This window comes from Coregonus clupeaformis, unplaced genomic scaffold (assembly GCF_020615455.1).
Source record: "Coregonus clupeaformis isolate EN_2021a unplaced genomic scaffold, ASM2061545v1 scaf1548, whole genome shotgun sequence".
Taxonomy (NCBI): Eukaryota; Metazoa; Chordata; class Actinopteri; order Salmoniformes; family Salmonidae; genus Coregonus; species Coregonus clupeaformis.
The window spans coordinates 1-72,089 of NW_025535002.1; the positions used below are offsets into that span (position 1 = coordinate 1).

Genomic DNA, 72,089 nt, shown 5'->3' on the forward strand with positions numbered 1-72,089 from the left:
CACAAGATACAGTGCATCTGCTTTGCTTTCGATGCGTTTGTGGTATTCTACACAGGAGGAAGGAGGATCCTATATTTAAGGTTCATATGATAATGACACTGAACAAAAGTGAATCAGATTTAATTCACATGAGTAACAATTAGTGTTTATGTGTGACACTTCTTTTCAAATCTGGAAGACAAGGCTGAAGTGAATGCTCCCACAGAAGTAATTATATCTCTCGTTGACATAAGTAGCGCGCACACACAAAGACTCCAGGTAGTCTAGGCACTCCAATCATTCGCCGTAAACATGACAGGGGATTGAGAGGTCGAGAGGAAGAGAATGACAGAGACCGAAAGCAAATGACACAGACCATATCAGATTTCATTTTTGAATTAAGAGAATAGGTGAGACTGTATGTCAGAACATGGAAGATGATTAAATGACGAGGGAATATAAAATTGAGATAGGCAAAAAAAACCAAAAAGGAACAGAAAAGGAACACATTATTGCAGAGACCAAAAGTGGGGGCTCTTCTAATATTTTGAATAGATTAAATGTGATGAATAGATTGCGATCTGACTTATAATTATAATGAAGCAGAAATTACTCAATAGCACCAAATCCCATCAATTGGAGTGACAGGAACAGGATCATTCCAGATGTTGTAGACGCACTGGCTCTGCAGCGCACAGACAAATGGGCGTGGTTATCCAGTTACGCCCAGGCTTCAGTCAAGAGACCCCATGATGTGCACCTGAGCCGTTGCCAAAACAAGACGCGGGCAGGCCAATATAAATGCCCAGAATGTAGTATCTCTGCCGCAGACATATCTCTGCCGCAGACGTCAGAGGCACAGAATCAGTTTACTGACAGGGGATCTGCTTATTCCTTACATTCACAGAAGCAAACATGCACTTGAGTGCATGCGAGTCGTGCCACCTGGTATTCTTGTTTTGTATTCTTGTGAGGAGTTGCCAGGCGTTCAAGAATGATGCTACGGAGATCCTATACTCGCACGTGGATACCCCTGTGCAGGATGCCCCGAGCAATGTCTCTTTAAATCGGGCAAGAAACGGCGGGAGAGGCGCGGGAAATACTGCTGGGAACGATAGAGTTGGTGAGTACTGTTTCTCAAAACATTGAGAAATTGTGCTTTAAGGTTTTTAACTATTTTGACTTGGTTTTAAACTTTTTTAAACTTTTTTAATTTCAAGACAAGTGCATAGCCAGATTTATTCCAGCACAAGCAGATTTATAGAGGGTTCTACAATTAGCTTGTTGAGATGGTGTTCTCTACATGATATCTGAAATGTAGAAGATAGTAAATAAGCAAAATAAATAGGCAATGAATATACTACATTCTTAATGTAAAAATGTAACTGTTAAAACTACAACCAGCTGTTATATATATATATATATATATATATATAGTGGGCCTATGAAATATATCTTATTTATATTCATATTTAGTATTTCATAGTACAATAGAAATGGATAAGATCAGCTCTGGTCAGTAGCTAAGTAGTGACACTCTCCAGAGACAGTATCAGATGCCCTAACTGAGTGAGACCAGGCAAACTTGGCACAATGATCTTCAATACACACACACACACACACACACACACACACACACACACACACACACACACACACACACACACACACACACACACACACACACACTCCTGGCAGGCATCCAAGCAGGGCAGTAGTGATGAGTCACCCAGGGCAGCCAGGCTAGTGTTTGGGGAGTGATCGTGTGTCAGCGCCACTGAATGGAGGTGTGTTCCTATGCACAGGAAGTCTGTGATTGTGGCGCTGTTTGACTTGAGCTCTCTCAGGACCCCGAACATGAAGGAGAGAAAAGGAGCCTCTCCTCTCTTCATTCATCAAACTCTGTCATAGAGAAGGGGGCACATTGTCACAGAGGTGTATGGCAGTCTGTGAATGGGGCCCTGGCTTGGATTACAGTGTGAGTGAGGAGCTGTAGCCTGGAGCAGAACAATGCTGATAGTTTTACCAGTTGCCCGCTGATAATCCTATTAGAAAGCCAGCTCCATTGACATAGCTCAGAACACTAAAGCCCTTCCTCTCATGCAAGAGCAATGCACCATTTCCTCTCTACAAGCCAGTAATCGGTATAGGCTTACAGTCTGTGCCAAAAACCTCAAAATGAACCAAATAGACCAAGACGGCTGTGTTTTTAATGTTTTCTGATCAAAACCCTTTTATGTTACCTGCAGTAGAATTCAAAGTGAAACCAAATAGTTTGGGGCTACAAAATGATGTTTTAATCTTCACTAGATGTTCAAAGTGGTTTGATTCTCATCGTTTTTCTGTTTCTCTCTCCTACAGATCAGAGAAGCCAAGTTGGCTGTAGAGAGCTGAGGTCCACCAAGTACATCTCTGATGGCCAATGCACAAGCATCAACCCCATAAAGGAGCTAGTATGTGCTGGCGAGTGCCTCCCCGCTCAGATGCTTCCCAACTGGATCGGTGGTGGCTACGGCAGAAAGTTCTGGAGCCGGAGGAACAGTCAGGACTGGCGCTGCGTCAACGACAAGACGCGCACCCAACGCATCCAGCTGCAGTGCCAAGACGGCAGCACAAGAACATACAAAATCACAGTGGTCACCTCATGCAAGTGTAAGAGGTACTCCCGGAAACACAACGAGTCAAGCCATATGAAGCTTAAGGAGCCTACCTTATCTCAGCCCCAGCTTCTCCACAAACACAAAGCCAAAGCCAATAGGAGGCTAGGGAAGATCAAGCTAAACGAGAACTGGCATGAAGCAGAGCCCTAAGGCAGGACTGCAGAATGCCTCAGTGACTGTGGTCTTGGATTATCTCTTATTGGGACTGGCTTGTTGTGAGGAGGACCACTGAGAGTGACTTTGTAAATGTGAATGGCATTGGTGGCCTTCTACATCTGAGGACCAATGGGCACCATTAAGTCATTAGCTAATTAGATGAAATGAACCTAAATGGGGTCATCATGACCAATTGAACTGTCTGGAACTTTAAGATAACTCACATCATTCAAGATCTTGTATGACAATGTAAACCTGCACTTCACTCCATTATGCAAACACAGTTTTACAGCCAATATAATGTAATAAAATAAGCTCTGCATGAAAAGGGATTTCCCAACACAAAAGCACCACAAATACACAACACAATGTAAATATGTGTACATATATAGTATCATATAGTCCTCTGAAGTATGATAACATATGTATAAATGTTTTCTATAAGATGTATATGATGTAATATATATTTTGTATTGCTATTCATTTGATAAACCTTTTATATGCATCACACATATTTGTCATTGCTCATGTTTCATTGAAAAAATAATAAATGTTAACACAAACTTCACCTTATTGTATGTTGGTTCTTACTTTAGAGACCTACTTTGCCACTTTAAAATAGAATATTACCCAGTATTATTAACTTCCAATACATGCATACTTTGCATACTTTATTGACAACGAGGCCTGCCCTTGATGTTCCCCCTGCAATTATTTTATGTCCCGGGGGCCATATTCAAGTTCTTGTTTCATTGATGTTAATCCATGTCCTGTTGTAGGCTACTTACACATAGTCATTTAGTTATAAACATATCTTGGGTGGCAGCGCATGTCGACCACCTACAAATCTGTAGGCCTAGCCCAAATTGCTCTATGGACCACTAGATGGACTTTCAACTTTGAAGCATGCATTCGGAAAGTTTTCAGACCCCTTGACTTTTTCCACATTTTGTTACTGTACAGCCGCATTCTAAAATTGATTAAATTATTTTCCCCTTCATTAATCTACACACAATACCCCATAATGACTAAGCCAAAACAGGTTTGTAATTATTATTATTTTTTAAACAGAAAGTATTCAGACCCTTTACTCAGTACTTTGTTGAAGCACATTTGGCAGCGATTACAGCCTAGAGTCTTTACATTTTAGTCATTTAGCAGACGCTGTTATCCAGAGCGACTTACAGTTAGTGAGTGCATACATTTTTTTTCTTCTTCTTGGGTATGACGCTACAAGCGTGGCACACCTGTATTTGGGGAGTTTCTCCCATTCTTCTCTGCAGATCCTCTCAAGCTCTGTCAGGTTGGATGGGGAGCATCGCTGCACAGCTATTTTCAGGTATCTCCAGAGATGTTCGATCGGGTTCAAGTCCGGGCTCTGGCTGGGCCACTCAAAGACATTCAGAGACTTGTCCCGAATCCACTCCTGTGTTGTCTTGGCTGTGTGCTTAGGGTCATTGTCCTGTTGGAAGGTAAACCTTCGTCCTGAGCGCTCTGGAGCAGGTTTTCATCAAGGATCTCTCTGTACTTTGCTCCATTCATCTTTCCCTCGATCCTGACTAATCTTCCAGTCCCTGACGCTGAAAAACATCCCCTCAGCATGATGCTGCCACCACCATGCTTCACTGTAGGGATGGTGCCTGGTTTCCTCCAGACATGACGCTTGACATTCAGGACAAAGAGTTCAATCTTGGTTTAATCAGACCAGATAATTTTGTTTCTCATGGTCTGAGAGTCCTTTAGGTGCCTTTTGGCAAACTCCAAGCGAGCTGTCGTGTGCCTTTTACTGAGGAGTGGCTTCTGTCTGGCCACTCTACCATAAATGCCTGATTGGTGGAGTGCTGCAGAGATAGTTGTCTTTCTGGAAGGTTCTCCCATCTCCACAGAGGAACTCTGGAGCTCTGTCAGAGTGACCATCGGGTTCTTGGTCACCTCCCTGACCAAGGCCCTTCTCCCCCGATTGCTCAGTTTGGCTGGGCGGTCAGCTCTAGGAAGAGTCTTGGTGGTTCCAAACTTCTTCCATTTAAGAATTATGGATGCCACTGTGTTCTTGGGGACCTTCAAAGCTGCAGACATTTTTTGGTACCCCTCCCCAGATCTGTGCCTCGACACAATCCTGTCTCGGAGCTCTACAGACAATTCCTTCGACCTTTTGGCTTGGTTTTTTCTCTGACATGCACTGTCAACTGTGGGACCTTATATAGACAGGTGTGTGCCTTTCCAAATCATGTCCAATCAATTGAATTTACCACAGGTGGACTCCAATCAAGTTGTAGAACCATCTCAAGGATGATCAATGGAAACAGGATGCACCTGAGCTCAATTTCGAATCTCATAGCAAAGGGTCTGAATACTTATGTAAATAAGGTATTTCCGTTTTCTATTTTTAATACATTTGCAAAAATGTCTAAAAACCTGTTTTCGTTTTGTCATTATGGGGTATTGTGTGTAGATTGATGAGGATTTGTATTTATTTAATCAATTTTAGAATAAGGCTGTAACTTAACAAAATGTGGAAAAAGTCAAGGGGTCTGAATACTTTCCGAATACGCTGTAGGTCAAGTAACCCCATATAGTATAGGCCTACACATACAATTATCATATCACACTAGTTATACTTTACTTTTGCACCAGATCAAGCAAGTTTGAATAAATAAATGAATATGCGCCAGGTAGCCTAGCGGTTAAGAGCGTTGGGCCAGTAACTGAAAGGTTGCTGGTTGGAAACCCTGAGCCGACTGAAACATCTGTGGATGTGCCCTTAAGCAAGGCACTTAACCCTAATTGCTCCTATAAGTCACTATGGATAAGTGCATCTGCTAAATGACTAAAATGTAAATGTATGCTCAATTGCATCAAGCAGTTAAAATTAAAAAGACATGAAAGCATGCAGTATAAGCAAAATTATGTCATAAATAACCACAAATACATAGAACATCAGCAAAGACCCCACAGATAACATTAGTGACGCATAGCTGGCATGGGGCTTCCTTGACAGCGCGCAAGCGTAGCACTCTGGCTGCAACGTAGCACGATACAAATCGAGTCCATCACAAGTCTACGCTACTCCTCCCATAAAGGAATGAATGAAACTGTATACGGGGATACCGGTAGGATGTACTAGTGATATCACCATTAGTCGGTTTTGACTTCAAATGAATCAATTGCCCTGAAGCATGCAAGAGGAAACGGGCGACATGGACAGGCCTGTTGAACCAGGGCATTTCTCAGCAAGCGAAGCCCGGTTGGACAAGCACATTGCGGGACTTTGCATCGTCGATTTCCCGGTAGCTGTGGTTCTTCCAGCCGGAGGCAGTGGAGAAAGAACGGGGCTACTGACACCCAAACAGTTCTGCACGTTTCTCAACAGACCTCTTATAAGCTACACAATTCAAACTTTCGAGAGGTAACACTTGAAGTGTCGAATGTTTGCATGCAAAAACATATCTGTCCCTGCCCCTTAATCTTGTCACTGCACGAGACAGTAGCCACATGTAAACAAACCACTTCACTGGGGTGTCAAGCGCTTTTATGTTATCGTTGAATCAATTAAGATTTTGTAATGTCTCATTATCCTATTCAATAGATTACTGAAGCCATCAGGTAACACATTCCAATTTTGAGTCTTTCTACAACTTCCAACAACTTTCTACAGCCTACTTGTTCTTGATACTACTATGTATCTTTGTTCCATAGTGACCATTTCAGTGGAATTCTGTTGAAGTAATGTATGCAAATAATTGCACCAGAATGTGTTATGTATGGTAATATAATAAGTCATGACACAAGTAATGAAACAAAAATACTCAACAAGAATTATATGTTCTAACCACAGTACGAAAGGTGTTGACTTATGACTATACACACTGTTTCTTTGACAGAGTGCCATGGATCCAAAGCATTGTTGTGGTGGTTGCCAAGGAGAGCCTCGACCTGATGATGGACATTATCCACCGCTTCCACCACAGAAAGGTCCTAGTGGTACATGGTGGATCTACTCGCCACAGATCTATATTCAATGGGGTCCGGGCCCTCAGTGAGGGAGAGGATGGTACGGCCCGCGTCAAACCAAAGGTAGTAATCATCCATGATGCAGTACGGCCCTTTGTGGAAGAGGACTTCCTCCACAAGATAACAATGGCTGCCAAAGAGCAAGGGGTTTGTACATATTCAAACTTCTCTATCTCTTCCACCGCAACACAGTCAGTGGGGCTCAGATGTACTGATTCATTGCTCTCAACTGTAGCCATGTACACCTACTGTAAGCCATCACACATGAAAACCACATTGGCTGATATTAGTAGGTAAGGAAGACATCTATGTTTAGATGGTGATTCATATTTCAATTTTACTTGCTGTGACATGATATTGTTGAAGGCTGGTCACAAAAGTGAGAAGTGAGCGCAGGAGCTCTGACATTTGGGCTGACATTTACTGTGTGTGTGTGTGGGTGTGTGGGTGTAAGTGACTGACTCTCAAAGCCAGCAGTCTGGTCTTCATTAACTTGCCAGTATCCCCGATCATGATAAAATGTCAGTCTTCTCCGAAGAGCAAGAGATTAATTTGGATTTTAACAACATGTGTAACACACATAATACGTTTGCTTTCATTCCATTTGCAAGTCATTTTGCACCCACTATCTCATTGACCATACTTATTCTTGGCACAATGGGGATTTCCATCCTCAATCATGTCATGGTCACAAGAAAATATGATCTCGGGAATGTTGTTCATTAAGAACTTCCAATTGTACAGGAAAGGCATTGTGTGCACAAGCTGCTGTTTAGCTAGGATTTATTGTTGTTATCCAGCCATGGTTAGAGCTAGTGTGGTAAGCCTGAAGACACAACAGGATTGGAACCATTTTATACATTTTGGATTGATGTGTGTGTTTGCCATAAAGAATAAAAAAGAATGACGTATTCCGATCTGTTTATTATTTTGCAGGCTGCTGGGGCTATCCGACCTCTGGTTTCCACGGTGATTGCTACCACATTGGAGGGCTACCTGGACCATTCTCTGGAGAGAACCAAGTACAGAGCCAGTGAGATGCCCCAGGGATTCATCTATGATGTAATCTACCAGGCTTATCAGAGGGTAGGTACTTGTAGGCACTAGGCAGCTCTTGTACACACACATCACTTGTAGTCTACCCAAGGTCCAGTCAATAAAAACTGGTAGCCCATTTTAGGGGCTATGTAAAAAATACATAGCCCCGCGAACCCAGCCTGATCTCACGATAACGCACATTCTGTTTCAATTAAACAGAACGTGAGTGCACCGGTCAGTCTGTTTGACCTGGCTAAAAATGACTATGTTTCCCCATGCACATTTGAATTAGGGATGTGACTGATAAAACAACAAACTATTGAATTATTTTCTTAAATGGAAATATGCCAACAAGGATGCACCTTGTCCCAACCTAGCCTTGTACAGTAGTAAGTTCTCACGTTTAGATAATGTTTTTGTGAAGTTGTCTTCACCTCTGGTCAGGGAAATAGAGAACCTTGGATGTCTGCAAAACCTTTTTCCAAATCGATCACTAGTCATGCCCTGCAGGTTTTTAATGTTCCCTCTCAATGTCAAATAATTGCTTTAAAAGGTCCCTCGAATCACATAAAATGACAGTCAGAGAGAGATTTTTGCTTGAGAAATAATTATGCCCAGCAATGCGACTAGATGACAAAATACTTTATGATTCTCATACATCACACCAAGTCTTTACAGTCGTCCATTGTTCTCCAGATGTGCTTGAACCTGCAGGGTTTCAAGCTGAAGAGTTTGTGATGAGGGTGCCTTCATTTTCACTACGGCGTGATTATGTCTGGGAAAGAAATTACACATTAATATTCTCTGGCACTGTGAAGCGTATCACTGTCGAACAAAATAAAAATACCTCTTGGCTTTGGTAAAGGTAACGTAAATATAACATTGAAGTAACATGGTTACTACAGGTCTAACTGTCTGTGATTTATTTTCTTAACATGTGAGACGATTTGGTCGTTTGGAGGAAGGATTGTTGACATATATTTGACATTTTTATTTGAAAGCGTAATTCAAATTTTGGCCTTATCCAGGCCTCCTTTAAAACTCAATAATGATTCATCTGTAGGTGCTACAAAACATTGGTGTCATATCAAGCTTTACCGCTTGCTCTGTAGAATGAGTAGTATTTTGATTTCAATAACAATTTTCTTATAATAATTATGAATATTGAAAAATATAAACATGAACAATGTTTGGATTCGTTACTTGGAAAAGCAATCTATTACTTATTACTCGTTATATATATATTTTTTTACGCTGTCTATTCAGCACGAAGCTCGACTATAGGCCTACCTGTAGGCTATCAGATGAGCGAAGGTGTAGATTTTCCTTTGGTACTTTTTGCCGTTGTTTGGTCGATTTTGTTTGACTTACATACTGTAGGTCCTTGATGATAAGTAATCCCTTTGATTATATGCCTTGTATTTCAATGCATTATTATGTGTAGGATTTATCTGACATAGTTTGCATTCGCCCGCGGTCAGTTAATGCACCAGTTATTTGAATTTTGAGGTCGGCATTTGAAGTCGGATTTGTTGTGATTGATAGCCTGTATTTAATGGCTTTAATATGTAGGCTATATATCTTTTTGTAAAGCTGCCAGATGTTTATGGACAATATTCCTTTGATGTGTTAGTTTTATCAAGATATAATTTTGTTGTGATAAGAGGCACTTTTCCGTTTTGAATTACATTAATCAGATTTCAATTGTTTATATGGAAATTGCGTTAGAACATATTAAATATTATTTATGGTTATTTATGTTTTATCATAATGAGTATAAATGTCTCCTCTTTAACACATTTTTGTGGAACAATTCCATATAGGGTGAGTATTGGTTAAATGGGACACAGAGAAAAGTGGGACTCTTAAGCTTTGTAATATATATCTTTAAATATGTACAATAACGTAATCAACAATCAATGACTATGTGTTAGTGAGGAAGTATGTGATGACAAACAATGGGTTCAATGGGAATGACATCATCTTTGTGGGTGTGGCATCCCGTATAATGACATGTGCCTCCAGAGGCATAGTGGTATGTAAAATGACAGAGTTAAATGTCTGCTAAATGGCATATTATTATTATTATTAAATAATGCTAAGGTTATTAAAAAAAACGAAGAAAGGATATTCAGTGTCTCATTACAACATACACTGCTCAAAAAAATTAAGGGAACACTAAAATAACACATCCTAGATCTGAATGAATGAAATAATCTTATTAAATACTTTTTTCTTTACATAGTTGAATGTGCTGACAACAAAATCACACACAAATTATCAATGGAAATCCAATTTATCAACCCATGGAGGTCTGGATTTGGAGTCACACTCAAAATTAATGTGGAAAACCACACTACAGGCTGATCCAACTTTGATGTAATGTCCTTAAAACAAGTAAAAATGAGGCTCAGTAGTGTGTGTGGCCTCCACGTGCCTGTATGACCTCCCTACAACGCCTGGGCATGCTCCTGACGAGGTGGCGGATGGTCTCCTGAGGGATCTCCTCCCAGACCTGGACTAATGCATCCGCCAACTCCTGGACAGTCTGTGGTGCAACGTGGCGTTGGTGGATGGAGCGAGACATGATGTCCCAGATGTGCTCAATTGGATTCAGGTCTGGGGAATGGGCGGGCCAGTCCATAGCATCAATGCCTTCCTCTTGCAGGAACTGCTGACACACTCCAGCCACATGAGGTCTAGCATTGTCTTGCATTAGGAGCAACCCAGGGCCAACCGCACCAGCATATGGTCTCACAAGGGGTCTGAGGATCTCATCTCGGTACCTAATGTCAGTCAGGGTACCTCTGGCGAGCACATGGAGGGCTGTGCGGCCCCCCAAAGAAATGCCACCCCACACCATGAAATACACACCGCCAAACCGGTCATGCTGGAGGATGTTGCAGGCAGCAGAACGTTCTCCACGGCGTCTCCAGACTCTGTCACGTCTGTCACATGTGCTCAGTGTGAACCTGCTTTCATCTGTGAAGAGCACAGGGCGCCAGTGGCGAATTTGCCAATCTTGGTGTTCTCTGGCAAATGCCAAACGTCCTGCACGGTGTTGGGCTGTAAGCACAACCCCCACCTGTGGACGTCGGGCCCTCATACCACCCTCATGGAGTCTGTTTCTGACCGTTTGAGCAGACACATGCACATTTGTGGCCTGCTGGAGGTCATTTTGCAGGGCTCTGGCGGTGCTCCTCCTGCTCCTCCTTGCACAAAGGTGGAGGTAGCGGTCCTGCTGCTGGGTTGTTGCCCTCCTACAGCCTCCTCCACGTCTCCTGATGTACTGGCCTGTCTCCTGGTAGCGCCTCCATGCTCTGGACACCACGCTGACAGACACAGCAAACCTTCTTGCCACAGCTCGCATTGATGTGCCATCCTGGATGAGCTGCACTACCTGAGCCACTTGTGTGGGTTGTAGACTCCGTCTCATGCTACCACTAGAGTGAAAGCACCGCCAGCATTCAAAAGTGACCAAAACATCAGCCAGGAAGCATAGGAACTGAGAAGTGGTCTGTGGTCACCACCTGCAGAACCACTCCTCTATTGGGGGTGTCTTGCTAATTGCCTATAATTTCCACCTGTTGTCTATTCCATTTGCACAACAGCATGTGAAATTTATTGTCAATCAGTGTTGCTTCCTAAGTGGACAGTTAGATTTCACAGAAGTGTGATTGACTTGGAGTTACATTGTGTTGTTTAAGTGTTCCCTTAATTTTTTTGAGCAGTGTATTTTGTAATTGGATGTAATTGAGAATCAAATTGACTCTAAGTGGCTTTCATACTACTCACACCTTTTTAAATTATGACAATTTTGACGTTGTCCCATTATTTTTATAACACTTATTTTACCAGGTAAGTTGACTGAGAACACATTCTCATTTACAGCAACGACCTGGGGAATGGTTACAGGGGATGAATGAGCCAATTGGAAGCTGGGGATGATTAGGGACAGGTTGGGGAATTTAGCCAGGAATATGGGGTTAACACCCCTACTCTTACAATAAGTGCCATGGTATATTTAGTGACCACAGAGGTTTAACATCTCATCCGAAAGACGGCACCCTACACTGGGCAATGTCCCCAATCACTGCCCTGGGGCAATGGGATTTTTTATTTTTTTTTGACCAGAGGAACGAGTGCCTCCTACTGGCCCTCCAACACCACTTCAAGCATCATCTGGTCTCCCATCCAGGGACCAACCAGGACCAACCCTGCTTAGTTTCAGAGGCAAGCCAACAGTGAGTTGCTGGGTGGTATGCTGCTGCCAATTGCCTAATGTCAAACTGGGAGACACTGTTACTTTCAAACTGACACTCCTCTAGGATAAATACTATTTTGGGGTATTATGAAATACATGTTTTCTTAACAGAAATCCATTTTCTAAATAGGATCAAATGTTCCATTTCATTTTCCTTAAATCTGCTATCAGCTAGCTTGCTAGAGAGAGCTAGCATAGCTTCATTTTACTTAGAAAGATATGACCTCACCAACAATAAAAACCCCTAGCTATCTATATACATAACCATACAGGTACAGTGCCTTCAGAAAGTGTTCACACCCCTTGACCTTTTTCACATTTTGTTGTGTTACAGCCTGAATTTAAAATGGATTACATTTAGATGTTTTTGTCACTGGCTTACACACAATACCCCATAATGTCAAAGTGGAATTATGTTTTTTGAAATGTTTACAAATTAATAGAAAATAAAAAGCTGAAATGTCTTGTCAACAAGTATTCAACCCCTTTGTTATGGCAAGCCTAAATAAGTTCACAAGTAAAAATGTGCATAATAAATGGACTGTGTGCAATAATAGTTTTTACCATGATTTTTGAATGACTACCTCATCTCTGTACCCCACACATACAATTCTCTGTAAGGTCCCTCAGTCAAGCAGGGAATTTCAAACACAGATTCAACCACAAATACCACAGAGGTTTTCCAATGCCTCGCAAAGAAGGGCACCTATTGGTAGTAATTTTGTTATAAAAAGCAGACATTGAATATCCATCTGAGCATGGTGAAGTTATTAACTTACACTTTGGATGGTGTACACCCAGTCACTACACAGATTCAGGCGTCCTTCCTAGCTAAGTTGCCGGAGAGGAAGGAAATCGCTCGGTGAATTCACCACGAGGCCAATGGTGACTTTAAAACAGTTACAGAGTTTAATGGCTGTTATAGGAGAAAACTGAGGATGGATCAACATTGTAATTACTCCACAATACTAACCTAATTGACAGAGTGAAAACAAGTAATCCTTTACAGAATATAAAATATCCCAAAATATGCATCCTTTTTGCAACAAGGCACTAAAGTAATACTGCAAAAAATGTGGCAAAGCAATTCCCTTATTGTCCTGAATACAAAGTGTTATGTTTGGGGCAAATCCAATACAACACATTACTGACTACCACTCATATTTTCAAGCATAGTGGTGGCTGGATCATGTTATGGGAATGCTTGTAATCTTTAAGGACTGGGGAGTTTTTCAGGTAAAAAAAGAAAAAACGGAATAGAGCTAAGCACAGGATAAATCCTAGAGGAAAACCTGGTTCAGTATGCTTTCCACCAGACGCTGGGAGATAAATTCACCTTTCAGCAGGACAATAACCTAAAACCCAAGGCCAAATCTACACTGGAGTTGCTTACCAAGAAGACAGTAAATGTTCCTGAGTGGCCGAGTTACAGTTTTGATTTAAATCTGCTTGAAAATCTATGGCAAGACTTAAAAATGGTTGTCTAGCAATGATCATCAACCAATTTGACAGAGCTTGAAGAATTTTGAAAATAATAATTGGCAAATGTTGCACAATCCGGGTGTGGAAAGCTCTTAGAGACTTAGCCAGAAAGACTCACAGCTGTAATCGCTGCAAAAGGTGATTCTAAGGTGTTGACTCAGGGGGTTGAATACTTATCTAATCAAGATATGAGTGTTTTATTTTTCATATTTTCTTTTATAAATGTTAGTATTTCTCTTCCACTTTGACATGGGAGAGTATTTTGTGTAGATCATGAATTATGAATGTTCCACAAAAATACCTAAAGAGTGTTTTAATACATTTAATTTGTATGAATAATTGACGTTTATCATGAATATATATTATTTACTCATGTACTCTCTCAATTATCCTTCTTTACAATAAATAATTAAGTGTACCAATCAAGGTGGCCCAATTTGCCAGTATCAGACACGTTATTTTGAAAAAGTAACTAACAGTATTACAATATTTGAACGCAGTATCTTGTTATATTACTCATAAAAGTAATACATTACTGTAACGCGATACTTTTGTAACTCATTACCCCCAACACTGAAAATGTTTTGATTTGGTTAATTTTTCAATATATTGTTGAACATAATAAACTCTACGGGCATTTCAAAGTTCTAGAGTGGGATCTCTTCTACTGTTAGAGTTATGATCCAATTTGTAAGCATTACAAACGGTGAATGTGAAAATTAATTCAAAACAGTTGCCCTCTGCTGGTGACTTGCAGGATGTGCAATGATAGAAGTAAAAGGAGGGCTGTGATTGGTTACCGTACATTGCCTACTATTACAATTTCTCTGTATAAAATTGTCCATAACATTAAAACTAGCAGAGATTCCACTTTGGAACTTTGATATGCCTGTAGAGTATATTATGTTCAACAATATTCAAACATTTGCCAAATCAAAAAGGGTATATTTTCAATGTTCATGTTTCTATTTTTAAATATTCATACATTAATGTAAGAAAATCATTACTGAAATCAAAATACTACTCCTATTACAGAGCAAGCGGTAAAGCTTCATATGAAACACATTTTTCTTTGTAGCACCTACAGATGAAACATTATAAATTCTTAAAGGCTTTTTCTGTCTATCACAAATCCGTCAGTGCAAAAATTAACCATATTTATTTTTCAAACAGCCCAGATACTTCAGAGCTCTGCTATTTGAACCTTGGCTCCATTAGGTGGTGATGCAGATACCAGTGTTTTGAAGGACGTAGGAAGCCTTGACTAAGAGCCGAAGTATGGGTCCAATTGGAGTTCCATTTGTCTGCAGTTATTTTGGTTCCTGGCACATACGAATTTTAGATTACCAGGGAGCCCTGTTGATTTTGGCTTTGACTCTCTGAAAATGAGAGCACATTCACTATGCAAGAGAATCAGTGTCAAGGCCAGTCAAGTAGCATTTCACCGAAAATTAAGACAAATTTGTAGTGATGTAAGTGTATTTGTGAGAACGAGAGGCTCTGGCGCGATGGGGGGTGCCCCACCCCCACCCCCTCTCCACTTGTGTCCATCAAAGTTGGGAAAGTGTAAGGTGTCTGTCAAGTTAGCACTGTAGGACATATTCTAAAAAATCTACGTGAACCTCACATTTGTAGTTTGACATGCATTGAGCCTGGCAGAACTCTGGGCTGAAAAGACAAAGGCGAGACACTCTATCCTGTCTCCAGTGTATGTCTTTGTACTGGGAGAAAATGCTACAGGTTCAATTACCATATTTCTCCTGTAATTTCTCCTTCAGTTCCAGGGTCCTGAGAAAAATACCCTCTCTTTTATAACCCCAATAAATTATTGGCCACATATTATCTCAGTTAGCATGAGTTAGCCTTTGTAGTCCACACACAGTATCTTAAAAGCCATGAGCTCATCGCTTATATCACATTTTCAATGCAATGCAAACTACAGCAATGGCAATCTGATTCCAATGTGTTCTCACTGCACTGGGCCAAAGTGTTATGAACTCAACTAACTCAACTGTTGTTTGATTTGGGGTGGCAGGTAGCCTAGTGGCGAAAGGTCGCTGGTTCGACTCCCCGAGCAGACTAGGTGAAACATTTTGTTTAGATGTAAATATGGTCGATGTGAGTTTGTGACCTATTCTCCTTTGTTTGTCCCCAGAAGACTTGCTCAACTCTGTTTATGAAATAGGAACTAACTCAGTTTATTATGCATCGTCAACAATCCCACGCCTCTTGTGTCCTGTCCTCATAGTGCAGCGAGTCGGACTTTGAGTTTGGCACCGAGTGCCTTCATCTGGCTCTGCAGTACTGTGGCACCAATGCCAAGCTCATCGAGGGCCCGCCAACCCTGTGGAAGGTGAGCCAGCCTGGGACACTGGAACTCAGTTTGGGACAATGCCTATAAGCCTAAATTAGGCCATTGTCTTAGCACTAACTGTATGCTTATTACTAGTTTGTTATACAGGGACAAGTACAGATTTGAATTTATACATTGTGTATTGTATTTAATACTATTTGATATGATGACTGAAAGTAAAGGGTTTTTATGGTTTTGATAGCCTTGAAATAAGCCAGTAATGGGGTAAGGCCTATGAATCTAAATATATTTGCACTAAAATTAACAATGCTTTTTAGAGCAGGTTTGATGCTAACATGTTGTTAAACTACGTTTATTTGTGCTGTAGGTGACCTACAAACGAGATTTGGCTGCAGCAGAGTCCATTGTCAAAGGTATGTGACTGTGTATCTGTATGTATGTTTATACACAACTTCATCATTATACTGTTTTTAAGTGCAATATTTACATGATGATTGTTTGCCTCAGACAGTAACCATGTACTTTATAGACCTAATGCATGTTATCACTATTTTCTATACAACATAAGTGATGTAAAGGTGTTTTGTCCTGTGTGAGACAATGCCAGTTTAGAATGGAATAGAGTGACGTAGACGAGAAATAGAATAGTATCTTATTGTTCTCCCAGGAAGATATTCTATGAAGTCTTGTTTAGGTTTGTCAGAAAGAACGGGAGGGTGTTTGCAGTCTGTGATGTGAATGCCATCCATACAAGTCAGGGCAGGGCCATCATGGTCTCTACACAATCAGGGAAACATACATAAAGTCATTTACATCTACATTTTAGTCATTTAGCAGACGCTCTTATCCAGAGCGACTTACATGAGCAATTAGGGTTAAGTACCTTGCTCAAGGGCACATCGACAGATTTTTCACCTAGTCGGCTCGGGGATTAGAACCAGCGACCTTTCGGTTACTGGCACAACGCTCTTAACCACTAAGCTACCTGCCGCCACGTCATCAACCCTACTCTTTACCTCTGTATGCACCTGGGCCAACCAATTGGATTATGACATATTGAGCATAGTAATTATACCAAGAGAGCTTTGTGTGTGAATGAATTCATTGTTTGTGTGTGTTTGGAGCATATGCAAGAATACATCTTCATCCGTGTGTGTGCGTGTTTCTTTGGCACATCACTTCCCCACGTAAATCAAGTTGAATCCAGAGTGCTGATGATGTAAATTAATTCTCACAATGTTTAAAGATGATTATCATTGCTAAGTAATGGAGATTTACAGCAAAAGTGGTCAAAGTACACTTTCTTTTTCAGAGACTCTCTCCCGGTCGGCTTGTGTTATCACAGGTGGGTCTGCACAGGCTACAGAGCTGGCCAACGCTCTGCAGAGGAGCATGGGAGCTTTGGACATGGTATGGTGATGATGATGATGATTATGATTACGATTACAATGTTTGTGAGATTCCACATTCGATCATCACACTGATGTTTCTTCCACCCCTCCAACAACCCCCCTCTCCCAGACCATGTGAGCTCCACTTGGGTGGGCCCTGGTTAGACTTGCCATCTGCGGTCAGACCTATAATGGAGCTTGTCTGAAGGCTTCCACACCCTCCTCCCTCCATCCCCCCTCTGCCTCTCCACCTCTCCACCTCCCCGGCATGACGGAAAGCAGATGGCAGTCATATTGGTCATGCCTTGGGAATTGTCTGATTAATTGAGTGTTCAGAGATGAGTCTTCACTCCCACCCTTCGCCCGTCATGTTGAAGGGCTCCCAGTTTCCCCATACTGTCCCCATATGACACATCTCCCATTCATTCTCAGTCATGGTGAAGAGGTCACGAGTTGCCATATCGTCCCCACAAATCACAATGCACTTCTCCATTCTCATTTGTTTTAAAATGGACACCCCGGCCTCCCAACATACCGTCCCCACATTACCGTCGAGATTATGTTCCTTCCTGCATATATTTACATTTACATTTTAGTCATTTAGCAGACGCTCTTATCCAGAGCGACTTACAGTTAGTTAGTGAATAATTTTTTTTATTTTTATATACTGGCTCCCCGTGGGAATCAAACCCACAACCCTGGTGTTGCAAACGCCATGCTCTATCAACTGAGCTACATCCCTGCCGGCCATTCCCTCCCCTACCCTGGACGACGCTGGGCCAATTGTGCGCCGCCCATGAGTCTCCCGGTCGCGGCCGGCTGCGACAGAGCCTGGATTCGTACCAGGATCTCTAGTGGCACAATTAGCACTGCGATGCAGTGCCTTAGACCACTGCGCCACTCATATCAAAAAGTATATACAGTACATCCTCCCTCTGTAGTTGACAACAGAGAGGAGAAATGCATGGCGGATGAAGTGTTTTGGTGTTACAGGGAGAGCATAGACCCACCGACAGCTCATCCTCCTGTGAAGCAGTGCCAAGCCCTTCATCAGGCAGTACGCGTCAAACAGGCAGCGGATCTAGCTGTCGAGGTGCTAGGCAGACCCCTGAGACGTATGGGATCCTAGGAACCTAAGGCTTTGGCTCTGATTGGAACCATCATTCCCTGCACTCAGGTGGCCGGTGGGGTCATGTTGCGGTGCACGCGTGTCTGGGACCAGATACATCCTGATACATCCTTCCCAGGTGTTCGAGGGAGATTAAAGGAGAGGAAACGGAGAAGGAGGAATTAGCTTTGTGATCAGTGCCATTAATGAATCTAATACAGGGGATAAGGGAGGTAGAGGCTGAGCTGAGGTGGAGCTTGGAGGCGAGCACACAGTGTAGTGTGTGTGCAGGTGGAGGATTTGGCAGCTTGTGTATGTGCTATTGTGGGGAGAATATGATTAGGGGATTGTCATAGCAGGATGAATATGGACGTGATCCCATAATCATAGTGGAAGATACAAAATAGACATTAAATTGTATTAATATGCAATATATTCTAAACAATGTTCTTGTTAGCACTTTTTTATCTTGTTCTGTACATAATGTTGGTCCAAAAACTTTTTTTAGGCTTATAAAAGTAGTTGCCTCATTAACCCCAGATCACTTGTCCTTTAACAGACATTACCAGACCTTGTTCAAACAAGCAGCTTTTATATCCATTAATGATTAATAAGTAAACCTATTAGTGTCATATTTATTTCAGTCTCCTGAGACAAAGGAATTGTCAAAACATAATTCTGACATTAAATTAGAGCTGCAACTGAAACATCTGCATCTTTTTTAAATTTAGGCTCTGACACAATTTGTGTCAAGAGCCCAATCTAATAGACATTAATGTCATGATAGGAAGGGAGGATTTGATGAAGGGAGAACACCTCCATCCCTTCCTTATCTCTAACATTTTGAGCTTAGTATAAGATAGTATTTCATATTCACTCAAAATTAAATACAATCTTGGAACACATTAATTATATCACTCCTTTTTCCAAAATATTAACCTTGACCTACTAGATAATTTGTCATGGACACAGCCAGATAGAGGAACAGCTAGGGCTAGACAGGGACAACGCTCACTGAACTACACTTTGAGCACTTTATTCAAATCATGTCCATCCTTTCTCTTTGTCTGAGTTTATCAGCATTTCAAACAAGCAACTCATAGTTCGAAAAAGTAATAGGTAACGCCTTATTTTATCGCCTGTTTTAAGCTGGGACTTGGTATTTATATGGTCTTTACTAGGAAACAATGTGGTAACATTGGGTACTTCTTACCACTTATCAAACACTGAACTTTCTGAATTCAAACTCAGAATTCAAATAGTTTGGGGTAGTTCTCTTTTTTTCCTCTGGCAGCCTGGAACTTGATTTCTGCCTCTTGTCACTGACTCTGGTGTGTTCTGTAGTTGGTCCTTGACCTCCTGTATCCTTGGCTCTCCCAGACGGCCTCCCTGATCTTGAACAAAAATCCCATTCCAGGATTTCATGCCCAACCAACCTTGTTTAAATCATGTCAGAAAATGTAATCTCACAAATCTAAATTTCTGACTCTGATGGTTTTCCCTCGGAACCCACGAGCAACTTATCTTTCTGGACCAAATAACCCTCCACATGTTTCCCGTAACCATTTCATATTTCTAATTGTCGTTGTTATTCTAAACAGTTAAAATCGGACAAGTCCCAGTCGGTGCCAAACACAGAGCGTGGATGTTTGTTTCTGTGTTTATTTCCTCTTGTGTATGAAATGTTAGACAGGACCAGGGAAGAATTACTAGGAAAACATAAGAGATGAACATGAAATGGACACACTGACTGTAGCATGTTGTACTGTTCATTCCATTCGTATGCAAGGGCTGAATTCATTGAAAGATACACAGCTAAAATGTGGTTAGAATTACAGTGAACAAAAAAGCTTTTACAATTTTGGACTGCACTGAATTTTGATTCGATTTACAGTGTAATGAAATTTAACTTGGCTCATCTAGAATCTCCGGGCTTCTTTGTACGCTTTATCATTCTGCCAGGTCAGAGAGACAAAGAGAGCAGTGGTTCCCTGTCTCCTTTCATTTGTTCTAATGAGCAATCCAGCCATGGAGAGAATTTAGCGTAAGATCAATGGTGTTCAACTCTAGTCCTGGAGCTTCGCAATGTATGCTGGTTTTGTCCTTGCTTTCTAATCAGGGACTAATTTATTATTGGGTAACCAGGTGTGTGGACTGAGACTCTGGTGCCAGGGAAAAATTCATACCAGCATGGAAAACCCTCTGGGACTGTAGTTGAGCTCCCCTGCATTCCAATAGAATTTAACAGCATTAACTAACATCGTATTTGGTTTATTTCTGTAAAATGTTTCTTTGTATCTTTCTTCAAGGAGGTGGATGTGATCTCAGACTTGATAGGAGACAATGCCAAATCTCTGTCAAAAGAGTGGAACTTTATTCAAGTTTCTGTAAGTTCACACTTTTAGGAAAACAGAAAAGAAGTTGGCCTGTTTCAACATTATGCATATTGTTTATGTTATTGCCAATATGTTAACCATGTTGGAAATAGAAGGTTATGCACATTTTCTTTATTTGCTGTTCAGATAGCCAACTCAACAATATGCCACTCTTTTCTGACAATTGCTTTTCATTTTTATCCATAGGTGAACAATTCTTGCTTGTCTGAAGTTGGAAAAACGCTGAGTGCGTTGGAAGTGGCAGACCGAGCGCTCCTGCATCCAGTGGTCATTATTTGGGTGAGTTGAGTTCACATGGGGATAAGTGTGTGAATAGAGCCTCATATGAATTCACAGTTGCCTTACCAACACTCTCGTTCTGGTACTGGAAATTAGACTCTTCAGTCCTCTATGCTTGGTGCTCTGTGCCCCTTAATGTTCCCTTTGCTTATCGTGAGTTGGCCATGTTGCTTTAAGGATAGACTGTAAGCTTGCGAAGGCCATGGAATGCTCTGATGTTTGGGTATCCCAGTAGCAATCACACACATTCAGAACAAGGTGAGTTAGCAGAGTTAACAGAGAACATTGTGTGTGTGGGTGTCGTGTGTGCTTAGTGGCCGTTTTAGCATGTCTCAATCAGGTTTCCCACACTGTGAATGAACTTCTGTTGGGTGTTTTCTAAAGCACACGTCTGGCCCAGGCAGGCTCTAGTTTCCTCAAGGTACATGTACTACATGGCCAGCCAACCTTTTTCAGCTTGTAAAATGTTCACTTTGCAGTCTACCTCTGGTCCCTCCGACGAAACTATGTTGCTGTTTAGAAACCCTATACCCCCCCTGAGATTGCTTCACTACTTTCACTTACCGCTTGGCTCGGTTCAGATGTCAATATCAACCACAGAGCAACATTAACTCATGACAGCTTGTGTAGAACCCCCCGCGAATTAATCTAATTGGAACCCAAAATAAACATTTACGTTATGAGGGTCCTGTTTACTGTTTGTGATTGTACTTTTTCACCCGGCAACAGCACAACTGCCAAAACAAAGTGAGGGGAAAAAGGTGCAGTGGGCTCGGGGAAGTTGCATTCTGGTTTTTCTCTAAGCGAGTCTTTATGTTTTCAAAACAACTCGGTTTTAATCATTGCAAATGTCATACAGGATAACTCGGTTAAACCGCCCGCCTTGATTTGTGTTGTAAGGCCTTGTTAGGTCTTCAATGAACCTCTGCGCACGCAAGTACTCACACACACACACACAAACAGCTCCTCTCCGGTGATGTGGAGCTAGGTTCCAGGCTGCATTAGGGTGGGAGCAATACTCTCCGCCACACCAGAGTAAACACATCTGTGTCTGAGTTTTCCCCACAGCTCTTACTGTGGACCAGATTCCCTTTTCACAGGTAGATAAACTTAGGACCCCCAACATCCAGCACCTTATTAAAAATAAATTTACTCCCGAAGTCGATTTCATGGCAGCTTAAGGATGTCCCACATTAAACATCAGCATCATGGGAAGGCTTAATTCTAAACAGAGTTAGTGAGGTGGGAGGCTGAATTCCAAACAAGAGTTGGCTCACAGAGCGATCTCAGAATTTCCCGGTCTTAAGCGAGGACGCTAAAATCAACAGTGAGGGATATCTGGGTGGCGTTAGATGGCACATGTTGTTCTTTCTTGAGGGCTTAGTCAAGCGTTTCCCAAACTCGGTTCTCGAGATCTCAAGGGTGCACGTTTTGGTTTTTGCCCTAACACTACACAGCCGATTCAAATTATCAAAAGTTGTTGATTAGTTCATTATATGAATCAGTTGTGTAGTACTAGGGCAAAAAACAAAACGTGCACCCCTTGGGGTCCCGAGGACCGAGTTTGGGAAACCCTGGCTTAGTCAGCAGCTTTAAACAATGACCTAGCAATCAGGGTGGGAGATAATCGAGTTTCACAGACAGAGTGCATGGCATGGCAATCGATTCAATATGTGCCTGGTATTGATCTCGTCTAGACTTAAGCCAAACTGAAGACACACACTCCTTTGCACCTTCTACTGCAGCAAAACAAATCAATAATATCACTTATTTGAATTTAAACAGATGTTGATAGACAAGTGACTTACTTAACTTATTCAAGAAATGCCCCCCCCCCCCCACCCCCCCAAAAAAAATGACGTAAATGTAATGTAAATGTAATTAACACATTTGACATTGACCTTACAATACAGAGCCTGTATATGAAGACATAATTGGAGTGAATTCACCCTGTCGAGCATCAGTCAACAGCCCAATTAGGAAAATATGTTTAGCAGCAGCAGCAGTGGAGACTCACATCATTTCACATCCCATGCATGACACACTAAGTGAATCATCAGTGCTGGTTTATGCTGTCTTTAATGTGGACCCATCTATCTAAATAAACACCATGAGGCCTGCAGTTTTCCACCTGAACCAGAGGGATTACTACCTCCAGAGTCTAATCTGATGTGTGTTTACCCCGAACACTACAACACACTCCTCCAACATCCCTCCCAAACGAGGACCTTAAATAAACATGCTTGTTCAGTCACAGCACGTCTTTCTTACGAGTGTTTGAACAATGTGCTTTAATTGATCCAAAGGTTTAATCATTCTCTAAGTGTCTGTAAGAGATTGTCATTATTGGCAGGAGATGCATGTCTGACTGGGTGTGGCGGGGCTTATTTTGATAGGTGGATTTGAACGTGTCGGAGGACGACTCGTCCGCCAGCGAGGCGATGGGAGGAGAGCCGGCGGCCATGATGGAGATCGCCACAGGAGCCAAGCTCGGAAATATTTTAGTCTATGGCATCCAGCTTCATCACTCAAAGGTATGCCCCCTTGTTTTGTTTTTTAAACCTGGTCTTACGTCCTGCTCAAGTGCATTTAGAGTCCCCCTGGAATGCATGTTTCAAAAAAGCCAAAGAAAACTGAATGAGAACTGTGTAAATCCTTGTTCCAGAGTCTTGTTTCCTCATGCATTTGGACTTGAGGCTAATTGTGTTGTCTGTGTTAGATGTTGGACGTGTGTGTGCTTACGTGTGTGGGTGTGTGTGTGTGTGTGTGTGTGTGTGTGCGTTCTTGTGCTTACGTGTGTGGGTGGTTAGTGGGGGGAGTATAACCTTTTAACCTTTCCATCCAGACATAGATGTTGTGTTTTTAATAAAATAAACATGCAGAGGATAAAGATGTCCTTCAAGTGTGAAAAAGCCATGTTACAATCACACACACATTGGTTAAAGTGTTTACCTACCGCAGACATACCTCAGCTGTGTCTCATGGGAAGGCTCTGTTCTGGATGGGTTTGAGGTTCCCCATTGGCATGTCAAAAGTTCACTGGAGTTGTCAGGTTTGATGTGGTTGACCTGAAATGTGTTTCTGTCAGCATTTACATGATTATATGAATGTGAAACACTCCTGACACAGGATTAGAGATGGCGGGATATGTGTTACTGAAGCGATTGGATTACTGCTGGCTAGTGGCTATGTTGCGGTCACCCACAACAGTAGGTCGCAATAGCTGGAAAGGATATAGAAAAGCCAGATGTTCTCACAATAGAAAAGCCCCCCCCCAAAAAAATGTAATGGTTGTAATCTTGTTGTGCAACAATTAATATACATGCCAGTGAGCTTCGTGTTTGTGATAGATTGAGCAATTTGGACAAATGACAGCTTCAATTTCCTGGCAGCAATAACACATCACAAACCAATGGCAGTACCTCACTGTTCATGGCAGATCGAGGGAGGTTTGAACCATCTCTTTTGATTTTAGCCTTGTCAGCATTAGCTAGGAGGAATTAAACCTGAATAATGGAGTGTAGATGGATTTCCATTTTTTTGAGTGTCGACATTGTCAATGTGTCATCTAATTAAAACGATGTGCTTTGTATTCTTCACGGGGAAGCTTGCAATGCACCTAGTTCACATGTGAGTTTGATTGTGCAATCGGATGTGGGGTCTTTGGTCTGCGATTCCCAGCATGCCAGAGTCTTCCACTGACCTATGGAGATTGATGCTCTTAATTAGTAATTCCTGTTCCAGTTTTATGAGAAAATGCTTATCCTGATCAGATAGTGGAACAGCCGACTAAGACCTTGCATAAATCACTGTGATAGGTTTTCTGTTATAGTGAGGATAATTCTTCCCAGATGGGCTTATTCATACTTGTCAAAAAGGGTTGCCAATACTCCCTTTTTCAGTCCTCCTGGCCTCCAGATATGTACAAATATATCTGTGTTAATGCAAATCCACAACTTAAACTCATTGCTTCTGTGTTATTTCATTTTCATATCCCCCAAATGGCTGGACAATATTTGATGAATTGTAATTTAATACAATATCCCCAAGGCCCTGTTCAATCAGACATTGTAACTCCATGACTGGGAAACCTAACCAATATTGCATGTAGAGTTCCTATACTCTACATGACCTAGTGCAAAGAGCAAACCTTAGGTTACCATTGTGTGAAAATGAAATGAAATGTATCGGCCTATGACTATGTTAACCAAGCACTCACTGACACACATTGACACTGTAATTATAACAAGAATGGAAAGTCAGTGATTGTTGTGTGTTTTTCTCTCCAAATGAAATGTTAAACAGCAATCTTGTTTTGTTTTGGGGATTCTAGAATTTCCATGTTGTTTAGAGATGGAATTCTTTAGCTAGTCATGTAGAGGGATTATTGTTGTAAGATCTCGATAAGGATCAGTAAACCTACTCTGGTAAATACAGTTTCAACTATCATATTGAAAATTATCATTCTTATTGTCGGAGACTTGCCTGATTTCCCCTTTGACATCTGTAAGTGTAGATTTTGTCATATTTAATTTCCTCGTATGCCAAGACATTTGGCCATTCTCTGGGACTGCTGCAATATTCCACTATGCAGAACCAGGGGTGAAATGTCACCCAAGAATCTCTAATCGAATGTGAGGAGCTTTGTTATTTTAAAGAATCTTCACTGACTGGAATGAAACCCTTATCTTACTAATGATATAGATCCCTTATTGCAGCAAGAGGAACTTGCAAGCAAAATTACCTGATGGTGTCTGGTGATAGTGGAGTACATTTTCAGTATTGCTCCATTGTATACTGGTATACTCTGCAACCTGAATGCAATGTAGTATATTTATAAGGACCAATACTGGAGTGGTTTAACTGATATCTTACTGGGAGACAATGTTTTGTTGCATTAGGAGACTCTGTCTTATATATTACATGCAGGGTCTATTCTTGGCCCCTTGCATTTCTACATAGTCTCCCCCCAAACTGAATGTTCTTGTTGTTAACAGCATACTGCTCTTGTTCCTCCCTAAATGTTTTCACTTTTGGTGTTAAATGAATGGTTGTTGTCAACCACAGTAAGTAGGGATGCTTCTGAAGTCTGTACTGGAGAACTGAGAATGTCTGGGATTTGAGTTATATTTATCTACAGTAGAATGGACTGCCACATAAGTACACTTTTTCACATATTAATGGCAACTTTAGTAATATTTTAGCTGTAAAGATTAATAAATGCATGCCATTTAAGTGTATATAAATGATGAATTTCTTCATCCCCAACTCATTGGCCTTCAGAAAATGTATTTTTGGACCCAAAGTTGATCTACTGAAAGGAGCCATGACTGTGGTTTCACGTTATTCAAGGCAACACCCACAGCTGGAACGCAGCGTGGCAGAACCATTCCTATGTTTACCTAAGGTAAAGATTTCTCCCAAGCTGAACAAATGGAGTCATGGACAATGAACTGCCGCCTTTGTGGAAAGATCTGTGATCAAAGTGCCTCTGCAGACCTGTTACGATGGTGTTATTCTACCTGGCCAAAGATGCATACCTGACATGTGTGCCATGATGTGTGAACACTGAACACTCTGACCATTTAAGCCGTTGGCTGAAGTTGTCGGTGGTGAGAGTTGGGAGACGCTCTAGCGCAGTAAGCCGATCTTACGGTGTGAAAACTGTGATCATATCCCCTATCAATGGCTGCCGCGGCGATAGGAAGTGTCACCGGATCCCCCCCTAGCGCAGGGTCCTGGCGACCTGTCACCGCTTGAAAAGAGGGTTGTCACGGTGATATATGGGCGCTCTAATCCCCGCAGTGAGAGCCCTGATGTTTACCCGCCCCGCGTTTCCTTCTCCTCAAAGAGCCCAGACCAGGAATACCTTAAACCTGAGAAGAGATTAGCCTCTGGAAAAGACGGGGAAAAGAAGAGAAAAATAAAGAGAAGAGAAAGAGAAAGCTCTATAGGTCTATTCTCTTACCTGTTTAGGTTCACCGTCCGCATGGCAGGCAGGTGAAACTGTACACCCTTCTCATAGTCTTACCTTGACGTGCACCCTCACCGAGGTCACAGGGGATCATGGGAGAGCAGGGACGACCACCGCCACTGTAATCTCGGCACGCTCCCAATCACTCTCAACAATTATCCTGGGCTGAGATGCCACGTGTATTTGTGTTAACTAAGGTGTGTTACAGACCTTGAGTAGGTCACCCTTCAAGAGTACTTTCATAAGGGCGGCAGGTAGCCTAGTGATTGGAGCGTTGGGCCAGTAACCGAACGGTTGCTAATTTGAATCCCTGATCCGATAAGGTGAAAAATCTGTCGATCTGCCCTTGAGCAAGGCACTTAATTGCTTAATACCCAAATTGCTCCAGGGACGCCGTGAATAATGGCACTCTACGAGGGTGTCTCCGGAGGAGTTGGGATATGCAAAAAACACATTTCCATTTCACACCTCACACTTGTACAGGTTACCTACTTGTACATGCAGTGAAACAGGACAAATCTAAGCACTATTTGACCTTTGTTAGAAAAGGACCCACACTGACACGGTGAGAATGCAAGGAATAAGGAAAACTGTAATTACAACACATTAATAAGTAATTAAAATACATGTGGTTAGTTTGCGCTGTTGATTTGATATCTGTCATGTACCAGGGTTTGGAAAAAGTGTACTGTATAATTTGAGGCACTGCATAGAAAAAGTGCACGGCTGAACGAACCGTAGATAAAATGAATCAAGTGCTTGCAAAAACTCAACCTCAATGTGAAATGATGGGGGGATTTGAAAAGCTGTTTTGCGTTACTCCAATAACATATCCGACAGCGCTGACAGATGGCCCAATCTCCTGTATATCTTCTAATGGTTAGCATCAGATTTATGTTCCAATATGCAGCCGCTCGTTCACACAGTATTTTCCCCTGTCATAAGCCGAATTAGTTCTCTTTGTTTTCTCATAATGATGTCTGTAACTGTTATGGTGGATCCCTGTGGAAACCGAGATAAGAAACCCCCTGGTTGAGTCTCAATTGGCACCCTTTCCCCTATATAGTGCACTACTTTTGAACCAGGGCCCATAGGGCCTTGGGAAGATGTGGACCCAGGCGACGTGCAGGATATCAAGCTTGATCTTTTGTGCCCAGAGTGCGGCAGATGTGTGTCGGTATTGTGTGAAACTCAACCGCAGGAGTTTGGCTAGGGAGGAATTAGACATACCAAACGCACTGTTTACTCAGCTTTGATTTGGTCGATTAAAAAGACCAGCAATGGGTTCTCTCACTCTCAGGGATAGGACTTGACTTAGACTCGGCATTCCAACTACGGGAACTATTAAAAACAAAAGGATATGTTCTTATAGTGGATTAATACATTCCAGGTCTCTCTAAATTAGTTTGTAAACATATAATCAGGCAAAGAATGCCAAAGTGTATTCATATGTGTATTTACTTTACCACTTGCTTTGTGCGCTGTGACCACCCACAGTATTGACCACCCACAGTATTGACCACCCACAGTATTGGCGGGTAGAGTTTCCAAGTCTTGGTGATGTTGTGAGGGACATAGCACTGGAGGGATTACGCTTTTGATTTACAGGCTCCCTTAAGGCTTGTTTGTATAGTGTTCACCTTCCAGCTGTGTGCCTGTGTCTACATTAGGGGAAGACCTCACTGTAATACGGTATTGTGTGTTTTGGGCAGTGGAAAATCCTCACAGTAAACCTTGAATGTAATTACAATGTTAGAACATCATACCTACAGATATCTTTGAATGTGATGATAGAATCCAATTCCAAACGTTTTGATTTTATTTAAATCAGTAATGCGCTGTCTCAAACACCCATTGGTATTTTTAGTGAAGTGTTTTGATATTAATTGCACGGCCCATTGCCTGCCTACTCAGTCTCACACTCATCGTCTGGTAGGCTGCACCACCTGCATATCCCCTCGTTGTTTAGTCTGTGAGATGCTGTTGTTTTGACAGAAGTGTAGAAACACATTGTTGCACCAGTGTTTGTATGCCTGGCTTATGGGAGATATGTCTGCGATTAACATTCTACCTCCTTGTTTGGAGTGGAAGTGAGGACGCTAAGCCGTGACCAGGATGTACTGGGTTCAAGTACAGGGTGTGTCATGCCTGGGGTGTCAGTGAAATACCAGTACTTGTATTTGACCTGAGATGTCCTACGATACAGACCGTGTCATGTTTATCTGTAATGTGGGGACTTTCTACTATGATAACCAAATGAGGCGTGTGTGTGTGTATATCTGTCTGTCTGTCTGTCATGTGGGTGGAGTTTGGTATGTCCCAGTGCATACATCCTCAGTGCATACATGTCTTCATGCCTCTATAACTGAAGAGTCATTGTTCTAGTTACTGTTAGAGGTATGTCTGTCGGTGGGTCAAATTCAAACAAAGTCATCACTCACTAGAGCTTGTTGAAATAGCACAGCATTCATTCTGAAAAGACCCTATGGAAACACAAGCTTCCTTTATTTTCATTGCTGAAATGCTCTGTGTCCCACTTTGACTGGGTTTGTTGTTTGGTTAGCCAAAGGGAAGTCTATACATACGGTACTTGTCAGGATGCTGTGAGCGGTTTGTGCAACAACAATTGTCTTGTCAATGGGGTCTAAGAAGCAGGTATGTATCAATACAAGTGCGGTTTTCCCTGGCTGGAAAGTCTGAGTTCCACACAAAAGTGGAGGAGGATAAACATGGAAACACTCATGCATTCTCATACAATACGTGTCCTTTTCAAATGAAGTGCGGCAGAATGGGAGGGACAAGGTCATCCCAAATACAGATATTCTGGCACCTTGCCACGTTCAACGCCTCAATTGTTGTGTTGGGTCCTCCTAACTTAGCATGGCCCAAGCAGTAGCCTTGTTGGCCGTACTTTGGATGAAATTACCCCAAATCTTGGGTGTTAGGTTTGGGCTCATATCATGTCTCTGAACCGGACATTAACCAGACCTGCTATCCCCCTCTGTCTGTTTAGCCCCTAGCTACCGCCTTCCCCTAGAATGAGAGGCGAGGGGAGGGGGGGGGGTGGGTTGTCAATACCCACCAAAGGACATGCTGTCAGAAGGCCGAAACACAATCCCTTTAAACCAAAGGGAATAGGTGTTTTTTTCCCAATCCTATTGTACCAATGGGACTCACCTCATAGGTCATTTGGGGAGAGCTTCTTATACAACTTTTTCTTATTTTAGCCTACTATTTTAGATGATAATAAGCAAGAAGCTAATTTTCAGCATTGTTTTAGCAAGGCGGATCTGCTCATGGAAGAGTTTGAAACTGCTGGTTAGCTGTGATGCTAGTCATGATACTCTCCTCGTGGCTAACAGGACAACAAGCATAGACAAAAATGACAATACGTCCCAAATATTTGTCATACAGAATGTCTCAATAGGCCATTTGGATGATTTCTCTGCTGGGTAGTGTGATTCTAACAGCTCTTTCCAGTGCACTTGGCCCTGCGCTACTGAAAGCTTTTCCATGAGCTGTTTTTACTGAGGACTCCAGCTCCACTGGCACACCATGAAGGGAACAGAAGTGGGAGCCCTTGGTAGCTAGTCAGGGCTTGAGATCTCAAAATGACAGAGGCGTGCAAATTGTCACTGTTAAAACTCCTAATTGCTAAAACCCAAAGCTTCAAAAAGCCCCTTCATGTGTGGCGGTGGACTGCTATTCACGGCTCTGCTTCAATGATGGAAAGGTTGATCGCATCTGTGGCATTTAAAAGTAAAGTTAGCTAGTACCCAAAGGATTGCTTATTGTGTGGTCTGCTGATGTTTTCTCCTCTTTCAAAGACGTGTAGTCTTACGCCTGTCAAAATCCTCCTCTTAAACAGTATGCAAAAATAGACTCTGTAATGATTTGAAGTTCCATTCTGTAAACGTGTGGTTTCAGTTTGGAATAACAAGGCTAGTGTGTGTGTGTGTGTGTGTGTGTGTGTGTGTGTGTGTGTGTGTGTGTGTGTGTGTGTGTGTGTGTGTGTGTGTGTGTGTGTGTGTGTGTGTGTGTGTGTGAGAGAGCATTTGTGTTTATCCCATATGTCACTAACTTTTGATACCTTTAGTTACCTATTCTAATTTCATTTGTCAATGCACTTTTAAATAAACACATCCATGTAGAAATGTAATGTATTAGGTACTAAACTATTAGATGTGGATGATTGATGTAGAGGAGTAACTTTTATGAGTATAATGTATGCTCTTGGATTACATATGGCATATATAACACTTTTCCCACTAATATGTACAAATGATGGACTTGTCAGGGAGATTTTATATATGAAAGTCCATGGCAGATTGTCACTATAAAGTCAAAAGTGAGGTTACATCATGTCTAATATTGGTGAAATATATTATCAAAGTGCTCTGTGGTTTTAGTCTAATGCTGCATTTGTCAAGCTCGTTTGGGTTCTAGGGCTATTATATTGTTTATGAAATCTTTGCTTGATAAATTAAATGTTAAAGAATTGACCAACCGTTGTTGTGAGAGCACCAGGTCTCAGATACATGTGTAGGGACTTTTTTCATTGTAGCCCACAACACAGGTGGGTACTATACCTAGTGTGTATACGTATTCATTGGTACACATATTTAGAGCAGGCATTTGACAAGCATCGATTACAATACAATCATTACATTTATGCTGTTTCAGCCAATCAGCATCCAGAATCCAAACTACCCGTTTTATAATACTTCTACTCCAAGTCAGGTGTCTTTCTATTCCACATGTCTCAGCACTCCTCTACGTCTCAGAGATACTGTAGGCCTATTTGTGTGTGGTGTTGCACCCCAACCAACTGTTTTCCCCATCCATATTAAACCTCTGGAAGACATGGTGAGACTGAGAGCCAATGGAAAACCACCTCGGCCATGGAGGACATGTTATTGGGCCTGACTAGACTAGATGGTGCTGGAGACATGGAGAAATGAAAATCCCCCTCGTTTCAGATTCCCTCTCTCTCAGCAAGTGAATCAAATCAAATCGTCACATGCTTCATAAACAACAGGTGTAGACTGATAGTGAAATGCTTACGGGCCCTTCTGAATATAAATAATACACAGTGAATAACAATAACGATAAAAAATAACATGGCTATATACAGGAAGTAGAAAATAACATGGCTATATACAGGGAATAGAAAATGACATGGCTATATACAGGGAATAGAAAATGACATGGCTATATACAGGGAGTACGTGTTGTGTGTCTGTGTGTGTGTCTTGAGTGCATGTGCTCGTAACAATGGGCCAGATAGGGCCTCATTAGTGAGAGGGGTTTATGCATCCTGGAGCGCCAGCAGTAGAAAGAAGAGAGGAGGGGAGCACTGAACAGACAGAGACTCTGCCAATGACAGAACAGTTTAGTGGGTGAGCTAGGGTCAGGAGAGGTACCCGCCATGTCTGTCAAGCCCATCCAGAGTAACTTGAGTGAGCTGCCATTATTTATGCCTCGGTTTCCTCTTTCTGTCATCGGATAGGCCTACATTTCAATCAGAAACCAGTTAGACAGTGCGTTCAGAAAGTATTCAGACCCCTTCACTTTTCCCACATTTTGTTACATTACAGCCTTATCCTAAAATGGATTAAATTGTATTTTTTTCTCATCAACCTAAACACAATACCCCATAATGATAAAGCAAAAACAGGTTTTTAGATTTTTTTTGCAAATGTATTACAAATAAAAATCGGAAATATCACATTTACATAAGTATTAGACCCTTTACTCAGTACTTTGTTGAAGCACCTTTGGCAGCGATTACAGCCTCCAGTCTTCTTGGGTATGACGCTACAAGCTTGGCACACCTGTATTTGGGGAGTGTCTCCCATTCTTCGCTGCAGATCCTCTCAAGCTCTGTCAGGTTAGATGGGGAGCATCGCTGCACAGCTATTTTTAGGTCTCTCCAGAGATGTTAGATCGGGTTCAAGTCCGGGCTCTGGCTGGGCCACTCAAGGACATTCAGAGACTTGTCCTGAAGCCGCTCCTGCGTTATCTTGGCTGTGTGCTTACGGTCGTTGTCCTGTTGAAAGGTGAACCTTCCCCCCAGTCTGAGGTCCTGAGTGCTCTGGAGCAGGTTTTCATCAAGGATCTCTCTGTACTTTGCTCTGTTCATTTTTCCCTCGATCCTGACTAGTCTCCCAGTCCCTGCCGCTGAAAAACATCCCCACAGCATGATGCTGCCACCAACATGCTTCACCGTAGGGATGGTATTGGCCAGGTGATGAGCGGTGCCTGGTTTCCTCCAGATGTGACGAGTGGCATTCAGGCCATAGAGTTCAATCTTGGTTTCATCGGACCAGAGAATCTTGTTTCTTATGGTATGAGAGTCCTTTAGGGAACCTTTTGGTAAACTCCAAGTGGGCTGTCATGGGCCTTTTTACTGAGGAGTGGCTTCCGTCTGGCCACTCTATCATAAAGGCCTGATTTGGTGGAGTGCTGCAGAGATGGTTGTCCTTCTGGAAGGTTCTCCCATCTCCACAGAGGAACTCTGGAGCTCTGTCAGAGTGACCATCGGGTTCTTGGTCACCTCCCTGACCAAGGCCCTTCTCCCCCGATTGCTCAGTTTGGCTAGGCGGCCAGCTCTAGGAAGAGTCTTGGTGGTTCCACACTTCTTCCATTTAAGAATGATGGAGGCCACTGTGTTCTTGGGGACCTTCAATGCTGCAGAAATGTTTTGGTACCCTTCCCCAGATCTGTACCTCGACACAATCCTGTCCCGGAGCTCTACGGACAATTCCTTCGACCTCATGGCTTGGTTTTTGCTCTGACATGCATTGTCAACTGTGGGACCTTTATATAGACAGGTGTGTGCTTTTCCAAATCATGTCCAGTCAATTGAATTTACCACAGGTGGACTCCAATCAAATTGTAAAAACATCTCAAGGATGATCAATGGAAACAGGATGCTCTAGAGCTTAATTTCGAGTCTCATAGCAAAGGGTTTGAATACTTATGTAAATAAGGTATTTCTGTTTTTTAATAAGATATTTCTAAAAACCTGTTTTCACTTTGTCATTATGGGTTACTGTGTGTAGATTAATGAGGGAAAAAAATAATTTAATCAATTTTAGAATAAGGCTGTAATGTAACAAAATGTGGAAAAAGTGAAGGTGTCTAAATACTTTCCGAATGCACTGTATATGTATGAGGGTTTACAGACCGATATTTGTCTATCAAATTATTCTATTCATTGTTTTGTTGGTTTTCTCCCACAGTAGTAGGCGACAGCGGCAACAGCCAGCGACAGTTGTGTCCACTCAAAGCTGTAGTGACTTCAAAGGGACTCAATTATTGCTCATGTACCAGAGAGCGACTAGTTGATTTAATAATGCGTTGTTATGAAGTATGATTCATATTTCAAAGGCATGTATTTCCCGAGTGGAAATATTTCAACGCAAAGGCTTAGACGGGGCTTATACCTTTGATCCTCCTTGGTGATCTCCAGTTGCTTTCTCTTGATTCCTCTCTTTTTTCAGTTTCCAGCAGGCAGACTTGTCATGTTGCGCTCATAACCAAACAGACCTCGTTAAGGGGAGTGATCATTAGCTTGGTGGTTAGATGGGCTGAGATTGTAGCTGTCTCAAATGACCCACAACATGGCACTATACTCTTAAAGTTTTCCCAGACTTTCCCTTAGACGATGCACTTGAGTGGTAAATAATGGACTAATGAACAGGTTCATAACATTTATCATCCTCATAGTCCACTAATGCCTCAACACATGGAACATTCTGGAATTGATTGCCATTGCCTTTTTAAGAAGTTATTTTTCTGAATTAGATTGAAGACAGTTTGAGATAGAAAACCAAAAGAATGCATTGGTGATTACTTATGGTGCAAAATAATTGCAATTAGATTTCCTAGAATGCTTTGATTTCTCGCAAAGCTTTGGCTCCCAATCTCTGACAAACCAACGTGTATTTCTGTAATGGAGGAATATCCAGTCAACGTTGGGGTAAATGAGTGCATTTGCTGCCATATTCAGTTGACTGCTCACAGATGTATTGGCTCCCATCCTCATTGCCCAACCTGGTCTCCGAGCATTTTGTATTATTCTGTATGTAAATCCGGGACACTCGATTTAGTATGAAACGCTATTTTTCATATGGTGTGTATTAATTGGTGGATGTCCATCACCCATTGTATGGTATGTTACAAATTACAATTCGTATTATATATAAAGAATTTGCTAAACGCATAATATGTTATGAATTTGTAAAACGTACAATATGTTACGAATTCTAACAAGGTGGCTACTGTAGCTAGCTGGCTAACATTAGCTAGGCTAGGAGTTAGGTTTAAGTTTAGGAGTTAGGTTAAAGGGTTAAGGTTAGGGTTAGGGGAAGAATTAGCTAAAATGGTTAGGGTTAGGGAAGGTTTAGCTAACATGCTAATTAGTTGCAAAGTAGCTAAAAAGTAGTAAATCATTGAAAGGTTTCTAATTAGCTAAAATTGTCCGTGATGAGATTCGAAATGGCAACCTTTGGGTTGCTAGACGTTAGCATTATACCTCCACCCATCCGCCCTGACCAACCACCCTACTTTAGTTTTTGCCTTAAGTAACCATCTGTCTTATGTAACCATACCAAACATAATATATCTTACTTATTTGAGTTTCACAGAATTACGTTTACTATGTAACATCTAGTCTATGAGACCAGGCTGCATTGCCAAGTACGAGTAATTAAAGGGATGCATGAGTTCATCAGACTCTGGGGAAGTAGATAAAGTGCTTAATTGCCAAAATCCCGAAGTATCCCTTTAAGTAAAATAACAATGACTTTGGTACATCTTAAAGAAAAACAGGAGAGACTATTTTTTTTAAATTCCCTGTGCTTTTAAAATCAGGGCCAAATGTAAATAGAAAAACATAATAGGCAAACACAGGAAAAGCTGAAATGAAATACTCCTGGAGCCTGCTCAAAGCTATCATATTTTGACTCCATTATGACTTTGTGTTGCTGTAATCAATAGATGATTGCTGATCCGTCTAGCAGCAGTTGTAGCCTCGGATCCCCTCTTGGTGTGGAAAATGCTTGTCATCTGACTCCCCAACACTGGTTCTGATTAGGGAGTTGCTCCAGGAGTTCTGGATCCTAGTGCTCAGTCACATTAACCACGGTCAGGCCTGATTCCATGGTTGCTGCTCTGAGCGCTCTCACACCTCACCACGTACATTCCACTGCGCCCCTACACATCTTTTAGGTCTGGTCACTGATAACGTTTCATCTGAATAATACCCAGGAGGGGCTGAATTATAAAGGTTTCTATTACAATTTTACACAATGAAATCAAACAACAATCCAATTACAAGTCATTCCACTGGGAGATGAGTGCAGACACCAACTCCTTGTGACTCTGAGGCTGTCCTAATATGGACACCGTTGCAATAGATTAAGCACTATAGGTACACAAACGAGTAGTCACTCTAACAATCATTCAAATCAATTCAGAGAACGTAAGTCTTTAATGAAATCTCATTTCATCACAGTTTCCAATGCTTCGTGACTAGGCTGATATTCAAACTCATGAGGTCCAATGTGAAATTGACCAGGCTGAGTATAGAGTAGAGTACATGTCAAGAGATCCCCTCAGATCACAGATCAGTGGTGGAACAGGACAGCAGCACCATAGTTCTCTAAACACTGCTGGGTCTGAAAGACAGAAACCAGCCTTATCCCAATGCTGAGGCCTCATCGAGCAACTATTAACCCAAACCGGGAGTCACTTACTGATGTCAGGAATGGAGAAGGGAGTGAAAAACCATTACAAAAGGCATTTGCAGGCAGCCTGGAAAAAACACACTGCACAGAGGAATCATGAAAGCAAACGACCACAACTGTAGAGAGTCTGCCTTTAAAAGCAGTGGGACCCTAGCCTGTTAGATCAGACAGACACAAACATTATGTCTGTAGTTGAACGTGTGGTTTGCTGCAGATCTGTCCAGTATCATGCACTGTAAACTGTAAAGAATGCCCTCGCTCGGGCTTACGAGTGCAACGGGACCTGTAATTCAGAAACACACATTAGAAAAAATCATATAGAGGTTTAATTTTGAAGTTCTCCCTTTTCAAATTGCTTCCGTCTGTTGATTGAACTCGCTATCAAATAACATGTGGGCAACGATAATTTCCCCACCCACCCTGCGAATGGGAATTCTTAACAAAATTTGATTTAGGAGAATTTATGATGTTTTCACTCAATGTTTGTTTGGCCGATTTATGGACATGCATTTTTACATTACATTTTAGTCATTTAGCAGACGCTCTTATCCAGAGCGACTTACAGTTAGTGAGTGCATACATTTTGCATACTGCCCCCCCCGTGGGAATCGAACCCACAACCCTGGCGTTGCAAGCGCCATGCTCTACCAACTGAGCTACAGGAGGAATACTATACTCAGCCTGGTCAATTTCACATTGGACCTCATGAGTTTGAACATGCGGTAGGCATTACGACACCGGAGAACGTGAGAAGGGCTGCTTTTCCAGGGAGGAATCCTCCTAAGAGACAATGGACTCGACATGGGAGGTTCTGTGTAAGACACGGTTTCTGTCGATCACAAGGCTTCTGGTGTGATCCCAGCAGGTTGTGTGTGTCTGAATATCGATGGGAATACTTGGTGGATTGTACTGTTTCTGTCCGTTCTTAAGGAGCTCAAAGGGCTGTGTATTGTATTTGAACAGTCAAACATGTGTGAAGCAGATTCTCCCCACTGTGATTGGTTGGATGGATCAGGATATGCACCAGCACAGCATGTCTGTCTGTGGATCAGATTATGCAGACGATCCAAACACCATCTCTCTGTGGGTCTGTATGCACTGAGGATCCTAACAGTGCCTCTCTTTATGTATGTGCATGCTGCAGGAGGCTACACTTTGGGGGCGGTCAGTGGAGAGGGTGGCCCAGATGTCATGTGCTCTGATCCGGGACAGAAGCCCCGCCCTGACAGGACAGCTGCTCCAGGCGTGAGCCAACCCGGGAAGAGCAGACCACTTCATCCAGCCTCGCCTCGGACCACCCTTATCACTACCCACCTACGGCTTGGCCACAAGGTGTGTTTGAGAAACACTCCAAGCCTTCAAACTCTGTGTATGGTGTGAACTGCACTAGAAAAAGGAACAGTGTGATGGAGAGGGAAGAGTTTAACATGAGACGGGTGTATATGGAGACAGTTTGCTTTGCAAGTGTGTGAGACTGTCTATAGTCCTACGGTCTGAGACTTCAAACAGTACTGTGTTTCATTCACATGAAGAAACACTACAGTTTACTATAGAATACTGCAGTACTTACTATATAATTCTGTAGTAAACTATAGTATAATATACTACACACTGTAGTATCCCTCGATCATGTGTAGTACTTACTATAGAATGTTGTAGAATACTAGAGTAAATACTACAGTAATGTCCGCAAAAACACTACAGTCCGCAAAAACACTACGCTTTTTTAACTATAGTAAATACTACAGTATTTACATTTGCATATACTGTGCCCATTACCCTCCCCATTTCCCAATTTCTGCCACCCATAATTGTGTTCCCTACAGGTTATAGAAAAGAGCAGAAGCTCTGAATTATCCAATCAGACCTCAGTCCTACCTACCTACAGGTTATGGAAAATTAGCTCTTTTAGTATTTCTCCAATAGGTTTCCTGAAGGAGAAAGCCTCCACTTCTATGTCAAAGATAATAAAACAAAAACACTATAGTAAATACTACACTAATGTCCGCAAAACACTACAGTAAATACTACAGTATACTACAGTCTGCAAAAACACTACAGTAAATACTACAGTATACTACAATCTTCAAAAGCGCTACATTAATTACATTTACATTTACATTTTAGTCATTTAGCAGACGCTGTTATCCAGAGCGACTTACAGGAGCAATTAGGGTTAAGTGCCTTGCTTAAGGGCACATCGACAGATTTTTCACCTAGTCGGCTCGGGGATTAGAACCAGCGACCTTTCAGTTACTGGCACAACGCTCTTACCCACTAAGCTACCTGCCGCCCCTGATACTATAGTTAACTGTAAATAATACAGATTACTACAGTATACTACACTCAACACTACAGTAAAGTCCGCAAAAACACTACACTTAATACTATAGTATTTATACCATAGTATACTATTTTTTTTAAAATTATATGGGATGGTCTCTAGATCACTGGATAAAGGTGCTGCTGAATGGAAGAGAGGAGTTGACATCTACTGTATACATGTGTGATTTTGTACTGCCGTGTTTGAGTGGAGGTATAAAATGAGTGCCACATTTAAATGTTATTAAAAGATTGCTTTCAATAAAATGACTTTTCTTTTCATTTTAGCCATCACATAAATTATTTGTTTTGATTATGCTATGACCGCAACATTGGGGGTTCGCAGACCACCTCGGACATCTCACTCTCCCTTTGGTTTCAGTGCTGTATCGACCATTTTGTAGAGAATCTCCCTATGGCATTATAATGACACAATCCCTATGGTTGCATATTCCATTCAAATGGATACAGTAGCACAGACCTTACATCAGTGTTTCTGGTAAATATACAGAACATGATAGGGACAATGTAATTGCTTTGTCTGAGACCCCACACATCAGTTGAGCCCATAATGAAGCAGCTTAGTCCTATTGAAGCTCCTGCTTCCTCACAGTAACTCCCTGGAGCTGTATGGACTAATCATACATAGTAAGATTGGGCCCAAGGCAATAGTCTATCATCCTACTGTAAGTCTTTAAGTGAGGCATAGTTCAAAGGTACACAGAATCCAGGGTATTAGTGTAACCTTGTTTATCCCTCCTCTCAGTCAGCCTTCACTCACACCTGTGTGCGTGTGAGAACGTGTAGGCTACACGTTGGCTACAGTATGTGTGTGTGCTTGTGAGAACGTGTGTGTGTGTGTATGTTGTAAGTGTGCTTGTGAGAACGTGTGTGTTTGTGAAAGAGAGAGCGTCCCAGAGAGAGAACAAGGATTCCCTCAGCTTAATGTTTTTCTCACAGGAGTGGAAGAAAGCCTCAACATCAAAGGGCTTTTTACTCTTGATCCCAGCACATTCCACAGCACACCGTACCGAGGTGGAGAGCGATTGGTTTTGTTGTTGCTTTGTATGTGCCATTTACACTTCCATGGCGGATCTGATTTACATCCTCCATAATTGAGTGGAATTCCGACTGTTGAAGGAAGCTGCCTCGGGGAACATCAGGATCACTCCACTCTGCATGCTTCTATAAACCTTGCTTCAGTTTTCAGAGGGAAGGTTTTATCATAATATGATGCTGTTTGTGTTAAAACATTTTCTGCATGTGATTTGCTCATCTTTCAGTTCATTAGTTGATTGTCTGAGGACTAGACAATGATCAGAAAAGTTAGTGTACTCAGTAACATTATTGTTAATCTCTGAGGATATAGAGACACCTGGTGGATAATCATGGTACAGCATGAGCTCTTTAGAGTTGTAGTTTGTTCATTCTCCACAAGGGACTCTCAATGAGCTCACTTCCATTAGGGTATTTGCTGTAGCACAGCGTTTCCCAACCCTGGTCCTCGAATACCCCCAACCAGGGGTGTAACTTTCACTGGGGGATGGGGGGATATTTCCCCCCCCACATTCTGAAATTGCAATTTTGTCCCTCCCAGTTGTATCATTTGAATGTGATACAAAACGAGGCAACTGTGTGCTTTAGGACCATGCAGATGCCTCCGAGCGGTCGGGTAGGCTGTTTGGAGTGCCCCCAACAGTACACACACATTTTCATTGTAGCCCTGGACAAACACAGCTCTTTCAACTCATTGAGGGCTTGATGATTAGTTGACAAGTTGAATCAGGTGTGTTTGTCCAGGGTTACCATAAAAATGTGTACTGTTGGGTACTGGAGGACCAGGGTTGGGAAACACTGCTGGAGCACACCTGACACTGCTGTAGTACATTTAGCTTTAAACAGTTGTACAGGCAATAAACATGTTTTTATTTTGTAAAAGAAGTGTGATCACTGATCTTTATCTCTAATTAGTTAACAAAATATATATGGTTATTTGGTAATCAGTGTTTCTGATCTAGACACCTTGGCTTACCCTCTCCCTCCTTTAGCCTCATGGTTCCAGTCTCATAGTCTACCAGACTGCATCTGGCTGAAATCACAGTCATAGTCATTTGTTATGTCTGAGCAGACCTAGTGTTAAAACTAGGCAGATATGGAGACCACGGCCACCACATCACAGAGATAGGAAGGTTTTTCACTGTTATTCACTGTTTCACAGAGCTGAATAGGAGAACTAACACAGCTCCCACTAAATGGGGGTCTGTAGGTCTGCCAGACCCAGACAGCCAGTCATCACCCTCACCAGCCAACCACAGGTTTGATTATGGCCTTGGTGCTTCCCTGGAGCCCCCGAGGGGTGCGCGCGCATGTGTGTGCGTGCGTGCATGCGCATGTGCATGTGAGAAAGAGTGTGTGTGTGTGTGTGAGTTTGCGTGTGTATGAGTGCTTGCGTGTGTGCGTGCTAGTGTTTCCTCTAAACTTGGATCAATGCTTGGATCAGTAAGTTTAGGAACTCTGGGCCAGAGGGTCCCTTAGAACACAAAGCAGCAGAGAATACACCCACATACCACAAGAAAACCGTTCTTCCTGGATACTGAAAAACAAATATATCAAGGGTCAAAAGAGCAGTCAAAGTGTAGAGGATACCGTATACAGACGGGATGCACAGATCAGGGTGTGTAGGAGATATGGTGCCAAGTACAACAGTGTTATTTACAGTCAGGAGGTGAGGTATTTAGTGAGCTGAACCCAGGTCAGTTCTGTTGAGTGCCACTTATGATGTCATTCAACATCTACAGTGCCTTGCAAAGTTATTCATCCCCCTTGGTGTTTTTCCTATTTTGTTGCATTACAACCTGTAATTTAAATTGATTTTAATTTGGATTTCATGTAATGGACATACACAAAATAGTCCAAATTGGTGAAGTGAAATGAAAAAAATAACTTGTTTCAAAGAACTATAGAAAAAATAAATAACGGAAAAGTGATGCGTGCATATGTATTCACCCCCTTTGCTATGAAGACCCGAAATAAGATCTGGTGCAACCAATTACCTTCAGAAGTCACATAATTAGTTAAATAAAGTCCACCTTTGTGCAATCTAAGTGTCACATGATCTGTCACATGATCTCAGTATATATACACCTGCTCTGAAAGGCCCCAGAGTCTGCAACACCACTAAGCAAGGGGCACCACCAAGGAAGTGGCAACATGAAGACCAAGGAGCTCTCCAAACAGGTCAGGGACAAAGTTGTGGAGAAGGACAGATCAGGGTTGGGTTATAAAAATATACCCAAAACTTTGAACTTCCCACAGAGCACCATTAAATCCATTATTAAAAAATGGAAAGAATATGGCACCACAACAAACCTGCAAAGAAAGGGCCACCCACCAAAATGCATGGACCAGGCAAGGAGGGCATTAATCAGAGAGGCAACAAAGAGACCAAAGACAACCCTGAAGGAGCTGCAAAGCTCCACAGCAGAGATTAGAGTATCTGTCCATAGGACCACTTTAAGCCGTACACTCCACAGAGCTGGGCTTTACGGAAGAGTGGCCAGAAATAAGCAAACACATTTGGTGTTCGCCAAAAGGCATGTGGGAGACTCCCCAAACATATGGACGGAGGTACTCTGGTCAGATGAGACTAAAATTGAGCTTTTTGGCCATCAAGGAAAACACTATGTCTGGCGCAAACCCAACACCTCTCATCACCCCGAGAACACCATCCCCACAGTGAAGCATGGTGGTGGCAGCATCATGCTGTAGAGATGTTTTTCATCGGCAGGGACTGGGAAACTGGTCAGAATTGAAGGAATGATGGATGTGCTAAATACAGGGAAATTCTTGAGGGAAACCTGTTTCAGTCTTCCAGAGATTTGAGACTGGGACAGAGGTTCACCTTCCAGCAGGACAATGACCCTAAGCATACTGCTAAAGCAACACTCGATTGGTTTAAGGGGAAACATTTAAATGTCTTGGAATGGCCTAGTCAAAGCCCATACTTCAATCCAATTGAGAATATGTGGTATGACTTAAAGATTGCTGTACACCAGTAGAACACATCCAACTTGAAGGAGCTGGAGCAGTTTTGCCTTGAAGAATGGGCAAAAATCCCAGTGGCTTGATGTGCCAAGCTTATAGAGACATACCCCAAGAGAGTTGCAGCTGGAATTGCTGCAAAAGGTGGCTCTACAAAGTATTGAGTTTGGAGGGGTGAATAGTTATGCACGCTCAAGTTTTAAAAAATGTTGTCTTATTTCTTGTTTGTTTCACAACAACAAATATTTTGCATCTTCAAAGTGGTAGGCATGTTGTGTAAATCAAATGATACAAACCCCCCCAAAATACATTTTAATTCCAGGTTGTAAGGCAACAAAATAGGAAAAATGCCAAGGGGGGTGAATACTTTCGCAAGCCACTGTAGATCCTCACTAAAGCTATTATGAGAGGCACAAAACATAGCTGCAGGAAGTAGGGGTGCTGAGAGTGCTGAAAAATCAGAATAAAATATATATATTAATAAAATATACTAGTTCTGTATTAGCAAACCAATATAACCATTGGTAGCACGGTATAGTCAACAAGGATTTTGCTACGGCTGGCCATGCTTTCCACCTGGCTACCTCTACCCCGGCCACCAGCTCTGCACACTCCGCTGCAACTTGCCCACTTCTCCTTCACATAAATTCAGACAACTGATGTTCTGAAAGAGCTACAAAATCTGGACCCCTACAAATCATCTGGGCTAGACAATCTGGACCCTTTCTTTCTAAAAATAGCCGCCGAAATTGTCGCGGTCATCCCCCTCTTCAAAGGGGGTGACACTCTAGATCCAAACTGTTACAGACCTATATCCATCCTGCCCTGCCTTTCCAAAGTTTTTGAAAGCCAAGTTAACAAACAGATCACCGACCATTTCGAATCCCACCGTACCTTCTCCGCTATGCAATCTGGTTTCCGAGCTGGTCATGGGTGCACCTCAGCCACGCTCAAGGTTCTAAACGATATTATAACCGCAATCGATAATAGACAGTACTGTGCAGCCGTCTTCATCGACCTGGCCAAGGCTTTCGACTCTGTCAACCACCGCATTCTTATTGGCAGACTAAATAGCCTTGGTTTCTCAAATGACTGCCTCGCCTGGTTCACCAACTACTTCTCAGATAGAGTTCAATGTGTCAAATCGGAGGGCCTGTTGTCTGGACCTATGGCAGTCTCTATGGGGGTGCCACAGGGTTCAAATCTTGGGCCGACTCTTTTCTCAGTGTATATCAATAATGTCGCTCTTGCAGCTGGTGACTCTCAGATCCACCTCTATGCAGACGACACCATTTTGTATACATTTGGCCCTTCATTGGACACTGTGTTAACAAACCTCCAAATGAGCTTCAATGCCATACAACACTCCTTCAGTAGCCTCCAACTGCTCTTAAACACTAGTAAAACTAAATGCATGCTCTTCAATCGAACGCTGCTGGCACCCGCCCACCCGACTAGAATCACTACTCTCGACGGGTCTGACCTAGAGTATGTGGACAACTACAAATACCTAGGTGTCTGGTTAGACTGTAAACTCTCCTTCCAGACTCACATTAAGCATCTCCAATCCAAAGTGAAATCTAGAATCAGCTTCCTATTTCGCAACAAAGCCTCCTTCACTCATGCTGCCAAACATGCCCTCGTAAAACTGACTATCCTACCTATCCTTGACTTCAGCGATGTCATTTACAAAATAGCCTCCAACACTCTACTCAGCAAATTGGATGTAGTCTATCACAGTGCCATCCGTTTTGTCACCAAAGCCTCATATACTACCCACCACTGTGACCTGTACGCTCTTGTTGGCTGGTCCTCACTACATATTCGTCGCCAAACCCACTGGCTCCAGGCCATCTATAAATCACTGCTAGGCAAATCTCCGCCTTATCTTAGCTCATTGGTCACCATAGCAACATCCACCCGTAGTATGCGCTCCAGCAGGTATATCTCACTGGTCATCCCCAAAGCCAACACCTCCTTTGGCCGCCATTCCGTCAAGTTCTCTGCTGCCAATGACTGGAACGAACTGCAAAAATCTCTGAAGCTGGAGACTCTTATCTCCCTCACTAACTTTAAGCATCAGTTGTCAGAGCACCTTACCGATCACTGCACCTGTACACAGCCCTTCTGAAATTAGCCCACTCAACTACCTCATCCCCATATTGTTATTTATTTAGCTCATTTGCACCCCAGTATCTCTATTTGCACATCATCTCTTGCACATCTATCATTCCAGTGTTAATACTAATTGTAATTATTTTGCACTATGGCCTATTTATTGCCTTACCTCCATAACTTGCTACATTTGCACACACTGTATATATATTTTCTGTGGTATTTCTGACTTTATGTTTTGTTTTACCCCATATGTAACTCTGTGTTGTTGTTTTTATCGCACTGCTTTGCTTTATCTTGGCCAGGTCGCAGTTGTAAATGAGAACTTGTTCTCAACTGGCTTACCTGGTTAAATAAAGGTGAAATAAATAAATACAATAAAAAATAGTCCTCCTATAGCTCAGTTGGTAGAGCATGGCGCTTGCAACGCCAGGGTTGTGGGTTCGATTCCCACGGGGGGCCAGTATGAGAAATGTATGCGCTCACTAACTGTAAGTCGCTCTGGATAAGAGTGTCTGCTAAATGACTAACATGTAAATGTAAATGTAAAAAGACACACAAAATTCAGTAGGGTCAGCATTATTGCATACATCAATACTGCCATCTAGTGGAGTGAAGGGTGTTAATTATAATTGAGGTGATTGAGGTAGTTTATCCAAACTGGTTATAATTACAGCAATCACCAGCACTTGGGCCAACCAATGCAAACAGTATCTATCATCATTCAGTACCTCTGCATGGTTGTTGTCTCAGGGTTGGTTATATACACACAATGACCACAGTTATGGGATCAACTATATTGCTCTATGGGGGGTGTATGAAAGACTGACATGGAGGGTTACATTTTCCAGTATACAACACATTTATCAAAATCAACCAGATAAATGAGAAAATGATTGAGGTGAGATTAAAGTGAAATGAGTGTGGGGAATGAGTATAAACTGAGTGCTGATGATGTAAATGGTTAACACAAAGAGCAGACAGAGTAACACAACTTATAGTGGGTATAAGGATCCAGTTTAGTCTTATGCTCATTTGAACTTATAGTGGGTATAAGGATCCAGTTTAGTCTTATGCTCATTTGCACCTAGAGAATATATTGAACATAGCTGTAAGAAGAGATACAGAGAATCGCGCCGCGTGTGTGTGAGTGAGGGAGACATTCACACCCTATGGACCATTACCTTTTACTCAAACAGCCATGTGTTTACAGCTACACACACATCCGGTGTGCTCGCCGTGGTGTCTCAGCCCTCTACAAATATTGCACTTAAGACACGCTTCCTCCAATAACTCCTTAAAACACTCCTTTCCACTTCACACTTCTCCAAATTCTGTTGATAACGCTCATTTGTCTCGCCCCTCTCTCTGTAGCTCTCTAAATAAACATTGAATAATATTTTTCTTCAGTGATTTTTCTGTCCCTTTTAAAGCGTTGCCTTTTCTTTCCTTCCCTCACTCCCTCCATCCCACACTCTCTCCCTTAAGTCCTGTATGGTCTCTGCTTTTCACCACATAAATTCATTCCACATTCTCTCTCGCAGAGCTGTCACTGGTCCACACACGCAGTGAGCTTTATAGATGAGAATCAGCAGGGTAGCAGCTCTCTGATGGGTTCCTATGAAACTGGAGGAAATAGAGACTCAGGCAGAATGTGTTGAAGTATTGTCTGACATCAGCCCCAGTCCTGGTCTGTCACATTCCCCACTGTGCTCAACGCACATGTCTTTGGGTAGGTCCAGGAGTTTCACCAGACCACATGACATGACCAGGAAAGATTCTTGTCCCTAGTTATAGCCTGGCCTCAGTGGAGGCTGCTGAAGGGAGGACGGCTCATAATAATGGCTGGAACGGAGTGAATGGAATAGCATCAAACACATGGAAACCATGTGTTTGATGTATTTGATATCATTACACTTATTCCGCTCCAGCCATTACCACGAGCCCGTCCTCCCCAATTAAGGTGCCACCAACCTCCTGTGCCTAGCCTGCATGTCCCATCCCCCACTGTGTTCAATTCACATGGCCATGGGTGTAAAGCCAGGAGTTTTACCTGCATGTGAACTGACAAGGGCCCCAGTTACAGCCTAAACCAGTGTTTCCCAGGCTTCTCCTTGAGTACCCCGAGGCAGTTCCACTTACTTGATTTATTCCAGTAATAGCACACCTGATTCAAATAGTCAACTAATCATCAAGCCCATCATTAGTTGAATCAGGTGTGCTATTACTAGATTACATCAAACATGTGGAAGTAGCTTGGGGTACTCGAGGAAAGGTTTGGGAAACAAACCTGATCCAAACTCATCCATAGGACTCCATTAGCAGGAACGAGGTCCAAATCCAGCCGACATAGCAGCCCCATGCCAAGATCCTAGGGTGGGCTTGGTTTAGTAGAGTGAAGTGGTCTAAATTGGGCTCAGTGATTATCCGCCATTACAATTACCACCGCAGGCCGGCCCTATCGCTCATCATGGTTGATTATTTGTATTTGGAAGGGTAGAAGTGCTCTGTCGTAGGTGGAGAGAGTGAGTCATGTGTGTGGAAGGGGATATGGTGATGAACTTTACAAATGGGGATGTCCCTCTTATGTAAACTAAACAGCTGAGAAACTAAACAGAGGGAAGAGGACAATCATGAGGTCTAGGAGTTAGACTGGGATTAGGATGGTGGTCTACAGTTATTTCACTCAAGTGTGCTGTGTGTCATGGACTCTAGTCTAAACCACTCAGTTACAAATGGTCTTGCAGTAACTGCTATTCATATATATGGGGTAGTAGGAGAGTCTAATTGGACTGAATGTCTGGTAAAGTACATCACTTAGAAACGATGACATATTTTACTGAATCCCATTTTGATGTGCGGTGTGATCTGTGCAATGATATGTGTGTGCGTGTGTGTGGGGAGACAGAAGGAAGAGAGAGCAGGGCAGAGAGAGAAAGAGAGAGCTGTTAGTTGGAAGCAGCTGTGGACCTGACACTGGTTTTACCTGTGAGCTTTCTTTCACGGCAGGAGCTCCATCACTCTGACGGCCATGTTGCAAATCTGCATGCAATACAGATGATGGAATATCAACATATTTCAAGGTATCTTCCCTCCTCTTCTGCCGGAGGAAGCTGTCATCTTTGTTGTTTTCTTTTCTCCTCAACTCCTTGGATGCCTCTCAATCAAGCACACCTTCAGTGAGTGTCGAGTTAAGTGAACACACACACCTATGCAAACTCTGTCACACTTTTAATTCCCATTGGTACAGAACTGAAAACATGAGAGCAGAACATGCATCAGGGCCTGAGCATATTCCCATTGGATTGCTGTGAAAGATTGTAACCATTTTCCAGATTAAACCCTCAAACCTAAAGCAACGTACTTTGTTATCATATCATAACCATGATTTGTATTATGCTTTGGGAAGAAATGACTAATAACACACAGTATCAGCCATCCATCTAGCCACCACACTGTGCTGCGGAACATCTTTGGAGAACTCTCTCAGTAGTCTACATGGAAAATGCTCTCCCTTTGGCAGCTCTCAGCGTCTCCCCAACATGATTTATGACTGAATCAGTCATACTGTTCACTTCCTCTGAGGGAAGTCTCCAGACATCGCTCTGACTTTTCTTCTACTGTCACGTCCCATTTAGATAGACAGCTCTGGGTGGAATTTAATGTGTGCCTTGTTGGCACATATGTCTCACTGCGTGAATGTTTTGTATCGTTTAAACCCACAATAGATACCAATGAATCAACTTCAAGCAGTTGAAGATCCATTGGCATTTCTTATCTTTTCTATTTAGCTTTTGGATACTGTGTTTGAGAAATGTTGAGATATATTGTAGAGCCATGACTTCTAGGAGTTTGGCCCCTGCTATATACAATGTATCATTCCGTAATGCCACCATGTTGTTTTTCTTGCTGGGTAGACAACTTCAGATAATTCCATAATTTGCGCAAGACGAGAGATCCAGCGGCTGTACTTCAGAGACTTCAGCTCGCATCCGGACCAAGAGCCTCTTTCTTCCTCTTTCCCTCATTCCTTACAAATTAAGTCGGGGCCTCCGAGTAGCAGTGCCATGCGCGGGTGAAATTTATTGATCTGCAACAGTCCCTGGGCTTCTAATTGGATGTTTTGGAGCTGACCCGGGCGGTGATGGTTCTCTCAGCTGCGGCCCAAATGTCTTCCCGGCCACAGCAGCGCAGCCTGTGGTGCTTTTGGTCGGGTGTGCACTTTTCATAGAACCAACCCGGCCGTAAATCTCAATTGCTCTCGCACTTTTAACATCTCCATTACCCTGGCTGTTTTGTCAGCACACCATTGGGTGTAACAGAATCCTGTCTAACCGACATTTAGGTCATTTCCTACCCTTAGGACCAGACATTACAGTGCCGCGGCCGGCGAAGGTACTGTAGCGGGTTGGCAGATTGGAGGATGGAGCCCAGGCAGCAGAATGGCAAAATGGGGACCCGGTTGTAATCTAATTAAAGAGAGAGAGGGAAAGAGGCCCCAGAGGCGCGCAGGCCTGGCCAGCGCCAGGAGTGTTCCCCCAAACTGCACCGCAAAATACAATGTGGTAATGTCTCAAGGCCTAATTCTTCCGGAGGAGAGAAAAAAGGACCCTTTCCTGCTGCAGATGCTGACGGCCACATCCCACGCTCTGACATCAGAGAGAGAGAGAGAGAGAGAGAGAGAGAGAGAGAGAGAGAGAGAGAAGGAAGAGAGAGAGAGGGAGAGAGAGAGGGAGAGAGAGAAAGAGAGAGAGAGAGAGAGAGTGAGAGAGAGAGTGAGAGAGAGAGAGAGAGAGAGAGAGAGAGAGAGAGAGAGAGAGAGAGAGAGAGAGAGAGAGAGAGAGAGAGAGAGAGGGCGAGTGAGAGAGAGCAAAAGAGAGGAAAAGAGAAAGAGAGGGAGAGAGACCAGATATGATTTATGCCCTGCTGTGCAGACACCAAAATAAATATGGGGACTTACACAGAGAGAGGCAGGCCATAAAGAACAGGATCAATTCAGACGCTTTCCTTTTTTAAACCCCAAATTAGCTAACTTCTCCTAACTTCTCCTCCCTCGACGTCAAAGCTAATGGTTTTGTTTTATGTCACTACAGGCCTTTTATGAAATTGTTTCCATTTCGAGGAGTGTGGGGGGGACTTTAAGTCTATATACTATAATTGGATGATGTATGGGGTTCCTTACTTTCCTGGAGCTCATCTGGGGAGCTCCACAGTTAATTATTAGCTCTGCTGTCGTGGGCACTTTGTTAACAGTGTGTGGGCAGACTCGTTAAAAGTGCTACTAATTTGAGGGGTAGAAGTTATCGCCTCACGCCTCTCACTGCCATCAGCTTTCATTAGCCCACGGGTTAGATGTCAGTCGCCACTCACACATGCGCACACACACACACACACACACATACACACATACACACACATGTACACATGCACGTGCGCACACATGCTAAGACACACACACACACTTGCATGCAGGTCTGCACGCAGACACATGGACTTCCAGGTGGCAAAGGGCTATGATACAGTTCACTAATTCAGTTCATGCCAAGATCAATTTCACTGAGGAGATTCCACTTGCATGTGTCTGGTGTGCACCTTTTACAAGGGAGAGGGATCAGTTTCAGTCACTGCTAGAAACTCCAGCTTCCTCCCCTCTCCTTTAAGTGAACCTGATGTTGACTGTTAAAATTACCATGAACCGTGACCTTTGATAGCTGCAGCGAACACACGTGTTCAGACCAGGAACCACTTTACATGGGCACAAAGGATTGGGGTCAATTCCATTTAATGAATTGAAAATTGCGGTGAAGTGACTGAATTAGAAATGGAATTGACCCCAACCCTGCATAAATAAGCATAAATGACCATTGAAAATTATTCATATTTGTGAAGTAAAGTATCAACATAGCCTTTCAGTACACGCAGTAAAAGATGTGAGGGTGGCCTATGAGACTCCCTCTCCAGTGGACCCAAACCTTGCCTCCTCCTCACCATTCCTACATTTCTGACTAATTTCCCCCCATGTGATTAAAGCCACCAGATGCTCTGGCAAAACCCGTAAATGACCAAACCCATAAACTCACAGCTCTGTTTCTCCAACAGCTCTTTCTTGTGGAGAGCGCTAAGAATGTCAGCCGGCATCTCCCTTCAGCACGGGATGCCACAAATAAGAATTTTGAACAAAGTGTTTACAGTAGAAGGCTACGTTGATGTGATCTAGATATAAACACGCCATATACACGATGGATCAGGGTGTGTGTGTAAACGCCTGGGTGTGTGTGTACCAGCCTCTGTGTGCAAACCAGGGCTTGTGTGTGTGTGTATGTGTGTGTGTGTGTGTGTGTGTGCACGCATGCGTGCATGTGCAAGCCTGTGTGTGTTTGCATGTGCGTGTCTGTGTGTGTATTCCAGCCTGTGTGCGTACTGTGTTTGCCTGCTGTGTGTTCTGACTCCAACCCTCTGTGTTGTGTAATTAGCACGTAGTAATCAGCTCTATAAAAGGTCGATCTGGTTTAAGGTAAACAGACAGGGTTGTATGATACAGTCCATTAAGAAAGAAAATGGTGCTTGGTGCAGTGTTTGATCAGGAGGTCCTCAGCAGAACACAGTTATTTACACGACTTACCACAACTATGGCAGTGTTGCTCAGTGTTGGGCATTCTAATGCCAGGAGGCCATCTTTTAATTGGGTTTATTTATCGAGGAGAAAGGGAAATGGTGTCTTGATTGCTGAACAACAAGACTAACATGAGTGAACATGAGTGATGTGTGAGAACGTTCCTGTAAATGTTTGGTGTTCTTTCATCTTAAATTGAGAGATGTGTGTTACCTCAATAACGGCACTGAGGACATTGTACCTGTGGGAAAAGTAGTTCCATGTCTGTCAAACGTGTTTAGAAGATGTCAAAGCTCGTGCTTTGTAAAATTCCATAAATATACAATGTATACGTTGTTATAAACACATATATTCAAATTATGCTGAAGTTGAAGTTAAAGCAGTTACTATAAATGTTAAAGACATTGAGACTGTTTGTTTATAGGCCTAAAGGAGCTAACAAGTGTAGGAGGACAGATATAAACATTACAACCCACAGTCCGTCTTTATGCTGGCCGTCTTTATGATGACTGAATTAGGGGAATTTTATCTCACTTGGTCTGGGACTTCTCTGGCAATGATGCATCAATGTGGGTGATTCAGTATCAACAGCTATCATTAGTAAATGTAAACAGCTGGGGAAGACACTGAGGAAGCACTGAGTAAAAACTAGTCGAAGGAAAGGAGTTTATTTCTTCAAAGAGGTGTGAGGAATTTATAAAGACAATGTGTGAGTCAGGAACAGTCAGCGACAGGCATAAGCAACATATAAAATCAAATCAAATCTTATTGGTCACATACACATATTTAGCAGATGTTATTGCGGGTGTAGCGAAAGGCTTGTGTTCCTAGCTCCAACAGTGCAGTAGGATCTATCCGGTCGCTTAGGGACCCCGGCTGCTAGGGGGCCTCCGACTCAACTTACTGTTGAGCGTTAGAATAGTAGAACAGACAAGGTGTAAGTTCGAATTTGGTTGTGCATCAGCGGTTTTTCTCTTGTTTTGTCAGTCATTAGTCTCAGCGGGGTCGTCAACAACCGGATGTTCCGGTTTTCAGGGGAAATGGAAGAGAGTGACTAACAAAATCAATGGGGGCCCACTTGAGGGCAGGGCCCCTGGGCACGTGCCCTGCGTGCCCGGTCGGTATTCGGCCATGATTACTACAATGTTTTTGGACGTTAAAAAGGCATGACTCCATCTTAACTCCTCCTCCACATTTACTGAATTGGTTGAACAGTGCAGAAGAGAACCTCTCCCGACAGTTTTTACAATTCTCGTCAAGATCAGAATGTGGGGGATCTAGTTTCAGGCATTTATTTTACGCCTGCTACGTTAGGTTAGTCCGTCACTGACAGTCACTCAACTAGCCATGTCAGCTAAGAATTTTTAGATTGGTAAATTAGTCTAGCCAGTTAGTCTAGCCAGTTATCTAAACTTTTAGTAATCATGGCCGAATACTGACCGGGCATGTAGGACACGTGCCCAGGGGCCCTGACCTCCAGGGGGCCCACATTGATTTTGTTAGTCACTCTCACTCAGATATCATTAACATGGCATACATAAGTCATGGCAAAATGTGTAGAACTGCATGAAATTTGTAAAAATACTAATATAAATCTCTCCGCCCCATGGCAAAATGTGTTTCATTGCAGGAAATTAACTTTAAAACTAAATGTTTTCTCTCCGCAGTCAAGAGGGTAGCCACAACATTGTTTTGCCCAAAAGGCTAGAGCCGGCCCTGGTCAGGGAAATACTAACCCAAAAAGTTATAAAACATTTTCACATTTATGAATTAAATGTGTTTGATTGATTGCTTATGAATGATTGATTTACCATTGTTTTTTAATAGCCTATACAAACAATTCATGGAGAACTAATGTGGGAATTAATTCATAGGTAAACAAACACATTCATAATGTAGGCTACAATGTTTTTTACATTTTGGAGAGGAGAAACACTTTTTTAAAAGAATTGTCTCAAATCCAATACTGTCTCATCCCACGCTTCTTCCTGAGTGAAGTTGTTCTGTCCTCTACCCCAGATTGACAACATCCCTATTGTTTCCTATTGGATGACTAATAGCCCTTCTGCAACCATCACGCTACAGGGAGTTTTCAAGTCCTTCTTGAGTCTGTCTAACTCCCCCACTCATTTTCTTTAAATCTGCACCCCCTTTCTTTCTGTTCCAGCTTCTTACTTCCTGCACTCCCCATCTCTCTTTACTTCTACTTTTGTTTTCTCTATCTCTCACTCTCTCTCTCTCTCTCTCGCTCTCGCTCTCGCTCTCTCTCTCTCTCTCTCTCTCTCTCTCTCTCTCTCTCTCTCTCTCTCTCTCTCTCTCTCGCTCTCTCGCTCTCTCGCTCTCCCTCTCTCCTCAGTCTCAATTTGTCCATCACAGTGTTGCTGTGACATTGGTTCCTTCACAGGTCTCCCTCAGTGCTTCTGTTTGGGCAGATGTATTATTTGTCACAAGAAGTCCCTCCCCCTTCTAATCCTCTGTCTTATATCCTCGGTCTGGAAAGCCCTGGAACTGATGCTGTTCTCCTTCTCGTCCAAACCTCCTCCTCCCCTTCACTCTTCAGTCCCAACGAGCTAGCCCGATTAAACCCCCAACCTCCTTCCCAGCTCCTGCACACTGCACTGTCACCATGACGACCACAAACAAGAGAAAGGATATAGGGCCATGTCTTACTGTAACTATCTCTTCAACAGATGTCAGGGTGATGCATTTGATTTTACATGTTGAATGCCTATGGAATTGATCAATTGGGTGAGATGTAGGAATTTGTATTTAATGTTAAACTAATACATAAAGAGTAAAACATGTTTTATTTCCAGGGTTAATTAGGCTACTATATGATCTAAATTATTCAGATAGACGCAGGACAATAATGTATTTTCTCGAATACCAAATCACAAAAGAATAAATCATATGAGACTTTTTACAATCCGAGACTGTGTTGGACAATTTCCAAACATAACCTCACCTCTCTAAGCCAGTGGTTCTCAAACATCTGCTCGGTGACCTCCTGACGTTTCACAATTTTGTTGCAGCTCTGAACTAGCTCACCTGATTCACCTATTCAAGGGCTTAATGTTTGTTGACAAGTTTAATCAGGTATGCTAGCTCTAGAATAGATGAAATACATGGAACGGCTGAGGGTCCCCGAGGAGAGGTTTGAGAGCCACTGCTCTAAGCCCTCACTATCAGAGTTAGGGGCGATTTCATTTCAGACACCCGTACAGCATGTCTCAATATCCTCCTATTGTCCCAGACGGCTGGTCATGCGTCATCTCCACACTGTGTGGACTCAGTAAACGGGTAAAGCCAGCTACTGGATGTTCCTGATTGGGAAGACATGGGATTGTTGGGATTGTTCTGGAGGGAAGAAGGGAAATGCTTGGGAACTCCACTTCCCAGCGTGAGAGGAGACAGAGAGGATAATGGCTCCCCGGGGACCAGCCAATGACATCACTGAGAGCAAAATATGCAGAGGTCACAGAGTTACTATTGGCCACTGCTAAATCTGACTGACACCGGGCAGCAATAACCCTTGACTTCAGATCTGCTCTGCACACGCTAATAATAGATGAATAAATGTCAAGAAAATATGTCTGAACTTCAAAAAGGTTTCACTTGGCAACATGGTCTCATACAAATATGTAAAAATATGGATATTTAACCATTGTAATTATGTCACTTTCAGCTTCACTGGTGACATACTATGGTTAATACAGTATGACAACATTCTGACAAATTTCTAATGACAATCTGTACATTCTTTCCAAATGTTTTGGAGTCATCAATCTAATGATTGCTGATAAGGGATGGGTAAAAAAAAACGTTGATACTTTCCCATCTGGTAAATTGTACAAGTATATGATAATTACCATACATAAAACTATAATGATGATTGTGATTACCATCTTTGATTGCTATTAGTATCGTATTCCTCTCCAGATGCTTGTGTAATGGAAGTGAGATCAGCATAACCCCATCGGCTCCAGAGGTCAAGTATGCGTTAGCATTACTCATAGCTATAGGTCAGTTGGGATCACTTGGAGCATGACTGTAGCTATATTTCTCCCCCCTCTCACACCTTCCCCCCTTTCAACACTTACCAGCAGAGGTCAGCGTTCACATAGCATAGCATACCTCCCCACCATGAGAGAGTTGAGAGTCCTCGGCCATGGTGTTGTTTAAACCACTTGGAAACACCTTCACCGATCACCATCAATTCAATAGATGTTGATAGTTGCATTGGACCAGCCACTGACAGGGCGGTATAGTATGGAAATGCACTGAGAGCAGATCAATGGTGGAGACTGGAGAGCTACAATAATGTGCTAGGTCTTGCTAATGAAGTTCTACAAACACTTTGACACGTTGAGTGTTAGTCAGAGCTTTGAGTCAGTTACTAGCGGGAGAATCTAGCACCCTGGGAATAGGCCAGAAACTCCAGGAACCTAAAGAGAGAAGGAAGCCGTTAAATCATAAAACGTTGACTTCACTCTTCTGAATTTTTTTATTTATTGGAACAGCATGTGTACTGGACGTTCAGAGGGATGCTGAAGTGATTCAATTGGCCCAATGCTGCTTCCAAGCTGCTGGAGTGAATGAGATTTGTGGGCGTCAGGAACAAATTGCATTGTGAAACAGGCCAAGGGTGAGGCAATCACAAAAACACTAAGGGCTAATGGCACTGAAGGCATCATTCACAGATTGGAGTCTGGACCAACTCAATGCCTCCTGGCACCCATTCACATCTGAAGTATGAAGCCTTCCAGGGCTAACTAAGTGTGGGTGGCAACATGGTGGAGGGCATTTACAAATGTAGCTAGGAGGAAAGAGGCATAGCGCTGTAATAATGCGTACGGAACCCGCCAACCTGGGACTTTGGGTTTTGGTGGTTGTACCAGGTCCAGATCTAAATGGAGTTTTAGTGGGTGACCCTGAGCTGTTTGATGTGTGGTCTGCCTGGTGCTAGGCCCTGCTCAGTATCACACACGTCTGCAGCCGTGCAGCCAGTCAGGCTCTGTCGCCCTGCTCTGAGAACCTAGCAGGACCCTCACGCTATCCACAGCTCCATGCACCACCATAGATGGTGATGTCACCCCTGCTGTCTATAATTGTTAAATCGATAGAAAATGGCCACCTCACTATTACTGCCTTCATTTCTCTGTAGTAAAGGGATATAGGCATGAATCAGAAATTGTATGTTAGCTGGATTTAGATTTCCATGCATTTTAGATGTTAATTATAGCCTCTGAAAAGCTATATGAATTAAACTATAACCAGGATCTCTAGCAGATAGAGAGGTAAGCTACAATACATTTGTATAAAAACAAAAACAATTAGAAGATTTGTTGGATTTATTAAGCAATCATTATCTTGGTGGCTGGTTTAAAAAATCCTAGTCATCATAGTTTTCATTCAGTTTCTAACAGGACACACGTCTATTGAATTCCTAACAAGATATGAGATCAAATGTATTTACACAATGTGATCAAAAGTAATAAAAAAAAGCTATGTTACATTACATTTTATCCAGAGCGACCTTCAATCAGTATATTTAGCAGTTCATATTTACAGTATAAGGATAGATATTACCTTTACAATGCAAGGTCATTCAGTAATAAACATTAGCTTTCTTGTACAGTACTTGTCGATAGTTGCTCAAAAGAGAAAAAGTGCAACCAACATCCCACAAAATGAAACAAGACCAGTGCAATCCTACTCAACATAACAACGTACACTGAGTGTACAAAACATTAGGAACACCTGCTCTTTCCACGACATAGACTGACCAGATGAATCCAGGTGAAAGCTATGATCCCTTATTCATGTCACTTGTTAAATCCACTTCAATCAGTGTAGATGAAGGGGAGGAGACAGTTTAAAGAAGGATTTTTAAGCCTTGAGGCAATTGAGACATGGATTGTGTATGTGTGTCATTTAGAGGGTGAATGAGCAAGACAAAATATTTAAGTGCCTTTGAACGGGGTATGGTACTAGGTGCAAGGCGCACCGGTTTGTGTTAAGAACTGCAACGCTGCTGGGTTTTTCACGCTCAACAGTTTCCCTTGTGTATCAAGAATGGTCCACCACCCAAAGGACATCCAGCCAACTTGACACAACTGTGGGACGCATTGGAGTCAACATGGGCCAGCATCCCTTTCGACACCTTGAAGAGTCCATGCCCCAACGAATTGAGGCTGTTCTGAGGCTGTAATGTTTTCTACACTCAGTGTAAGTTTAAAAATAACAGCAGCTGAAAAATACAGTATAAATGAGTTCATAAATAAGATTACGATGTAAAAAAAAAAGTTTAACTCAATTTTTACAAGGCATAGATGACAAGATACGTTTTGGATAAGTAATTGGTTTGAAATAATCTATCTGAGACCTCTTTTTTCTTTTAAAGATCTACCCTCAAATGCTGAGCGTAAAGAGACAACAGTTAGTGCCTCATAGCACCATATATCAAGTACATCGTTTTCACGTCTGCATGTATTTTATTGACAACTGTCATAAATCTAAAGCTGAAATTCAAAGTAAAACAAGCAGCGAGGAACATTTCCCTGCCACAGTCACCGGGACTGTCCACACACAATAATTTCAACAGGACTAGCCTTTAAATGCCAATGGATTTTTTTACAGTTGAGAAATGCATGCATTTCATTTGTATTTTCAATTATCTTGTCTTTGGGTTTTAGAAAAGTTCTGTATAGAGCATATGTATAGTATAGCTAAATTATGTTCAAGTAAATATTTTACTTCCAGTTGTTTTGTGAAGTAGGATATTAAAAAGCTTGGTGTATAAACACTAGACTAGAGACCATGTGAAAAATAAGATGCATAATTTGGATTTAAATTATATTAAGTTTGATTCAGTCAATTTTACACACCAAATATTGTTATCTGTTATTGCTGTCGAATAATTTATTAAATTAAGTCATTAACAACCTCATGAATATTCAATTAGCCTATGGACGTTAAAGAAACATCATAATTATATCCATATAATAATTATGGTTGAGTATAAATTGCAGTCCCTCCTAATTAGCATATTAGTTCTTAACTATGGATCTTATGACAAATCAGGTTTGAAAAATCATAATAAATGTTTTTCACATTAAAACGTATCCAACTTGCCACGAATGAGAAAACAACTATCAGTATAAATTTCTCTCCCTATATTTATACTAATGTATTCAGTTGGGATGTATTGGAATACTGTTTGTTGTATTAACAAACATAAAAATGTGAGCCTGCATGTGCTTAATGCTTAATATTCCAAGGTTTAAACCAGATTACATACGTGTACATGTATGCATCCTGATTGAAAGTCTTTATACTGTGTTATCAATAAACCCTTTGTCTTTCAAAAGAAAACAGGCACTTTTGACAATGATCATGGACACTTCTTAAAGGGCATAATATATTATATATTTTGTGGCAATATACTTCAAGACTTTCTGACTAAAACACAACATTAAAACTCAGCTAAGTAAGAGGCAGTATATCAAGTAAAAAGTGAATGTAGTCTCACTTGAGAAGAAAGAGCTCATGGTGATAGCCAGGCCTCAGTTACACATTCCATTTTTTAATGTTAAGCACCAAATGCATAATTCTTCTTTAATCAAATACATTTCATTTGAAATATTCAGTTAGTATGGTCAGTTATACCCAAACACTAAAATGCCACATCAATTTATATGTAAGTAAAACCGAAACCAAAAAAACTTTTTGTTTTTGTACACTTCTTCTAGGGGACTTTGGGGACCCATCAGATCTACACTCAAACCAAGGTCTTAATTAAATGTTTCTGCTAAAGATAAGATAGAATAGTACTTTATGAATCCCCAATGGGGGACATTTGATTGCACCAATACATACAACACCAATAACTACACAATAAATACACACAGACTGAAAGCACTATACTATCATTTCGTAGTGTTTCTTTGTTTGTTACACATCATCCTCTATGTATATAACCACATTGTTCTGATGTACTGGGCCTCTCACATCCTTCCCTCCTCTCTGCCTCTGACTGACAGGTTGGGTGTGTAGCAGCAGGACTCTCCCTAATGTCTACAGCACCGTACCATCCTGGCCTCGCTCTATCTGCCCGTCACAGCTAAAGCCTCATCAAACACGCTCCAAATCGGAGCCATTCCCCCGGCTTAATCTCTAGCATCACTGATCTGGGACTCCTAGTCACAGCAGAAAATCTGGGGATTGCCCATCGCCCCTCCACCATTCCCACCAGTGGGGGGTTTTGACTCATATCACGGCGGCTCGAGCAACACACCACACGAGGGGCAACAAGAGTAGGATTCACTAAGACACTCTCGCCACAGGGTACTAATGCTGCGAACAGAATGTCCTGAGAGTGAAACCATATGTGTATTAATACCAGAAGAAGAGCTGAATAAACATCTAGCTTTCCTATCCTGCTAATATCCTTAATTTGAAAGGTAAACAGTAGAAGGTTCAAGCTCACCTAAGGAGTTTGTAGACACGGTGCTGCTCCCTTCGAAGGGCACAGTAGGAATGAGGAGAGCGATAGCGCCCAAGTTACAGCCTGCCTCCCCTCTATCTGCTAAAGTAATTTTCTCTCAAAGTGGAATTAATTTCCTTTCTCAGGCAGGCCTGCATTCATGTGGCACAGCCGGCTGTAGTAGCATAGTCTCTGAAGCCCTGCTGTGTGTAGTACTGACCATGATGCCTAAGCAATAAGCATTAGCCGTACATCAGGTGAACACATGCAGCTATTGGAATGTCTTGATTAATCGATTGTTTTATTTAGCTAACTTAATAGTCTAATGCCATTGGGTCTGTTAATGTGTAATTTGTAATTTCATGAGCCACTTATCATTTCTAATTCTAGCTGTGAGATTTGAATGTATTGATTTGAATTTTGAATATAACAGGTATAATGTTTTGTGTGTATGCAAACAGTTATTTGTTTAAAATGTTGCAAAAAATTCAGAAGTTTAACAGCAATTTGTTTTCCATATCAAAATGAGACTTAAATCTAAATGTAGGCCTATTTGTGTGTTGTCACCCCTTCCTGCTAATACATTTAAATCATCAATGATTGGATTCAGATTTCATCCTATACAATTGAATCTATTACATTTAAACTCAGTTTTTCACAATTCCTGACATTTAATCCTAGTAAAAATTCCCTGTCTTAGGTCAGTTAGGATCACCATCTTATTTTAAGAATGTGAAATATCAGAATAATAGTAGAGAGAATGATTTATTTCAGCTTTTATTTCTTTCATCACGTTCCCAGTGGGTCAGAAGTTTACATACACTCAAATAGTATTTGGTAGCATTGCCTTTAAATTGTTTAAATTGGGTCAAACGTTTCGGGTAGCCTTCCACAAGCTTCCCACAATACGTTGGGTGAATTTTGGCCCTTCCTCCTGACAGAGCTGGTGTAACTGAGTCAGGTTTGTAGGCCTCCTTGCTCGCACACGCTTTTTCAGTTCTGCCCACACATTTTCTATAGGATTGAGGTCAGGGCTTTGTGATGGCCACTCCAATACCTTGACTTTGTTGTCCTTAAGCCATTTTGCCACAACTTTGGAAGTATGCTTGGGGTCATTGTCCATTTGGAAGACCCATTTGCGACCAAGCTTTAACTTCCTAACTGACGTCTTGAGATGTTGCTTCAATATATCCACATAATTTTCCTTCCTCATGATGCCATCTATTTTGTGAAGTGCACCAGTCCCTCCATCAGCAAAGCACCCCACAGCATGATGCTGCCACCCCAGTGCTTCACGGTTGGGATGGTGTTCTTCGGATTGCAAGCAACCACCTTTTTCCTTCAAACATAACGATGGTCATTATGGCCAAACAGTTCTATTTTTGTTTCATCAGACCAGAGGACATTTCTCCAAAAAGTACGATCTTTGTCCCCATGTGCAGTTGTAAACCGTAGTCTGGCTTTTTTATGGCGATTCAGATTTCATCCTATACAATTGAATCTATTACATTTAAACTCAGTTTTTCACAATTCCTGACATTTAATCCTAGTAAAAATTCCCTGTCTTAGGTCAGTTAGGATCACCATCTTATTTTAAGAATGTGAAATATCAGAATAATAGTAGAGAGAATGATTTATTTCAGCTTTTATTTCTTTCATCACGTTCCCAGTGGGTCAGAAGTTTACATACACTCAAATAGTATTTGGTAGCATTGCCTTTAAATTGTTTAAATTGGGTCAAACGTTTGGGTAGCCTTCCACAAGCTTCCCACAATACGTTGGGTGAATTTTGGCCCTTCCTCCTGACAGAGCTGGTGTAACTGAGTCAGGTTTGTAGGCCTCCTTGCTCGCACACGCTTTTTCAGTTCTGCCCACACATTTTCTATAGGATTGAGGTCAGGGCTTTGTGATGGCCACTCCAATACCTTGACTTTGTTGTCCTTAAGCCATTTTGCCACAACTTTGGAAGTATGCTTGGGGTCATTGTCCATTTGGAAGACCCATTTGCGACCAAGCTTTAACTTCCTAACTGACGTCTTGAGATGTTGCTTCAATATATCCACATAATTTTCCTTCCTCATGATGCCATCTATTTTGTGAAGTGCACCAGTCCCTCCATCAGCAAAGCACCCCACAGCATGATGCTGCCACCCCAGTGCTTCACGGTTGGGATGGTGTTCTTCGGATTGCAAGCAACCACCTTTTTCCTTCAAACATAACGATGGTCATTATGGCCAAACAGTTCTATTTTTGTTTCATCAGACCAGAGGACATTTCTCCAAAAAGTACGATCTTTGTCCCCATGTGCAGTTGTAAACCGTAGTCTGGCTTTTTTATGGCGGTTTTGGAGCAGTGGCTTCATCCTTGCTGAGCGGCCTTTTAGGTTATGTCGATGTAGGACTTGTTTTACTGTGGATATAGATAATTTTGTACCTGTTTCCTCCAGCATCTTCACAAGGTCCTTTGCTGTTGTTCTGGGATTGATTTGCACTTTTCGCACAAAGTCTATAGGAGACAGAACGCGTCTCCTTCATGAGTGGTATGACGGCTGCGTGGTCCCATGGTGTTTATACTTGCGTACTATTGTTTGTACACATGAACGTGGTACCTTCAGGCGTTTGGAAATTGCGCCCAAGGATGAACAGATTTCTTTTGATTTTCCCATGATGTCAAGCAAAGAGGCACTGAGTTTGAAGGTAGGCCTTGAAATACATCCACAGGTACACCTCCAATTGACTCAGATGATGTCAATTAGCCTATCAGAAGCTTCTAAAGCCATGACATCATTTTCTGGAATTTTCCAAGCTGTTTAAAGGCACAGTCAACTTAGTTTATGTTACCTTCTGACCCACTGAAATTGTGATACAGTGAATTATAAGTGAAATAATCTGTCTGTAAACAAAAAAATTTTAAATTACTTGTGTCAGGCACAAAGTAGATGTCCTAACCAACTTGCCAAAACTCTAGTTTGTTAACAAGAAATTTGTGGAGTGGTTGAAAAACGAGTTTTAATGACTCCAACCTAAGTGTATGTAAACTTCCGACTTCAACTGTATATGTTAGATACAACCAACTATTGTAGATCTAAACAAGTTACGTGTATCTGATGATGACAAACTTAATACTTGTAATACTTTTCATTCTGTCTCACTGAATTAGGAAATAAGAAAAGAGAAATACCTTCTCCTCTGGGTATTTTCATGCTATATAAACTCCTACTGGTTATATTATACTCTATAGTTCATAGTAGTATCATCATCCCCTCTGTAAAGATAATATAGGAAATGTGTATTTTGCTATTATAGAAAAGCTAATGTTTTTTAATATATATATATATATACTGTGGTAAAACGTTTTTTTGGGTGTATACCAAATAGTATGAGATGGCTTTGCAAAGGAAGCAAAGCAACAAGTGCTGCAACATAAGTAACTGACCAATGATATCAACAAAGGTAAGAAAATACATAATGAGACATCCCTTGACACCAACCCCTATCTCATGTCTGTTCACATTTCAGACCCCATCTCTTATGGTAAGGAGGTGCAAATGGTACAACCCTAATACATAACACCATCAACGTCTGAAACATCATGGACTATTTTCTTAGAAGAAAAAGGGCCACCAGAAGTCAGATAGCCAGAGTCGAAAAATAAATTGCCTTCTTTCCTGAGGCACCAGCCATTTTAATAGTGCAGATTTATTGTGCCGTGCTTTTTGGAGGGTGATCATATGCATGTGGTCAGTAGTACGCAGTCTGTGACCCAGCCTCCCTCTCACGTTACAGCCTATTTATAACGTTCCCTCTGCCGGCTCCCCTCGTACTGCAGTTCCTTGGAACCACCTTTCCCTCCACTCTACTCCACGGGTCTCCAGTCTCCTCTGTCTCCTGTCATCTGAGAATCTCTCCGGCAGCTTATCTAGGGTTCACTGTTTATCCTGCGCAGCCTGGCAACTGTCCGCATGCCCAGGATTATTACTGGAGCCCCCTTTCAACACAACCACGGACACAGACACAACTTTTTTTGATCGAACTCTTATCAAGGAGACACATTTGGGGTAAGCTAAGAAAAGAGCACAAGTAGTGGATTTTGGATATTCTGCCTTCTGTTTGATCTATTTTTGAAAACTTAGTTGGGTTACTTTTTTGTTACCTTTAATTTTTTGTCCCCCTCCCCCTCCCCTCCTTATCTTTCTGGAGGGCCGTGTGTTTGCATGCGATGGATCACACACTCTTTGACTGCCTCCGCAGCCGCCATGGCACTGTGCAGGCCCTGCACCCTGCCTTCACCCAGTCTCCGTTGACTCTCCACGGACGCTCGGACCACGTCTCCTACCCTGACCTGGCCTCTTCCACCGCCACCTCCTCCCCTTCGGCCTGCATCATCTCCGGCTATCCCGGTGACGAGGGCCTGTTCGGCGGGCAGCACCACCATCACCGCGGGCATCACCCGGCACAGCAGCAGCAGCATCACCCGCCTCAGCATCAGGCCGTCTGGCATATTCCACAGATGCCCTCTCCTGGCAGTGCCAGCTCCCGCCACAACCTCTGCCTCCCCCACCCCCACTCCCACTCGGCCCAGGACAGTGCCCTCGCACCCCCAGACCTAGGCACCCCTGGCATGAACAGTCTGTGTGCCAGCACCCCCACGGAGGCCAACTGTGTGCCTGCAGACTTTGGAAGACAGACACTGTCACCTGCTGAGGCAGAGAAGAGAAATAGCAAAAGGAAAAGTGACAGCTCAGGTAAGACCGGAGGAAAGATCAACTTTTGGGTTGACATTTTTCTTTATTTTTATCTTCCTTCTTCTTTGGGCTGCATGTAAAAATTGGTTGAGCATAATGTTGCACAACGTAAGTTGAAACTAAAGCTACACGTCTTTATCTTATTAAGAAATTGTCATACAGTTGAAATATGAAAAATGATTTAATACACTTGCAGCGCATTTATTCAAGATGGGTATAACTTAACTGTACCTTAATGTTAAGAGATGAAGAGTTTGATTTTGGTGTGGTTTCAAGAACGCCATAACCACTCAGACTTCTAAGGCTTTCCGTGGAGACAGAGTGGTGGAGTTTTATGCTTCAATGACAGAAAATGTGGGATAATATTGTCTGAAAAGTGGTTTGTAGGTGTTGGCTGACACGAACAGAGGCAATTACAGTATTTTGACTGAAGGGGAGAGCAAAGGCCAGACGATAACTCTGTATGGGCATTAGACTTCGGGCACGTTTTGGTCTTTTAGGGGGCAGAAAATGAGGCTCACTGTAAATAATTAATGTCATGGATTATAAAAGACTACACCAGTGCTTTGAATGACACTAAACACCTGAGAAGATTTAGGCTTTTCTTACTGTGGATTGCACTTAGTTCCAGGATTATTGTTGATGTAGTAATTTCAATAAATTGCACTGACTAAAAGCTTAATTCAAAAAAGAGACTAGGAAATTGAATCAATAACTAATATTAAACTAAAAAAGTCAGTTACAGTAGCATTATGTAAAACAGCTGATATACAGTTTAATAGATTTGTTGCAATTTTTAATAGTCTTTAAATATAACATTTAATGAAAAAAAAAACGTAACTTTGAAACATCCAGAGAAACATACTCTCTATTTCCTACCAGTTTGTTCAAAGGTCCTAAAGAAATGTATGAACTGTTCCACCAACCTTTTGAATTTTTTTTACTGCTAATGTTTTTGTGCTTCACTACTAAACATTTACTACACACATTTTCTGTTATAAAATTAAGATAATTTTTTCAATCACTATTGAGCAGTTATTAATATGCAACATAAAAAAGGTTTTGCCAGCATTACAAGAACACACGTGTCTAATTATATGGTCTAATTGAAAACATGCATTTTGCTTGCTAAGGTTCGGAATAATGATTGACTTATCTCAAGTAGATACTGTACAGGTGTGACTTGTGACCTTGGATTTCATAATCATTGAGATTTTCTACGTTTGTGAAAAGGACCATGAACTTTATAAACAGCAAGTGTAGAAATATCGACAAAATATAAGCAATACAAATATGGTAATTTATTATGTTAAGTTAACTGGAACATACATTTCTACATTATTACATAGCCTGGCGGTGTCTTTATAACTCGGAATATACCAATATCTCTTTAATATATCAACATTTTACTATTCAACCTTTCTAATCAATATTAATCACTTTGTAAGTGTTAAAGTGTTTTTTAAAGGGAAGATTTTGTTGTCAACATGATATTAGCAGAGACTGATCAGTTTTCCATGGAAAGTATATCTGCCGTCATCTCGGGTCACTGGAATGTCATCCTGCAGCACAGGGCCTAGACCTATGTCTGTTTAATCACCCTCAGTGTGGGTCACCTGGTTGTGGCTCTGGTTGGGCCTCCCGAGTGGTGCAGTGGTCTAGAGATCCTGGTTCGAATCCATGCTCTGTCGTAGCTGGCCGCGACCGGGAGACCCATAGGGCGGCGCACAATTGGCCCAGCGTCGTCCAGGGTAAGGGAGGGAATGGCCGGCAGGGATGTAGCTCAGTTGGTAGAGCATGGTGTTTGCAACGCCAGGGTTGTGGGTTCGATTCCCACGGGGGGCCAGTATGAAAAAAAATTAAAATAATGTATGCACTCACTAACTGTAAGTCGCTCTGGATAAGACCGTCTGCTAAATGACTAAAATGTAAAATGTATATGTACACACCACTTGAACACTTGATTGATATTTCCCTATGTGATTAGTGCCCTGTTTCGCCTGACTCACACATGGATCCCTTCTGACACGACTCATTCAAACAGATGATTAAGCATTTTCACAAAACCACAGGGACTTAAACTACTTAAGTGTACAATTAAATGTGTATTCTTTCTGTTTGAAATGAATGGACAGCATAGAGACAGAGGGCATTTAAAATAGTTTTTTTAATAATTGTACAGAGGCTTACAACAATCCTATTTTTACCAAAATATGGACTCATGGTATTTGGATGTAGAGGAATATCAAAAAGATGCACAGAAATGATTAACACACCTGACTTATAGAATTGTTCAGGTGTTGGGAATGTTTTTTTGTGTTATTATGTACAAGTAGCAGCAACACACTGAATTGCCAGAAAAACGACATAAAGTTACTAAGCTAAGAGAGTGCAACTTTGAAGGCAGTCACTAATATTTATAATACTGCTCTTGTTTTGCCATACTAACCTCTCCTATATTCACAGATTTAGAATTCCATCCTCTATTTCATGTTCTCCTTGGTCAAATCATTTGGAAACTAACACTTGGCCCTCAAGCCCCATTTCAATTCCCTAGTTCCAATGGTTATTGCAGCCTCATTACGTGGGCCTTACATTCTCTTCACGCTAACACCAATCATGCTGATTATTGAGCGTAGTTAGCTTATTCAATCAGCTGTCCAAATAGCACTGTGTTGCCAATTCGATGAGATAGCCCTGATTTGGTTTCACCATCTGGATTGAAACCTGAGTAAAATCCGCCTGTGAAACTTTACATTGGATATGAAAACAATAATAAAACACTTGAACCCAGGTTTCCATGCAAAACACTCTCCTGGTCAAGAAATACAAATAATTGTGATTTTTTTCCTAAAGGTGGACTGCAGGGTATACACTGTCACGTGACGAGTGGTCCAGCTGATATTTGGGTGTCTGGTTTCTTTGAAACCTGCTAATTTGAAGGGTTCCATCTGGAGGGAATATGGCCGTGCCCTTTGGTATAACCTGGGATGGCCGCTCTGGGTAAACTGGAGCTCTGAGGGAGCTAGAGGTTAACCTGGCAGATTTTTAAGTTTGGTAAAACTTTAGCCTGCAGGTACAGTGCTTTATTTTTACATTTTGCAGACGCTCTTATCCAGAGCGACTTACAGTTAGTGAATACATATTTTTTTTATACTGGCCCCCCGTGGGAATCGAACCCACAACCCTGGCGTTGCAAACGCCATGCTCTATCAACTGAGCTACATCCCTGCCGGCCATTCCCTCCCCTACCCTGGACGACACTGGGCCAATTGCGCGCCGCCCATGAGTCTCCCGGTCGCGGCGACAGAGCCTGGATTCGAACCAGGATCTCTAGTGGCACAGTTAGCACTGCGATGCAGTGCCTTAGACCACTGCGCCACTCAGGAGTTACATGATGTTATGCACCTGTACATAATGTCTTACAATAAGGCTTATAATGTTATGTATCACTATGTATCAACATTTTTACTGACTCAAAAATGGCTGTTTTTTTGTGAGGATCATTATATGATTATACGACATTGTTAGAGGGTCATCATACATGCTTATTCCAAGTCTCCTACTGTGTATTATAACTGAATTAAAATGCATTACACATGTAGGCTTTAAGTAAAGTGTAACCAAAACTTCTTGGGAGAGTTTTAATAGATTTTCAACATTAAGTAATAGTAATTGCTTGAATCCTATTTTGTTATTGTGGAGAGTATTTTTGAGTGCTGATGTAGCAAGTGATGCTCAGGGACTAACTCAGGCATGGCTTTGCAATTCTGGGTATTGACGCTGAGGTTATTTTGGTAGATCTAGCATTACAATATTCTATGTCACAATGAAATTGTGTCTGCCGTAGATAAAATGCCTCAATAAAATCTACAAAATGATTGGCCAATGAACTAAAAAACACTTAACACTTCAAATGTAACACTGAAAGGAGTGAAAAGTATAATAATTTCATTTTGCAGTATCTCCGTCAGAAACGTTGGCAGGGACACTAACACCATTTTTTAAAGGGTTCCCTGATCTGGCTTCAGACCATTTGGGAGCCATATAACTCCCCAGTGTCTGGGCTCTGTATTTTCCTCCCATTATTCCCCTTTTTGTGGAGAGATGAAAGTTACTGCAAGGACCTAACTGTGGTGTGGTGGATGTGTTGTAAAAACCTTGGGACTCTTTTTAAATCGTCTTTGTGCTGGTCTCCAGCAGCTGGCCATGTTATTCTTTATTCTTACACAATATCTGTGTTTACCAGAGAGTAAATACATTTAAGAGGTATGTTTGAATGAGGCCTGCTCTCTGGCACACAGACAGTTGGCCTACCCTGGTGAAATTACAGACATGTTGAGATGGAAGGATAACAGCTATAGGACATTTGCTATTCACCATACAATGATGCTCAGAATTTCAGCTACTTTACCACAGTGTAAGGAAAGTCTTATAATTTATGTGGGAATACCTAGCTGATATATTTGCAGTGTATTCCTGTATTGGATGCCAGTTACACACTATGACATACATTTTCATTTGCTTTCCTTTTCTCCACAATATCAATGATGAATGCCTTTTTGCAAACAAAAGTTGTATAATTTTCCATTATTCTATATTTTCTATGACACAAAAAGATATGGGCAATGTGTTTGTTTGAAAATAATATTTTTTAAAGAGACACTTTTTCAGTAAGAACTTCAAGAAGTTTCTCGGAGTGTCTCCTGTGACGTGGCAGAGTGAGTGACTCCCATGGCTGGTGGTGTATCTGCCTGGCCCTGGCCTGTAAACTCCCAGCCTATTTACAGTTTGGCGTTGGGAGCGCCTGTTGGATTAACACACAGTGCAGAACAGAACCGCAGATGAATTAGCATGCAATCGCTGTTGCCTTGAAGTTCAATGTGCAACTGAAGCATATCCAAAAGGCCTAACCACAAAGTCTGGTCACAATAGGAACGTTTGGGAACCAAATTAACAATACATGTTTCTTCTGAGAAACAGTGAAAAACTAAAAGTAACAATATCTTCTCCTGAGGTTGAAACAGAATGGGAATGACAAGTAGATGTTTTATCCACATTGGTTGTAGAAATAAATCATTTAAGTCTCAATAAAACAATTTCCTCACTCCAGTGAATCAATAGGTGGTAGACTTGCATATATTTTCAAAAAAAGGGATCTTCACTGCTTCATGCTGGTTAACTGGGGAATCGTAACAGTTTGTCCTCGTGTGTGATGTCGTAATCATAATCATAGGTCAAAACCAGACTGACATATGTGTTACTCTCTCTGTAGTCCATCTCATAGTCTAGCCATTCTCAGTGAGTCAGTTAAAAAGTTTGACAATATTGTTCAAAATAAAACAACACCAATCTAAACGAGAGATTGGAAAAAAAAACTCCTTTGCAAATTGTTGTGAGTTGGCAGCTTGTTAGTCATAAGGAGGAGACACTTATAAAATTGACGTAAATAAACTGAGGAAACATATTTTTTACACATCCTGCAGAGCTGTTTCGTTCCATATTAAAACTACGAGGGTAGCAGCCGATTCCATTAACAGTAAGACAAATGAACTCCACATTGGAAAGAGTAGGAGCCAGCCCATTGTGTGTGTGAGAGAGCACAGCTGCCAGAAACAGGCACATGTGTAGACGCTCCTGGGTCCTCCCAGCCACTTACAGTGTGCATAAACAATGCCGCTACAATAAAAGGTGATTGGCATCTCCCATTGTTTCCCATACCTGACTCCTTCCCTCCTCTGCCTGTATTTATGTCTCTGGCTTGCACCTGCCATATAACACTCATTTTATCATTATTTTCTTTGAGTATAAATCTCCAAGACTGGAAAGAAAAAATGTGTGCGGTGTTTGATTTCAGAGTCCCAAGACGGGAATTACAAGTCAGATGTGAGCAGCAAACCCAGGAAGGAGCGGACGGCGTTCACCAAGGAGCAGATCCGTGAGCTGGAGGCCGAGTTCGCCCATCACAACTATCTGACGAGACTGAGGCGCTACGAGATAGCAGTCAACCTCGATCTCACCGAGAGACAAGTATGTAATGTCACCACTCTAACCTCATTCTCCCACTTATCCCTTTGGGTTCAGACATATTGTCCCCGTAACACATTTATGCCGGGTGGTGGGAAAAGACTGCCTCAGTTAGACCATGCAGAGGTTTTCGGAGCTACGGTGTTTTCCTAACTTTAGAACTTCTGGTTTGTGTGCTGTTGTGCTCCAGCTGTGACTGTGAAGAGGGACTATCATATTCCAGATATTTGTGTCTATTCTTTCAGTCAGCCTACAGTCAAGTAATGGAGACAGGCACAAAGGCAGGAGGTGCTGTCTAGCAAGTCACTTCCTGTTTCCCCCAGCTAGTCCTGTTTCCCCCAGCTAGGACAAATTAGTATCAGAGCGTAGGCAGAGGGGCCGCTGTAAACACAGTCACATGAAATAAATAATAGAGGACAAATTGCGGGGAAGGAAACATCGAACAGTGTTCTGTAACACCTATTTGGGGTGTCAGAGAGAAGCTATATTTCACATGTGGCATTCATCTGACCGTAGGTAGTTTGTTATATACAGTACAGTAGGGATTAAATGGATAGAACAGATTAGTTCCTGACAGTATATGTTTCTTATGTAACATCGGAGACTCAAAACCTGAATTTCATTTTGTATTAAGACAGATATCAGGACATTACATTCTACCACAAAGTACTTTCCTCCTGTATAACCATTTGGTCCTCCTGTATAACCATTTGGGTGTGAGGCCTTACACTGTACATATATAAAAACATTTAATTTTTTCGATTTTCGAAAAAAGCGCTTCAATGTAAGATTTCTAAAAGTCATTTAAAATGCCCAAACATAACCATAAACTAAGATAAAAAATATTATGCCTACCATCTAAACATTAATGTAACAATAAATAATGGCCACACTTTACATTACATCACCCTTACCACAGTGAATACCACTGGGTTAAT

The 72,089-nt window shown here is 42.0% G+C and overlaps 3 protein-coding genes and 1 non-coding gene across 4 annotated transcripts in view; all 4 read left to right on the plus strand.

Moving 5' to 3' along the window:
• The first annotated feature begins 751 nt into the window (after window positions 1–751).
• On the plus strand, window positions 752–3,363 carry LOC123487227 (sclerostin domain-containing protein 1-like). The gene is made up of 2 exons (XM_045218406.1): window positions 752–1,102; window positions 2,341–3,363. The coding sequence occupies exons 1-2, from the start codon at window positions 895–897 to the stop codon at window positions 2,787–2,789; spliced, it is 657 nt and encodes a 218-aa protein (XP_045074341.1). The 5' UTR covers window positions 752–894; the 3' UTR covers window positions 2,790–3,363.
• Window positions 3,364–5,776: 2,413 nt separating this feature from the next.
• On the plus strand, window positions 5,777–38,415 carry LOC123487229 (D-ribitol-5-phosphate cytidylyltransferase-like). The gene is made up of 10 exons (XM_045218407.1): window positions 5,777–6,201; window positions 6,677–6,953; window positions 7,743–7,892; window positions 15,839–15,943; window positions 16,272–16,317; window positions 17,217–17,314; window positions 20,713–20,790; window positions 20,986–21,078; window positions 23,475–23,612; window positions 37,949–38,415. Exons 1-10 carry the CDS (start codon window positions 5,972–5,974, stop codon window positions 38,051–38,053), a joined length of 1,320 nt encoding a protein of 439 aa, XP_045074342.1. The 5' UTR covers window positions 5,777–5,971; the 3' UTR covers window positions 38,054–38,415.
• A 283-nt stretch (window positions 38,416–38,698) lies between these two features.
• Window positions 38,699–38,753, plus strand: LOC123487230. The gene has a single exon (XR_006659686.1). It is a non-coding gene; the product is annotated as a U7 small nuclear RNA (small nuclear RNA).
• A 25,407-nt stretch (window positions 38,754–64,160) lies between these two features.
• LOC121553661 (homeobox protein MOX-2-like) overlaps window positions 64,161–72,089 on the plus strand; it is a 13,638-nt gene continuing 5,709 nt past the window's right edge. The window contains exons 1-3 of the mRNA XM_045218405.1: window positions 64,161–64,437; window positions 64,580–65,124; window positions 70,982–71,154. Coding sequence (XP_045074340.1) covers window positions 64,599–65,124; window positions 70,982–71,154 — 699 coding nt within the window. The 5' untranslated portion in view covers window positions 64,161–64,437; window positions 64,580–64,598. The remainder of the gene's footprint in view (window positions 64,438–64,579; window positions 65,125–70,981; window positions 71,155–72,089) is intronic.

Excerpts from the sequence above, each read along its gene's own strand:
- LOC123487227 (XM_045218406.1), top strand. The coding sequence starts at position 895 with ATGCACTTGAGTGCATGCGAGTCGTGCCACCTGGTATTCTTGTTTTGT. Across the intron at positions 1,103-2,340 it reads TGCTGGGAACGATAGAGTTG|ATCAGAGAAGCCAAGTTGGC; the intron begins GTGAGTACTGTT and ends TCTCTCCTACAG.
- LOC123487229 (XM_045218407.1), top strand. The coding sequence starts at position 5,972 with ATGCAAGAGGAAACGGGCGACATGGACAGGCCTGTTGAACCAGGGCAT. Across the intron at positions 7,893-15,838 it reads TCTACCAGGCTTATCAGAGG|TGCAGCGAGTCGGACTTTGA; the intron begins GTAGGTACTTGT and ends CTGTCCTCATAG. Across the intron at positions 16,318-17,216 it reads AGCAGAGTCCATTGTCAAAG|AGACTCTCTCCCGGTCGGCT; the intron begins GTATGTGACTGT and ends TTTCTTTTTCAG.